At 41.7% G+C, this 72089-nt stretch overlaps 3 protein-coding genes across 5 annotated transcripts in view; 1 reads left to right on the top strand and 2 right to left on the bottom strand.

The window, feature by feature from the left end:
- ILKAP (ILK associated serine/threonine phosphatase) overlaps positions 1-13252 on the top strand; it is a 28951-nt gene extending 15699 nt beyond the window's left edge. For both annotated transcript variants that reach the window (XM_089672331.1, XM_089672332.1), the window contains exons 3-10: positions 3184-3301; positions 6069-6175; positions 6244-6337; positions 7789-7876; positions 10239-10360; positions 11047-11166; positions 12620-12701; positions 12782-13252. In XM_089672331.1, coding sequence (XP_089528457.1) covers positions 3184-3301; positions 6069-6175; positions 6244-6337; positions 7789-7876; positions 10239-10360; positions 11047-11166; positions 12620-12701; positions 12782-12922 — 872 coding nt within the window. In that variant the 3' untranslated portion in view covers positions 12923-13252. The remainder of the gene's footprint in view (positions 1-3183; positions 3302-6068; positions 6176-6243; positions 6338-7788; positions 7877-10238; positions 10361-11046; positions 11167-12619; positions 12702-12781) is intronic.
- A 1018-nt stretch (positions 13253-14270) lies between these two features.
- ERFE (erythroferrone) lies at positions 14271-31557 on the bottom strand. 2 transcript variants are annotated; one of them, XM_089672334.1, is made up of 8 exons: positions 31127-31557; positions 29272-29454; positions 28037-28148; positions 25676-25833; positions 22138-22246; positions 17523-17604; positions 15736-15814; positions 14271-14629 (listed from the first exon to the last, which is right to left on the bottom strand). In XM_089672334.1, exons 1-8 carry the CDS (start codon positions 31250-31252, stop codon positions 14531-14533), a joined length of 948 nt encoding a protein of 315 aa, XP_089528460.1. In that variant the 5' UTR covers positions 31253-31557; the 3' UTR covers positions 14271-14530. The 2 variants fall into 2 exon arrangements, with proteins under 2 accessions (XP_089528460.1, XP_089528459.1); XM_089672333.1 differs by lacking the exon at positions 31127-31557 and adding an exon at positions 30927-31084.
- A 1712-nt stretch (positions 31558-33269) lies between these two features.
- Positions 33270-71882, bottom strand: KLHL30 (kelch like family member 30). Its single transcript, XM_089672330.1, has 8 exons — positions 71771-71882; positions 57451-58273; positions 53187-53343; positions 43581-43667; positions 42281-42436; positions 41981-42169; positions 39048-39193; positions 33270-35456 (listed from the first exon to the last, which is right to left on the bottom strand). Exons 2-8 carry the CDS (start codon positions 58219-58221, stop codon positions 35199-35201), a joined length of 1764 nt encoding a protein of 587 aa, XP_089528456.1. The 5' UTR covers positions 58222-58273; positions 71771-71882; the 3' UTR covers positions 33270-35198.
- Positions 71883-72089: the final 207 nt, after the last annotated feature.

Genomic DNA, 72089 nt, shown 5'->3' with positions numbered 1-72089 from the left:
TGCAGTGCAGGTGAATACCAACTTCAAGGGTAGTTTTTAATTTCCATTTTTTAGCTTTAAGTAAATGCTTACATTATACCTAAAACCATAAGTTTGTTTTGTTATTCTTGAAAATAGTAGGGAAAGATTAGAGTCTCTTAGGGTTTGTTTTTTGTGTGTTTTTGTTTGATTTTTTTTGGTTTGCAGTCTGTTTCAGCTAGGTAGATTCATTCTCTCAATGGGGGTTGTTTACTAAAACTGGAGAGTTCAAAATCTGGTGCAACTCTGTATAAAAACCAATTAGATTCCATGTTTTATTGCCAAAGCTTTATTGAACAAGCTAAACTTAAAAGCAGGTTGGCTATCATGCACAGCTACACCAGATTCTGGGTGCACCAGTTTTAGTAAATCTGCCCCAATATGTCCTGGTGGCTATTGTCACCGGAAGTGAAAGCGAAGAAAACCCAAAGTTTTGAGTGATCATCAGAACAGGAATAAAGGGGAAATCTTCCATTGGAGACACTTGTTCTGGTGACTTTCTATTTGTGTATGCAGGGCAGGAAATTATGGGAAAATCTCCCCAGTGGAACACAGACTGCAAAAAAAGAAAACTGGACTAGATTTAACGCTTCATCCTCTACTCAAAACTAAAAAAGGTCTTGCCTTTAGATATATATTTATGAACTTTGGACCTGGCATTTTCTCTTTAAAATCACATAACTGATAAAATGACAGATCATGGGGTTGATTTACTAAAAGCAAATTGGCTGTTCGCTCTGCAAGGAAATTTGAAACTTCACAATATTCACTAAGCTCTGGGGCACTTTACAAAGAATACTCTATGTAAGAAAACAAAAACAGCAGTTTTGCACATGATTGGATATAGGAAGTCAGGAAAGCTTCAGCTCATTCACTAAGCTCTGGGACAACTTCCCTTGCTTATTGAACAGCCTATTTGCCTTTAGTAAACCAGCTCCATTATATTGCCTGTTAGTATCGGTGCTTTTCTTCAGATCTGTTACTTTTTACCTATGTAGAACCCTGAATCTTAGCTGCAGCTTTAATTCAGGTTATTGAGTTCACTCCAGTTTGATATTAGGCCTACTGAAAAATGTAATTGTCAAATTCTAGAGCTTCTACATGCCACTAAAGATTTGATGTTTGACAGATGAGGATGAAGCTTATTTTCAGCTATGATAGATTCAAGCCAGCTATAGATGTTTCAAATCTCAGCCGGTTCAGCAGGGCTTAATTCAAACCAATTGTACAGTTACCCAACAGGCATTAGTCTGCTGAGGAATGTATAAAAAGTTTAAAAATTCATCCTAATTTTTTCGACATTTAGTTTTTATGATTTAGTTACATGTCAATGTGTCAATGCAATAATCGTGTTCTCCTGGCAGGGACAACTCCCTGTGCTCCCACCTGGAGAACATAATAGTTCCACATGAGGGTTTACCCCATCAACAGTGACTCCATGTAGAGAATACTCGTTACTGGCTCAGTGAGAACAGAAAATACAATATATTTGTGTAGTAAACAGTCTCCTATTCAGCTCTTTTCTCTATATGTCTCTCATTTCTGTGCCAATGAAACCTGCTTTATTTTGACCTTCCACTCCCAGAAATGATCATTAAATGGATTGCATTTCAGAGTGATCTATTCTGACCATGCATAGGTTGAAATTCAGCCGGTTCTGCAGGGACTGGCTGAATTAAATCCATGTATGGGCAGGAAGGTTGTACAGAAGACAATCTACCGGTCGACTTCTATACAACTGCCCTGTCATATTTTCCCTGCTCGATTAGCACCGCCAGCTATAGCCAGCAATGCTGAACAACGTATTCTGACGATGGGGAAATCTCCCCGCTCTCACAATACAATATCTCAGCAGCAGGGAGGATTCCCCCATCCACGCTAAGTGTGTGGATGGGGGAATCGAGTCATTTTTTTCCTTCGACCAGCTGGTTGAACAAATAAAAACAACTAATCTATGGAGGCTGCCTTAGTCCTTTTCCTCCAAGTAAAAAGGCTGTAATATTAGGAAATCAATTATTCTGCTTTACATTTCTTCAAAAAATTTTTGCTGGAACAGAGTACTATACCTCAAGTTTGAGTTAATATATCTGATTTTATACTGTGAATCAGTACTGCATGCATGTAATTGATATTTGTTCATTACAAATTCTTCCACTAGGAGGCAACACACAACCTTTTTAAAAGCCTTCTATAGATTAGGAAAACATAATTGTAGAATGTGCAGGGCAGAGATGATCAGGTTCAAGGCTAATGCTGAGGGTTCAATAATTATGGTTCTGGTGAATTTATTTGCAGCTTCACCCAGGAGATTTTTTTTTTTTTTTTTAACTAATGCAATACATGACCTTTAAACTATGGCCAGCAGGCTTAAAAGGGCAATAAGGAGGCTTTTGGATAAGGAAACTACTATAAGAAGGAAGGGGGGAGGGTGTACAGAGCAGCCATCATATTACTGTATTAGAAGCTGCTGAAGGGAAAGGATAGGGAAAGAAAAAATATCCATAGGGAGAGATTAAGATCAATATTTAATTCTGATTGGTAGATCGTTTGACAACTGACCCCCTTTCTACATTTGTTTGCTCTTACTACTGGGTTTTTTTGTCTTTCATTTTTAGATGTTTTGAGTTCAACAGTTACTTTTAGCTTCTGTCCTGTCAAGAGCAGTGCACTGCAGTTGTTTTGCTGAAAAAAGTAGCACATGTTCTACTTTCTTTTTATCTTTTTTTTTAGTGCAGCTTGTTGCAACACACTACACCACGTCACAATCCACTGCTGTGAATTAGGATGAATGAAAAATGATTTTGTGACATTTTAAATAAAATGTGAACAGTGCGAAACGTCATTGCAACACAGCAGCACAGCTCTCTTGACAGCACACACCATTGCTTGTGGTGTAACACGGATACTAGTGTGCATGAGCCCTATGGTTCCGTTTTTATTTTAGTTACACTGTTATATATAATTACACTATATATTATTACATATCAGGGACTTATTAATGTACTAGTAAGGTTATTGCTAAATATTCATGATTGAATGCAAATTGAAGTTTGTCAAATTCAATGTAGGAATGATTAACCCTTGCTTGCTGTAATAATTTATGCCCTTTGGGGGAAAAAGTGGTTGTTTGCTTGAATAATACTGTGTGTTTATACTTCTGTTTAGGAATCTTGGTTTTAAAAGCTCATGTAGCAGAGCGGCGGGGAGAGCGGGAAGAGCTGCAGGATGCTCATACCATATGCTATGACCTTACCCAGGAATGCCACCCTGTGCCAACTGATGTGTAAGTAGCTAGTAAGCCAGCTGTGGGTGTCCTGAGACATATCTGAGACCTGTATACACCATTTTTTTTGCTTTACAAATTGTTATAGCCTGAGTTTAGGTGACATATCAGTTTCAGGTTATGCTTGCCAGAATAACTATATTTCTATTAAGTGCACTTGTAACTCACTTGAAGTGCTCCACAGTTATGTCACATCTAGCTGTTCACGTTGGTGTGTCTTGTTTTCACTGTCTGGAAATTGCCCTGTTTACAGCCACTGGGGAAGGGGACCATATGCTTCATCTATTAGTATAAAATAGTACATAGACAAAATGTGGACAAAATGTGGAGAGGTTAACAGAAAGCAAGTGTATTGCTTTCTGTCAAAGTTATTATAACATATACTGCAGAGTCCTAAGAACCATTGAGAGCAATAGAAAAGTTTTAAATTAGGAACTGTTTGAAACACATGCACAGTACCTGCATGCATAACCATTTGCGCTGTAGAGGGGACCATACACAGTCCAGATGTGGCTTTGCAGTGACTAGTCAAGGGGTAGACAACGTAGGTTTAGAAGCTTTAATGATGAGCACTTCTGACTGTGGAAAGTTCTTGTTGTTTAACACAGAGGTTTTCCAGTATCTGTTTGTCTCTTATCTAGATAGAAAAGGGAAGGAAGTGACACCCACATATATGCACATTCTCTACAATTATACAGTTACCCAACAGGCATTAGTCTGCTGAGGTATGCATAAAAAGTTTAACAACTCATCCTGCAACTTTTGTAGACAGTTATGATTTAGTTATATGTCAATGTAATTTCACCTCAAACATAGTAGAATATACATTTTAGTGTTATACACTACTGTGCAAAGGTGTGAGGCTGTAAATTAAGAATGCTTTCAGGAGCAGAAGTGTTAATAGTTCATTTTTATTAACAAACTGGAAAGTAAATAAACAGAAGAAAAGATCAAATCAAGATTTGGTGTGACCATCCTTTGCCTTCAGAACAGCAACCATTCTTTTAGGTACATTTGCAAACGTTTTTTGCTGGAACTCGGCATGTAGGTTGTTGCAAACATCTCGGAGAACTAACCACAGATCTTCTGTGGATGTAGGCTGTCTAAAATCCTTCTTTCTCGTAATCCAAGACAAACGCTATGATGTTGAGATCAAGGCTCTGTGAGGGCCAAACTTCCAGGACTTCCTTATGCTGAAGATGGTTCTAAATGACATTGGATATATGTTTTGGGATCATTGTCCTGCTGCAGAATAAATTTGGGGCCAATCACACCACACCTCCATGATTGTAAGTCATGATGGATAAGTATCTGCCTATATTAGCATTGAGGACACCATTGATCCTGATCAAAGCTCCAACTCCATTTCCAGAAATGCAGCCCCAGACTTGCAAGGAATCTCCGCCATGCTTCACTGTTGCCTTCAGACGTTTATTATTGTTCCGCTCTCTGGTCCTTCAGGAAACAAACTGCCTCCTGCTACAGCCAAATATTTGTCTCCTCAGTCCAGAGCACCTGCTACCATTTTTCTGCACTCCAGTTCCTATGTTTTTGTGCATAGTTGAGTCACTTAGCCTTTTTCCACGTTGTAGGTATGGCTTTTTGGCTACAATTCTTCCACAAAGAACACCTGGCCAGACTTCTCTGCACAGTGGATGGGTGTCCCTGGGTCCCACTGGTTTCCACCAGCGCTGTGCTGATGGCACTGCTAGACATTTTCTGATGTCGAAGGGAAGTGAGCATGATGTGTCTTTCATCAGTTGCATTACATTTCCTTTGCCAACCACTGTGTCCTCAACATTGCCTGTTCTTTGTGCTTCTTCAGAAGAGCTTGATCAGCACATCTTAAGACCTCAATCTGCTTTGAAATCTGCCTGGTAGAGACCTTGGTGATGCACTATAACAATATTGTGTCTTGTTGCTGTACTTAGTCTTGCCATGGTGTACGACCTGTGATATGAAAGTGTCTTCCACAACCTCACCTTAGTAGCAAAGTTTGGCTGTTCCTTACCCAGTTTTAAGCCTCCTGCATAGCTGTTTCTGTTTCATTTAATAACTGGGTTTCAACATTAGCACCTGCTTGGTATGATTAATTATACACCTGACTCTGAAGCCGGCCATATATAGGTGGAATTCTGAAAGAAATTTCTTTCAAAAATCTTTTCTAAGAGTTTTCGTTCGAATTTAGTGGGCCACAGCAACAGCTGATATTCGAGAGACCATCGAATTTGAGTGATTGGGCATGTTGGAAATTTTTTTAAAAACAAACTGATTTCTAAGCAATGGAATGGGAGAATCGTGAGAAAAACGTAATTGAAAAAGAAATGAGCATGAGCTGTGACCTGGAAAAAAAAGAAAATTCTTGGCCACGAAAATTCCTTTCTGTAGCAACATGAGGTGAAATTAAAGGCTTGGTGGTCAAATTTATAAATCAATGGTGGCACCATCGGATTACAAAATGCACAAAATTTCCAATTTTCTAAAGAAAATTCTTTTGGAAATTGACCCATGTATGGCTTGCATAATCCTACAAAATCCCTGACTTTCTGCAAGTATATGAAATGATTTTTGAAAGCATTTTTACCTTCCAGAATTGCTTCACACCTGCCTAAAGGTTTTCACAGTACTGTACATGGCCTGATTTAGACACAAAGTTGGTCCATTGACCCCTGAACTTGCATCTAAAATGATACATATACATTTTAATAAGTTTGCAAACACTTGCTGCTCCCTTTTAATATGCAGCATGATTGTATTTCCCTTGTAGTTCACGGCTGTCTTACTTTGCTGTCTTTGATGGTCATGGTGGGAGCCGTGCAGCACGGTTTGCATCTCAACAGCTACATCAAAATCTGGTGAAAAAACTGCCTCGAGGTGAGTTCAAGCTGACTGTGTTGGTAGATCAGACTGGAGATATTGAGTGTGACTTCTCTGTTTTTCAGGTGAGGGAAGCAGTGTAGACAAGGGAATAAAGAAATGTCTGATCGATGCATTCAAGCAGACAGATGAAGAGTTCCTGAAACAGGCAGCCAGCCAGTGAGTATCTTTTATGTATGTTTCTTTTTATTTTAAAATGAACCTGTCTGCATTAGAGAAAAGTGCTGTCATATACTGTATATGCTGGTTTGTTTCAGTTAGAAAATGTTCTTCCTCGTACATAGCCCAATAAAAGCAAGCTGTACACCAGATTTAGGCTTCAGTGGTGTAGTGTACCAGACTTTCCCAGTCCCTTTTGTCAGTGACCTAGGGACATGCATGCCGGTGGTAATGAAACACTTTTCTGACTACTTTTGCATACAGAATACTGATGTAAAAATAAAGTGCTTATATTGCAACCTACCCTATAACAGAATTAGTGCTGCAGGGCTATGCAAAATCACTTGTGTGTGTGTATAGATATGTGTGTGTGTGTGTGTGTGTGTGTGTGTGTGTGTGTGTGTGTGTGTGATTTTGCATTTCGGCGTAGTCATTGGCGGCTTCGGCTGTCGATCACCGGGTCCCAGTCGGTGATTCCCCACTGGCAACCGCCAAGTATCACTGACGGGGGAGAGACTTATATGTAAACAATACAGATCTCTCCCCTTTCAGCTCCAGCACACTGCTTTGTATTGCTCTGCATAGCAATACAAAGCAATGTGCTTACACAGTACAACACATATACAATACTAAAACAGCACATAATTAACCCTTTGATTGCCCCAGATGTTAACCCCTTCCTGCCCAGTGTAATTAGTACAGTTTTGGTGCTTTTTATTAGCACTGATCACTGTATTAGTGTCACAGGGGATTTCAGTGACATTCAGTTCCCCACCAGTGTCAGAATGCCCACTGCAGTCCCGCTATAAGTCTCTGATCACCGCCATTACTAGTAAAAAAAAAAAAAAAAAAAAAATCCAGTATATATACCGCCATTTGTAGACGCTATAACGTTCACGTAAACCAATTAATTTACACATTAATATATTTTTTTTACTGGACATGTTTAATATATTTTTTTCTCAAAATTGCCCTTTTTTTTTTTTCTTTTTTTTGTTTATAGTGCAAAAAATAAACACCACATAGGGGATATAATACACCCGAAAGAAAGCTCTATTTCTGGGGAAAAAAGGACATAAGTTTCATTTGGGTGCAGTGTTGCATGACCGCGTAATTGTCAGTTAAAATAAAGCAGCGCCCTATTACAAAAAATAGCCTGGTTAGGAAGGGGGGTAAATCCTCTGGAGGGCAAGTGGTTAAATAAGATTGGTGGAAACAGGGAGAAAAGAGGATGTTATACAGCAAAAGCAGTAATCACTTGCTAGTGTGTGTGTGATGATTTTTTTTTTTTTTTTTTTTTTTTTCAATCAAGACTGAGATACTGTACAGTACAGTGAATGATGTATGACTGAAAGAACATGTTTCTGTTTACTCAGTCTTGTGTCAAAATTCATGTACATAGAATGGTTCCTATAATGTTGTTTTTCCAATGTGTTCTATTCCGTATACAGGAAGCCAGCATGGAAGGATGGTACCACTGCTATTTGTGTATTGGTTGCAGATAACAACTTGTATATTGCAAATCTGGGGGACAGCAGGGTAAGGAACTAAAATCTGTTTTGTGGCGTTGGATATAAAATCCACTAACTAATAAAAGCATAGATCTGATGGCGGTGATTTAATGTGTAACTTTAGTTGTTTACTGCAATAAGAACTGATTAAAAAAATTATTATTCACGCTGTGGATATACATGATGTTGTGGTTGTATGCTACATATTTGGGTTTAAACAAGAGGAGGATTTTGACCTTGTGGGAATAGCAGAAACGTGGTCTCACATGACTGGCTTGTGACTGTCCAGCAGTAGTCCCTGCATTGGAAGGACAGGATGGGTAGACCGTAGAAGAGGGTAAGGGTTGTGTGTTCTTTAGGTGAGGAGTGATTTGATAATGAATGAGGGATAATGAATGAGGGATGACATTGCTAATGGAGCTGTTGTGGAGTTGGCGTCTTTGTGGCTTGAGCTTCAAAGGGAAGAAACAAATGGTAAATTGTGGGTTGATGCTATATGCCCCTACCATTGAGGAGGAGACCCAACACATTCACACTTAGAGATGGCAGGATGCAGTGTAATGTTATGATCATGGCGACTTCAACTTTCCCAATATTGATTGGCCAGATGGAACTGCTCACTCAGCTAGTGGTCATCATTTCTTGAATCTGTTGCAGGAAAATTTAATATGTTAAATGGTAGAAGCCCCAACTAGAGCTAATGCTTGCTGGACCTACTAATACTAATAAATAGAGCTGATTGCAGATGTGGAAGTAAGGGATAATTTAGGTAACAGTGATCACATAGTAATTTATATTTGCTGTAAATTTTAGGAAGAGGAGACACAGGGGTAGGACAGGAACACTACATTTTAAGGGTCAACATTAATAAGCTGTGCTCCGTACTACATTACATTAAATGGGATCAAATTATTGTAATAAAGAACACTGAACAGAAGTGGGAATGCTTTAAAGGAAACGTTCACCTTTCTAAAAAAAAATAAGAAATGCACATTTATTTTGCAGGTAAAACTGCATTTATCATTTAATTATTATTTTATTTATTTTAGGAGCCTGTAAAGCATTGCACCCATGGTCAACAGATCACTACTGCAATGCAGGGATCCTGTGGACTGTCAGTGTATCTGTCTGCTCATACCTCGTATGGGCAGGCAGTTACACGATGACAGTAAGACTCAATGAACTACCTAGAGTGCTCACTAGGGCCCTGGTAGTTCATTTAGAACTACAAGCCGTCAGCCGCAAAGGCTGTCTGTGCTTGTAGTTAATTTATACCCAGGAAACTGCATCGATTATTCTATTGAGGCACCTGGTGCCCAAGACAAGTGATGTCAGTCACTGCTAATTATTCATCTCCTTGCTAGATCAGACAGTGGTGAGGGGGATAAGCTTGCTGATGACTACATGCAGTTTGTTGCCTGGGGGACAGGAGCAACAAATAAAATATTTGGTGAGGCTTATTTAAGAAATGGCCCAACCAATGAAAGACCCACATTTTACTTAGGCTTGTTGTGCCTATAGTAGGTGTGATGGAATGCTTGTCACCCCAGTTTGGTGACTCTGTAAGAGAACTGCTCCCTCGCCACTGGGACACAGGACCAAGGTAAAATAGCCAGGCATTGCACCAAAGAGTAGCTTAGATGCCAAACTGGAACTCTTAATTGAACAGAAAACACAGGTTTTTATACACTCGATAAATAATATACATTAGGGTAAACAGGCCACAGGGATTAGGTAAGACCTAAAGAATGCAAATGGTAAATAGCACATCCAACAGCTAACAGTGATTTAATTAACATTAAGCTAATCAACAGCCAGGTATCCAGGAAATGCTTTAATTAATTAGGGAACCCTCCCCAGATTGACTGGCAATAAGCCTACACTCTGAATACACCCATTACGCACGCTGTCTTTCAGGTGTTTGCTTTCATTTGTATAATCTGTCCATCATAAAACAAAACTCATACAAAATTCCTAGTTTGAAAAAGTGGAATTATTTTATCTTCTTGGATTACTTGAGAGAGATTGTTTGATAAATATTTCTGTGCCAAATGGCGGAGCTTCTCCAGCCCATCCTGCTTGAGGGCCACCATATTTCCTCTGACCATTAACCTGTGCAAGATTAATGTTACATCTTTCCATACACTCCAGAATGGAAGACTTACTGTCTTTATGCAGAGAATTATTTCAAGCCTCGCTCTCAGCGTTAATCATGTTGTTGTCCATCATTCGAGAATGATCTGCTCTCTCCATGGGCCATAATCAGTAGGTAGAAGGCTAGCCCCTAGTCCCCTTCAAAAGCCCCTGTCCCATTTGAGTCTGTCACAGTAAGCCTGATGTCTAATGTTCTATATCCTTTTTGTGATCTTAATTTCTTTCTTTGTATTTAGGCGATAATGTGTAGAATGAATGAGGAAACTCAGAAGCCAACTGTATTAAGCTTGAGTAGAGAACACAATCCCACACAGTATGAAGAACGGATGAGAATACAAAAAGCAGGGGGAAACGTGAGGTGAGCTGCACAACCTGCCTTGTTATTACAAAATTCCCCCAATAAGTAATGATTAAACTGGCAGATTGTATCTGACACCTCTTAAGTGTTACTTAATGGTGTTTATCTTAAATCATCCCATCACATCCCTCTTCTGGGTGGAGGAGCCTCTGCCTTTGGGGTGTGTACAGTTGTTCTGCAGAATAAGCAATTTCTGTGAAATGCCAATCAGTTATCAGTCTAAGCCACACTACACTTGCTGCCTTGCCCGAGGGTCAAATTTGCAGAAAAAATTTCACCAACATATGGAGAGCGAGATGCCTCCCTGCTGCAATCACTTTCACAGAAGACTCCACACTATCTTACCCTGCCTTATGGAACTTCACAATGCACGAACACTACTTTTTTTTTTTTTTTTTTTTTTTTTTCTGCATGCCTACAAATACAAAAAAACAATTTCCATCAGAATCTCACTTGGGTTTAAAAGACAAATTGAGGACATTGGTGAGAAATCACTTCTGCACTAATTTTAATTGGAATTTCTCCTAAACTGGAAGTTCTACTTTTCCTCCTATGATTTCTTTATAAGACATGAAATTTGTAGCAGGCATGCTCCATTCAGTCATTTTGTTTATTTGTTCAAGTGCTCTCAAATCATATCTCCATTTATTTATCTTTTTAAATCTCATGATCCTTGTGTTCCACAGAGATGGTAGAGTTTTGGGTGTATTGGAGGTTTCTCGCTCACTCGGAGATGGACAGTTCAAACGTTGTGGTGTCATAAACATCCCGGATGTGAAAAGGTGTCCTCTCACTGACAATGACAGGTAAATAAAGATATTTTAATGTAAAGTATAACTCCACATCTACTGACTTTTAACAACAGTCTTCAGGATTTATTCTTTAATTTTATATCATGGAGAGTACAGCAAAGAAGTGAGGGATCTCTTTCCTTGAGCTCTCATTGTGGTTGTAGGGAAGAGCGTCATCCAGGGAGCGAGGTGAAAAGATCTTTTAATATGAGGAATCGTTTGGTAGTTCAGGAGACTTGGCCATTTGTAATTTTGCAAAACTGAAAAAGGATTTTGTTTGAGTTTCATAATAGTTGGGCCAAAGAAATAAAACGTTTGTTTTTTATTAACTAATGTAGATGATACTGTTGACTTTTGCCCTAATAAAGGTCATCAAGGGAGGCCATAAGCATTATCACACACAGATTGTTATAGCACATTTCATAGCTTAGACAATAATAATGTTTTGGATCTGCATGCAAATAGATTACTTTGTGTATGCACTGCTGTGGAGGACCTAAGGGTCCATGCACACTAGGCGGCTGAAAAAATAAATGTCAGAACCTTTGTCATAATATGCAGCATAAAAATGCTCATAGTGGATCATATTGCAAGACAGTTTGAGAGTTTATAGGCATTTGCTTTTATAAGCATTTTGCTCCCAAAACATTTTCCTCTGCTCATGTTTCACTGTAATGAATGTACACTTGAAAATGCGGAATGCTCCTAAATGCCGCGTTTATGCATATCTAGCATTTTTTCTGCCTAAAAACTCCTCTCAAAAATGCAATTCTGATGGAGTTTTTTTTTCTGCCTGAAAACACTTTTCTGCAGCTATACCTGTACACTCCCTAATGTGCATGGCCAAATAGAGTAACATAGAGCTGCTTATACAGGTTGAAGAAAAAGAATGCCACAGTCCTGTATAAGCAGCACTTTTTATGCCCAGTGTGCATGAACCGTAATGCTATGTCCACACTGATGCAGTGCAGGGAACAACAATTGACTCAGACAGCTAGGAATCACACTGCATTCCTGTTCATATCACATGCGATTCTTTGCAGTGTGATTTGAGCCCATTCATTTTGTTTGGCTCACATCGCACCGCACATGCACATGCACAAAAAAGTGCATGCACCTTTTTTTGCTGCACTGGAATTGGATTGCTTGGGTGTTCACATCCATGTGATCTGATTCAGCCAATCACACTGTGTTTCGCAAACTTTTTTTGGGGTGTCATTAACATTGCTACCCACAGCGATTCGCATGAACAGAGTACAATAGTGAAGCGGTGCGAAAAGCACACAGGAATCACTGCGAATCCTGCACCCCATCAGTGTGAAATGAGGTTCAATGTGTCTAAATTTTTTGTTTGCCTTAATACTAGTGTCTTCTGGGTTTTTTTAGTTTTAGTTTTTTGTGTTGTGTTTATTTTTTTTAAGTGCACTGAAGTTACAAAAGTGACATAATACTGATGTTTGTTTTGGAGGTTTGTTTTGCTGGCCTGTGATGGTCTTTTCAAAGCTTTCTCAGCAGAAGAAGCTGTAAACTTCATCTTAAGCCAAGTGCAGGTAAAGTATGCATAGTCTGTGAAACATAATTTGTATCTCTAGCTGTCACCTTGCTGACTTTCCTCCTGTATTCTTCACAGGATGAAAGTGCCCAGGCAGAAGAGGATCCTGGAGACATGGATACCAGCTATGAATCTGCCTGCCATCGCCTTGCTAATGAAGCAGTGCGACGAGGTGCTGCCGACAATGTAACCATACTCATTGTACAGATTCAACATTGATATCCATGGTATGGGTAGCTGAGTGTTACAGAGAAATTAATTATTAATGCAACACATCTACATCTTCCACTGTACTATAACTATACCAATCTGTTGTACAGCTAAGATTTCAGGAAGCACAGTGCTTTAACCCTTCTAGAGGATTGCCAAACGAGTACTGGAGAACTTTTTGTTGGTTTTTACATTCAGATCAGGACATGCTTGATTTGAAAGCCTGTGATTTATGTTTTATACAGATAGAGGATATGGAGGGAAATGTTTGTATTTTTGGTGTGTGAATGATGATTTTATGCTTTTATTTCAGTAAAAAAAGAAAGTTTTGTTTTGTAAGTTCTTCGCAGTATTTTTCATTGCCCCAATCGATAACTGTTCCCTGGGGGACATTTTATGAAGATTGTATATGCTGAAACTGGGCAGTTTTTGTACTTTTTGCAAGAGTTGGGTAATCGACCTTCCTTGGGATTGGCATTACCCTTCTTCTAGGCACTGCTGGCAGAAGCCAGGTAAAGGGGAAATTCGATGTAGTGTGTTGGGAAGGAAAAGGCCATGCTACATGAGGGGACCTTACTATTTAGGTACAAGGTCAACTTTAACTGTAATGAAAATATGCAATTTTGATCTCCACTTTTTATTAGATCAGCACCATATATTAAATTATAAGAAAGGGTAGCTCCACTTTCATGAGAAAAAATGTACTATGTACAATTGCTACACAAGTCATATTGTAATTAAATTTTATTAAAATTACTTTTCCTTTTTAAATCTGCAGCTCTGTAATTTTCTGTAAAATGCAAAGCATTCTGGTAACCTATAGGCGTTCTGTACACAGATGATATACAGAATGCCCCCCAAAATGTCATTTCCTGCTTGTGTCATTGGCTGACTGACTTTCCCAGAAGTCTAAGATACAAGTCAGATTTTGGGCATTCCCTGAAACGAAAATTTCATTTTTGATGAGATACTCCCAAGGGGAAATCATGTCTAAAGCGATTCTAACCCTGCCACTTTGCTCATTAGAACCCTGCAAGTGCAGCAGCTGATTAATATTTATAAGATCACTCATGATTTACATTCACTTTCCACATGGAAACAGACAAACAGCTGTTTCTTCAGAATAACAAAAGTTAGGAATCTGGAACAAAGTTTCTTTAAAGTACTTGCAATGTACATAGATCACCCAAAGATAATTTTTTTTTCTCAGCAAAAGTGGAATTACTCTTTAAGGAAAAGTAATTTTGCTCTTTTTGGTTTTTAGATATTGATTTTTGCACACCATTTGCAGTAATAACAGGGTGCCAAGCATGCATTGTGTATTTTGCTTACGTGGTTTATTTATAGCAATGCTTGGTTTTGTTTTGCAATTTTTTATTTTTTTTTATGTCTGCAGGCACACTCCTAGGTAATTAATTTATTTATTGTAGACAGAATAAGATAGTCAGTTCTGGCTGGTGATGCCATTAATAGATATATGCACAGTAATTGTAGTTTAAGAAAATATATCAGTCTTTTAGTAAGGAAAAGGCAATTTCACTGCTTCGCCTGTACTCTACAAAAGTGCTGCTACTGCAACTGCAGTTTGAGCGCCAGTTCCTGGGATTTTTCTGTAGATCATTGTCCAAGCAGAACTCCACTGAAGTCTGAGCCCTTTAGAAGTGTGATCCAAGAGTCCATCTTGTTTTCAAGGAAAAGTGACACATATTGTCCTGCCTGGAGAGAATAGAAAGAAGTTATTTTTCATGCAAAGTACCAAAGACCTGGATCTTCATTGTGCTATGATCACACCATATCTGTGGGTACATTTAGAGATCAGAGCATGGTACAGTGACATTATGCTGCCTGTAAAGAGGAGAATGATTGATTGGATTCATGCATCCCAATTTTTATGTAAACTAGTCAGTTGGCTAACAGCTTATCTACTTTTAAACCTAATCGGCTTATAATTTAGCCTTCGGTGTGGTAACATTGCTATGCACTAAAAGAACACGAAAAGATTGACAAGACAGGATGGAGACTGATCCCACAATTACTTTTCTATACATTTACACTTTTAGCATGTGACTTCCTCCATTGTGTCAACTCTGTAGGACAATTTGCCAAGTATCTTGAATATTCAGATCTGTGCATATGTGTGTTTGGATAGATCTTTTAAAGGCCAACATTCAAAGTGGGATGCAGATGGAAATGGATAATTCCAGTATTTGGAAAGCTTTAGGAACTGCCACTTTCATAAAATGTAATATATGCAGCCATACTGCTGCTTAAATTAAATTCATCCTCCAGCTCATTTATAATATACAACTTTGTTCTCTCTGCAGAGTCACACAGCAAGCGATATTCATTTTATTGCCACTTGACTTGTTACAGGACTCCTCTAACCCTGGAACGTTCTCAATCAGATACACTCCATAGGCTTTAAAGGCATTCAGCCTTTTACTTATACTGCTTGCAGCTCATACCAAGAACTAGTGATCTGCTGGTGAGCAGGAAATGTTTGAAGTTCCAGAAAGGTGGGTGCCAGTGTAGCTGCTTAGTGCCCCTTTAGTTTATAGTTCTGTTTAAATACTGGTATAGGAGGGACAATGAAAAGGTTGTCTGGTATAGGAGGGACAATGAAAAAAGATCAGTCAGCAAATATGTATAATTTGCGACAAACACATGCAGTTAATTTTGCGGTGATACTGATTAATATGAGATATGCTTCACACACTGAATTGAATACAATGCTGCTTTTTCAGATGTAGGTCAAAATATCTTTTACATTAGCAACACACTGAAAGTAGTTTAATAATAGGCCCTTTTGTTTCCAGATTTACCTGTATATGCAAGACTCCATTCAAAGTTATTGTGGCTGTTACCTCATTGGCTGTAAAGCTGAGGATATGTTCCAGGGACCTAGAAAAAAAGTGTTACCACTGAGTATTCAAGGTTTAACTTTACTATTCCAACCTATTTCAAGCAACTTTATGAATCTGTTACTTCCAGGATTTTCTTTTCTGTGCTTTGATAGCTGTCATTACAGACACAGGCTAGTATAAACCTTTTTCTGTTTGCATCCTGCAAAGTAACTGCAGACAAGGACTGGCTGCAAACTTGTACTAATTTGAGATCTCCAGTGAATGCAATCCAGCCTAGAAATCCACACTTATGAATGTGGCAGTAAAGACATTCACCCCAGCAAGCATATGACTGCAGTTACAGTGTAGATGCAAACCAGCCTAATGTAAACAGATCAGGGTTCACCTTGGCCTGTCATCACGGCTTTCAAAATACAGAGAAAGAAAAAATACCATAGTAAAATATAGCTGCAGAGTTACTTGCTTTTTCTGGATATATTAAGAGCTAGTGTGTACAGTTTTATACTTTCAGATGTCTGACTTCATTGATGGACTTGGATTTGAATATTCTACTGCTAGCTAAAAAAGATAGTAATGGCCCACTCATTCCTGCGGATGTTTTGTCTAGCTAGTCCCTGGCTCTATTAGAGTTCTGTGTACCATGCAGCTCCTTGTGTCTTTTTTTTTTTTTCTTGACTTTGTTTTCTGAACAGTACAATTTGAAATCTTTGCTGTCTGGACACCTCGCCTGAGCCTAAAATCCACAGGCAGTCAGAAGTGCTTATTTTGCCTAATAGTAGAGGCATTTGCTTACTTATTATGATGCTGGTATGCAAGGAAGGGGGAATCTAATGAAAAGATTAGAGGTACATTAAGTGGAACTTCACCCAAAGCAGTAAGTTTTGTTTGTTTGCATCCCCCCCTCCATTGCCACCTTTGGCAATTTTTGTGTGGGGGAGCGTATTTATAGCTGCTGACTTTTAATTTGTTTGGGAGAGCCCGGAGCTCTGCTTTATAGTGGAACTTTACCCATAACAACTTGTACATAAAAATGTTGTTTAGCAAGAGACATACATTCTACATTTATAATTATGCTACTAAAATTAGGGTGTGCTGTAAATTGCAGCATTGTTCTTTTTTTGTTCTCGCTGGAGGCTGCCATTTTTCTGAAACCCAGTATTCTACATTAAATAATTAGTCTGTCACCAGATCGGCCTTGACAAATTTGGCAGTGCCCAAAATTGAGAGCAACTGAGCATGTGGAGAGCAGTGTGAGACAGTGTATTACTGCATTTTAAACACCTGAAAAAGGGGCCAGCCTAAAGTGATCTAGGAGGACTTAATTTTCTGACTACAGTTCCACTTGAAGTCTTCGATTAGTATGTTTAGATACAGGCATATATAGACACCCTTTAATGTAAGTGTGTTCAAGTGATTGCGTAAGAAACAGAGTGAATTGCTTGCTACAGACATACCGTGTTTCATGTGCTGGGGGTGGGATGTGGTTGTTTTGGTAGTTAGAACAAAAAAAACAAAGAGATAACATGCTATATTAGCTAAACTCATTTGAAAACTGAGGGGGAAAGTGGCTGAAAAGAATTACAATTATTTTTTTGGAACAATGGCTGTGTGTTTTTTTTTTTTTTGTATACTGTATATTCACATAATGTATATGCTCACACATAAAGTGTGCATATATGTATTTAGATGTTTTACTGCAGTTATTTGATTTTGGTAAAAAGATGTATTTATTGCAAATGACTTACAGGTTGTCCTGACACAGGGAAAGGATGCAGAGCTGTATGCGCAAAAATCCTTGAAGATGGTCATTGGTGTATTTCTGAAAATCTAGAAAACAATAAATTAAAAAAACTGTTAAAAAAAGCTACACATCCATTTATATAAAAAATATGCTAAGAAAACGATAAATCATAACTTGATTATTGACAGGAGAGGGTTTGTGTTTATATTAATACAATTCTCTGTATTTCATAGGATTATAGGCAGCAGTGACACTACCATTGCTATGGAAGTACAGCCATTGCTGTGGAAGTACAGCCAGGTTTTCTGCAGTAGGCTCGACATCTGAAAAAGTTGTAGGAATAATCTAGCTAATCAAATATAAATAACCTGCGCTTGGGTAGATAAACTAATCATGTGACAATACAAAATTACATAGAAAAGCTGTACGCACATCAGGCAACAGACATAATAGTAAACAAATAAAAATTTCAGCTCTAATAAAAAAAAAACATAAAGTCCAGTAAACAGAAAAAGTTCCAAATGTATTCCCATGATCCACCATCACCAGGACACCCGAATGGTTAGCCTCTTACCAGAAATTCTGACCAAAACACACCGGTCAATATAAGCAACTCAAACGGGAGATGAATATGTGTAGATCATGGAACCAGCAATCCTCATCCAGATAGCTATCAATCCTCCTTTCAAAGATCTGAAAAACGGTCCTAAATGAAGACTCCCATCCAATATATAGATAAGGAATAAAAGAAAAAGGCCACTCATAGTGTAGCATTTAATTAATAAAATCACCCTGTTTAATTACAAGTTGCTCGTACAATGTTTTGGATGGTTACCAGCATTTGAATCAAGTTTCCATCCAGGAAAATGGCCACTGTCCCTCCAAAAAACGTGATGACGTCACGCCAAAGCTCCACCCGACACGTTTCGTCATCCAATTGACGTCATCAGGGGCCCTAGGTGATGGTGGATTGTGGGAATACATTTGGGACTTTTTTTACTGGAACTTTTTCTGATTTACTGGACTTTTTTTTTTTGATCAGCGCTGCAATTTTTATTTATTTACTGTTATAATCTAGCTAATAACAATCCTCCTCGGGAAAGAAATGCCTATTACCCATGGCAACCAGAATCTTTTTTTTTTTTTTATTATTATTATCCAGACTAGACAAACGATTGGATAGCTGTAGTTAGTTGTCACAAGCAAAACAGATGCTTTTTCTATTAGACAATTCTGAGGAATGAGTTTAAAATAGGGATTTACTAAATTAGACTATATACATCTATTTAAAGGAAGCCTACCATGAAAGAAAAGTGACCTTGTTTAAAAAGGGTAGTTGCTTTGTTGTTACACTGACCCTCTTGCTTCAGTCACTGACCTGGGACAAGTATATAGATAGTCATTGAAGCCAAAGGTTCAGAATGATGGTGAAATATCTAGCATGTGATAAGGAAATTTGGCAAGGAACTTTCCTCAACAGGTTTACTTAAAGCGGAGATAAACTCAACTGTAAAACTTTGCCTGTTAATAAGGTTATATATAGTATATACTTTGGGTAGAGAGCAATCAAATCCTCCAAAGGCTTCCCTTTAATAGATATCACTGTATTATCTTCCTGTGCTTTCATTCCTGCATTTCATATGAATTGAGAACATTTCTAAACTCCTAGAAATGCATGTAATGATTTTTCAGTGGTGCCATTCACACTGAGTGTTTAGGTGCAGTCACTTTAACTGCGTTTTGGAGAAAATGGCATTTTATGTGTACAAGATCTGACTAGACACACTAAACATGGCCAAACCTGCTTTAAATCTGCCCCTGCCAGAACAGACTAATCAACTCTCACAGTGTGTTGGCTGCGAGAGCTGATCCGATTGCTGGTTTTCGAGCAAATCCCTGCGACCAAAGCTAGTCCTTAGACTGGCTTCTGGCGGAAGGACAGTTGTACACATGGCCCAAATGTTGGCTGGTTCCTGCTGAACTGGCCAATTATTTGGACTGTATGTACCCAGTTTAAGAGAAAAACATCTAACTACAGGAAAAAGTGACCTATGAGGCATAAAAGCTATTAACTTCTTTATACTTCCCAGATGATTACCTTATCTAAACTTAGGAGTGCTAGTGTGAATGAAGTCTAATGCTAAATTCCGGCATTCTAGCCATGTGCTCTGTTCTCTTTTGTGCTAATTTTCACAAATTGGAAACCCTGAGGTACAGTATGGTTGCTTGTGGTACTTTGCTGGTTTTCATCCTCATCACATGTCGTTCAGCCCTGAGCTATCTGTGCTAACCTCCAGATAAGCTGGATCAGCAGTTTACACTAAGAATAACATATAGTGACCCAGAAAAACAGTTTACATTATACATATGACCTTCTCATCTGGTTGCCTGTCACTGAGTCATTTGATTTAATAAAACTGGAGAGTGCAAAATCTGGTGCAACTGTGCATGGTAGCCAATCAGCTTCAGTTTGTTCAAATAAGCTTTAACCCAAATACCTGGAAGCTAATTGGTTTCTATGCAGTGCTGCACCAGATTTTGCACTCTCCAGGTTTAGTAAGTCATCCCCATTGCCTTTGTTGACTCATCTGCTACACTTCTTACCAATGGGTGTTTTGTGTCTATAGAAACTGGAGATCAGTTAACCATGCAAGCACCATCCAAATGCCCTCTGCTCTCTCTCATAGATGATGCTATGCTCGGCCAGGGTTCGATAAATTTGCCTTGAATCTAGGAGCCAGCTAGAAAAGTTAAGAGCCAAGTTTGTTTTTGTTTGCTTGTTTTTAGCATAGCATGGGTTGCCAGCACCTAGGGCAAAGCAACTTTTGGGCAACAAGCTTTACGTGATGCGATTTGCCATGCGACAAGAACGGCAAATGCGCACCACAATTTAGGTGCCGGTGAACATAATGGCACCTGAACATACATTTTGCGATCTCAGTGACTCTCCCAAGATCCCAAAATGCCCAGGTGTGAATGGAGTCGCCCTGGTTCACACATGTAATTTTGGATGCATTTTCAAACTCACAGATTCACATGACAGGCTTTAAAATTTTAATTTTGTGTTCCTGTTGAGGTGGCTCACACAGATGCGCTCCCCATGTATTGTGTTTTGAGTGCCATTGCAAAAAGGGTCCTTTCGAGTTTGTAGCGGTGCATTCCAGACTCACAAGTGATATCATGGCATGTGGAGATAAATGTTCACACACGATTGCTATTGACAGGAGTTTTTGTATTGAAGTCAATGGAGGCTGTGTGCGAATCCAGGACCCAATTTCTAGTCTCCACGGTGACCTTGGATTTGTCAAGCCCTGTGCTAAGCTGAGCACTTGTATTTATCCCTATAGAGTAGGAGGATGGCATAGGTGGATGCTACCAATATCGTGTATCTTTGGGTAGAAACTGCCCAAAGCCTTTGATCAGCTGCCTTTCCCCATAGTCAGGATCTTCACCCAAACCAGCTGCAAATGACCAGTTCAGGCAACCATTCATCAACAATCTAGAACTAGTTTAAAAGCAAGGAGAATAAATAACACCCTTCCTTGTTAACCTTTTAGAACTTTTCAGAACATATAGTAAGGCCCTTCTGTACACTTATGTATTTTTTTTTTCCTTTTTCTCTGAATCTGTTAATACACGTTCCAATCAGATTTTACAATCTACTTAAAGCTGAGCACACAAAGCACTCTGAATGTTCACTCATTTAAATTTGCAAAAAACTATGTAGAGTGGGAGACTGATTAGATACAATATTTGATGGGTTGTTTAGGCTGGCCCTTGCAATATCGCTGGAAATTCTAAAAGATATCCTACAATCAAATTGTGAAATGTATTGCTATCGAGACTTACCAACAACCTTGAAATGTGAATGCCTACTTAAAGCGGAGCTCCACCCAAAAGGGGAAGTTCCGCTTTAAGGCTTTGTCCCCCGCTCCCCATTAAGGATTGGCAGGTACCCACTTCCACTGCAATCGTCTAGGCCTCCCCGTAGTCTACTGAGATACTTGACAGGTCCCACAAGACTACGGGGCCATTCACAAACCGCAACGCTTCTCACGCATGCGCAGTGGGCACCCGGCTGTGAAGCCACAAGCTGTCACAGCTGGGTGCCCACAGTGAAGATGCCGGCGCCAGGGAGAGAAGACGGCCGGTGAAACCAGCTATGGTGAGGACACTGCTGGACCGAGGGACAGGCTGTATTTTAAAAGTCAGCAGCTACAGTTTTTGTAGCTGCTTTTTTTTTTTTTCTAGGTGGAACTCCGCTTTAAGTAATCCATTGAATGTAAATGTAGGCAGGAAAGCCATCACAGTACATAGCTGAGGATAAACTGTACTGATCTTATAAATCATATCTTGGCAGAACACCTGATTGGTGTAAGTGCTCACTTTTTATATACCATTTACCTAACTTTGTTTATAAATAATACCCTTTCTACAGCTATTTTCAGAATCCAAATAAATGGTTCTCAGTAAATAAATCATACTCTGATTTGCTCAGCTTAGTGTTATCATACATTATTGCTCAGGATAGCAGTATTTGGCCAATAAGGCTTGAAACTGACTTTCATTACATTTTAAAATTAATAAGTTTGGTACATTGTGTCCAATCTGTGACTCACCAACTTGTAACCTTGCAAAGAAGGTATAGAGTCCAGTGTAAGGAGCTGTGTATCGACCACTGGTGAGGTTCAGGCCAGCTCCTCTGTAGAATGAGCCTTCTAGGTGAGACTACATACAAACATAGAATTAGTATTAGTGGAATACAAGAGCTTTCTAAAGTAAGAAGCTTTGAAGAGGAGATAAAGATTTTTATGGTCAAGTACATCTAAAGCCAAGTTTTTTTGGGGGGGATAGAATAGGGAAGTGTTGAAACCACTGTCGGCTTCCAGCAGGGGGATTTTCCTTCATGGGTTGTCCCGTAGACAGAAGTAAGAGGAAATCTTTCAAGAATGAGGGAAATCTCCTCTACTCTTCTAACCACAAAAAAGTATTCCCCTTGAAGGCTTTCCCTTTATTCCCAATCCACTTTTAGTTTTGAAGACAAAATGGGAGGGTAAAGCAAAAAAACTTGACAGTGTTGCTAACCCCTTCCAGTTCTATCAAAAACAGAGTTTTGGCTTTTGATACTCCCTAAGAAATGTGTAAGTGGAACAATCCCAGGTATGTATTTCCGTTCATAGAGATTACAGTACTTCCCCAGACAATGCATTCATTTCTCTTCAAAAACATGACACCATCTTTATTTGGGCATTTTTCAGGATTAGCATGAACTTTTTGGATTGAGATGTTGGAATCATGGAAATTCTAGTATGTGTGCAGTTCTTGGTTGTGTGCACTAAAGTCTGACACAGATCAGCTCCCAATAACCTTTTAACTTGCAAAGTTACACTGTTGCAAACTGATCACTGGGTTAGAGGAGACTGAGGAAATATTTTTTTCAATTAGACTTGTGTATATTGTGACATCCAAGGAATTTATTTATGCAAACATGTAAGGTTACTGAAAGTTCCACCGTAAGACATCTGTTAATATTTTAGTGCAATATTTGTTAGAACTCCGGTTAAAGTTTTGTTTCTCCATTCATAGATCATGTTTCATTCATTACATTGTTACAGTTTCTATGAATGGAGATGCCGTAAAGGGTAATTATAGTCAGCAGCTCTATAAACCCCCCCCCCACATCAGATAATTATGGTGGCAGGGGTGGGGTGCGTGCAGACATTGGAAGAAGATTTCAACTAAACCATGAGACTGCAGCTCAAGGGACACGTCACACGGGTAGCAAGCAATGTCCCCTGAGCTGATTTATTTTTTTGTTTTTTGTTTAACAAAACGTAAAGTGTTACTACACCCAGAATCCTGCAGCCACTATATCTGGTCTCCCACAGTACACAGAACATGGAAGTGCAATTATTTTACTAAATATAAACTGCTAAATACCTTTTCTCATCAGCAGTTAGAGCAGTCTTGTGACTTCTATCAGTGTTCAGCCCAGCACTAGCTAAAGCTTGTAGGAGGAGTTTACTTTCTGTTCTAGGAGGATGGAAATCCCCTGACCTCTTGCTGGACAGTGCTGATTGGCCCTGTGCTGATCACATGCACTCTCCTGAGTAAAAAAAACCTCCAGCAATATACACCAAACTGAGCATTTGCAGAATGGCTACGAGTTCAGTCTGGAAATAAGTGGTGGTTGCTTGAAAAAGGGGAGGAACAGAGAAGAAAGGATCAAACAGCCTTTTGTACACAATGCAGAGGATTAACCCCTTAGGTTCCACAGTGAGTATAACAAGCATGCTTTACTGCATATACAGACTGGCTTTACTGCATATACAGACTGATTGTACTGTTGTGGATTTAGTAACACTTTAAAAACTAATATAAAGTGGAACTAAAATAAACTGCCCATGCATTGCATGAGTCATTGAGGTCAATTCACTATAGGTTAACAGACAGAGTAGGAGTCCACAAAAAACTATACAAGTGATCGATGTTTGTGTGGTATTGCAGCCAGCTGGGTTAGGAAAAGACCTGTAAACAAAAGTAGAGAGCTGCAAACATCTGGCATTTGTAATTTCAGTAAGTACTGAGGGCAAGGGGGCTGTTTGCTGGAAAAAAAGATCATATAACTTGAGTTAAATTGTGCAGCATGCTTTAAAGCAGTAGTCGCCAAACTTTCTAAACAAAAGTCCAATTTACTGTCTTCCAAACTTTAGAGGGACTGTACTGTGTCCATTGGGAGTAGAAAAGGGTCCGGAGGACAGTGGGGAAAAAAACAATGCCCTATCTTTGGTGTCAGTGGGAGGAATTGTGTCCCATCATTGGTGCCAACGGGCCCCATTGTTGGTGTCATTGGGAGAAATGTTGCCCAATCATTGGTGTTATTAGGAGGAATTGTGCCCCTTCATCGGTTTCAGTGGGGGAAATTATGCCTCATTGTTGGTATCAGTGGATGAAATAGTGACCCAAGGCCCAGATATAAGCAAGCAAAGTGCCGCATTTGGCAACCACTGCTTTAAAGTATAACTAAGGCTAAACTTTTGTTTAAAGCAGACCTTGATGTGTCTGCAAAACTCTAAAAATTGACTGAAGGGAGAGAGACCTAATTACTGTGTAAAGTCTTATAAGAAAAATTGACGGATGCTGTTGCTGACCAACTGCCTGCTTGTCATACTGATTTAGTATATTTAATACTTTCTATGTAGAATGACTAGGAAGAAGTATATGGACCAGTGACCCTTATAGATATTCATGTCAGAGACCACAAGGAACCAGCACTATCAGAAAGAAGTCAGCAATGGAAAACTATATATTATGGGTTTCTTTACACATACCCAGGACATGACTTGCCTCAGGTGGTATACAGTGATGAAACAAACCCTCCTACACTGTTGTACCTGTATATTCACAGCCATCTGTCTGCTCTGAAATGCAGGGAGTGGGGAGCTGAAGTTACACTCAGTGAATAGTGCTCTGAGAGCTGATTGGAGGGAAGGGACACACCCCCTTCACAGGAACAGAACAGAGGGTGTCCTCCCATCACCACTTTTCTCATGGTGTCAAGAAACGTTGTCAGAAGTGACTCATGTAGCTAGCAGAGGAATGAGGCAGCAGACAGAAATGACACTTAGTGCTCTGGACTGAGACAAGTACACAGGATAGAGCACAGGTGTCAAACTGGCAGCCCTCCAGCTGTTGCAAACTACAAGTCCCATGAGGCATTGCAAGATTGACAGTTGCAAGCAAGACTACTAAAGGTAGAGGCATGATGGGACTTATAGTTTTGCAACAGCTGGAGGGCCGCCAGTTTGACACCCCTGCTCTAGAGGTATATGCTTTGTTCATATTTAATGTCTGAGGTTTACAAGCACTTAAAAAAGAACCTTGAGGTGAACCACCAGACCAAACATTTTTTTTTCATGAGCTTGGGTTAAATATATTAGATTTGAAGAGTTAGAACCTCTGTCAAATTAAAATTTTTGTTGCTACCTGTTTGAGAGATTTTCCCGCACTTCCTTTTCTGGTGAACATATAGGAAGTTTGGAGAAATCTATTCGGCAGAGATAAAGCAGTAAACGGCTATGAATATTTTGACTCCTTGTATATATTTAGAAAGTTTCATATTTAAGAAACAAAGTAGAGAATCTTGTAAAGACTGACCATTTTATAGACCTGCAGCTCCCTCCGTTCTCCAGGTTCCACATGAATGTCACTGCAGGTTTTGCATGTAAAGGCAATGTGTACCTTTGCAGGGGAAATAGTTGGGGTACGCTTGTAACTTGAGGTGTTTTCACCAACTTTCTTTCTCAGCAGGGCATCTGTCATAGAACAGAACATTATCAATCATTCTATAATTTAATAGTATTGTGATAAGAAACCTCTGAATGACGTGTACACAATGTTGCCTTGCTGCAGTTGTCAATGGCTGCCAACAATGCTATTGTTTAGTGGGCATGGTTTGGTTTAGTGGGCATGAACCAAACCAAAGCATAATGATCTCATTGGGCTACACTAGAAATATTTAGAACACTAGTACTATTGTGCTGCCTTAGAGTGCATTACCCAACACAGTCCAAATGCAAGGAAAAGCCAAATAGCTTGATGTCCTATTGTTTTAGTTACACCAATGCGCTGAGTTGCTGTGCACTAAAAAAAAATAGCAATTTTTAACAGCATGTTACAATGTACACTCACAACAAGATGCAATGCATAGTAAGAGCATTCCAGTAAAAATAAAAAGAGAAAAAAAATGACTGCAATGATGCTATGCAGAGCCATACAAAGCAGTGTGCTTACAGTGTAAAGCACACTCACACAGCGCAGCACGGCACACAGTAAAACAGCACACAGTTAACCCTTTGATTGTCCCAGATGTTAACCCCTTCCTACCCAGTGCCATTAGTACAGTGTCAATGCTTTTTATTAGCACTGATCACTGTATTGGTGTCACTGGGGATGTCAGTGACAGTCATTCCCCCCCAGTGTCAGAATGTCCACCGCAGTCCCGCTATAAGTCACTGATGACCGCCATTACTAGTATACTGTATATAAAAAACAATAATTCCAGTATCTATACCGCCATTTGTAAATGCTATAACCTTCGAGTGGTTAAAAAAAATAACCCATTACAACACAGCACAATTTAAAAATGCAAGTGCTATGGAGTTAACAAGCCTTTAACTGTCAGTCCAATTATTTTAGACTTTGGTAGATGATGAAGAGCTACACTACCCTATACTGTTTCTTTTCCCCTGAAATCGTCTCAGTCACCTGTGAATAAAATAAAAAAATTCCCTGCAAAATAAAATATACTTGCCTCTGCAAGGGGTAGTGAGTCTAAACTTTTCTGTCTGCAAGAGCTATGCACTCCAGCAGACTTTTCAGCATCCAACTTTTCCAGGTTTATCAGATGCCTGTAACCCAAGTGTTGTAGTTCCATCCACCAGGCCCTGTGTCATAACATGACAAAGTGTTGATGTAGGGGATCGCACGAGGAACTCCAGCTTACCAAAGGTGAACACTGGCAATGCTGGCAGCAGAACAGGTGAGTATTCACTATCTTCTTTACAGGATGTACTTTAAATTAGGTCTGTTACAGAAGCTGTGTCACTAGATAAAACATCTTAAAGTGGTTCCAAAGACTTAGAGCCAGTTCACACATTTCTTTCCATTTTAGTCACGTGCTGACTTCTGTTGACCTACATTATGACATCAGTTGACATGCATTTTAGTGAGAGTTAAAGCGTACTGAATTTTCATGAGAGCATCCTGTTCATTGTGTTGACATCCACTTACATCCATTGCATTGCGCTAAAATACATACATGTTGAATTATAGTGCAACGCAGGTCAACGCAGCATTATGGTGTAAATAGGACACATTGGAAATTACTGTTTTTCAGCTGCACTAAAACACAGATCATCGCTCTGGTGTGAATTGGTCCTTAATGCAGATAATGCATTCAGGGAAAAAAACCTTATGGTAAAAAAAACCTTCTGTGACCAAGATTCCCCCCCTCCATACTTATCATAGCCCAATCTCGATCCAGCTCTGTACCCCAGAGCACCAGCTCTCTCTCCTCACTGGATGTGGAGGCCGCAACCATTGGCTCCTGCTCCTGCCAATCGAATCCTGTGAGGAGGGAGTGGGGGGGGCTGAGCTATGTGCATATATGGATGCAGGCAGAAAGACTCCGGATCAAGCCCACACAAGTGCCCCCCATAGGAAGCTGCTTCCATTGGGGGCACTCGCCGAAGAGGAGGAGCCAGATGCGCCCAGAAGAGGAGTTTCAGGGTAAAACCATTGCACAGAGCAGGTAAGTATTATAAGAAAAAAAATCAGTAGATGCCCTGGACAACAGCAACACCTTTATTTTGTCTCTACAAATCTGTCCCAATGTTGCAAGTGCCTAATGTTTAAAAATGGTTGAATTCATTATTCTATAGCAGGTATAGAACATATGAAAAAATGCAGCTGGAAAATAGAAGCATCTCATAAAGTAATACTGTGACTCATACTCACCAGTTAACAGCTGAAGAAACTGCGACAGTTTCTTCTCCCTCAATACATGGTTGACAGTGTGACTCTGATGTCTTGGAGGTGCTGGAGCACCATATGGGCCTGAGTGATGATGCTGAAAGCACACAATGATGCAGGATGTATAATTTTCATACCTTCTGCATTTGTTTTTTTTGTTTATCCAATTTTTGCCATTAAGTGGAAAAGTAACACATTACTTTGTTAAAGGGATTTTCTAAAATTGCTCCCTAATGTAAAAAGGCTTTTTTAAGGCTATGGGTACCTGGCCAACTGTTATCTATATAGAACAGGTTTGTACTCACAATAAAATACATTATACTGACATTTCTGTTTATCAATGTGGTTTGTGATCTTTTACTGAAAAACAGATTAGTTCAGTGTTTTTACATATTTGCAAACATTTTACAGGTCCAATGGATGGAGTGTGGGATGATTTTTTTGATGAACCACATGGAGTATGCTATATGCATTTAGTCATGGATTATGGGTAAAGATGAGGTACAAGTAGGGCTGCCACCTAAAAGTGATAGCTGGCAACTTGTAGACTTCTTATGAATAATTTTATTGGTTACCAAAACATGCAGGTGCAATATAAAATGTAACACATTTTAAGATCATGGCAGACTTCGTATATTTTGCTATCCTCCTCAACTTGTCTTCATCTCCATGTGGTATCAATTAATGTGACTGTTTTTAATTAACGTGACACACCTGCGTGTGATGGACTAGGCTACGATATATATTTTCTTGGTGTTATTTTACATTTTGTATGTTGTGAAGAAGGCTTCCTTAGCCGAAACGCATTGTATTTTATATTGTATCTGCATGTTTTGGTAACCAATAAAAGTATTGATAAGAAGTCTACGTGTTTCCAGCTATCACTTTTGAAGTTACCAATTTTGAGTGGAAGTTTGAGCCTGAGCACCGAACTCCTGTCCTTGTATGCTGGAATTAGGCAGTAGAGCTTGGGTAAGCTTTTGTCCCAATAGGGTTGCTACCTAGGCAATATTTTACCAACCTGACTGGTAGAAATAGATATGCTGTAAATTTTATGAATCGTTAAAAGAAGGAAAGCGATCACAAGGCCCTTTTTTTCCCAGAAAAGGTGTCAACTTTGGGTATAAGTTAAATTAAGCCATGACATTGAATAAAAATTACAGTCTTGTATACAGATGACAGAGCATAACCCATGTCCACAGAAAACATGTATATCTCACTCTTATTGATTCCTCTTGTCCTTTCCTCTTGGTTTTTGCAGCGTGGTCAGAAAACATCAGCCAGGTATATCTAGGCTGCCATGGGGGCTTCTTCTTGTCTGTCAGCACTGATGTAAAGTCTCTCTCCTGTGGAGGTGTAAGCACAGGCAGCCCTACTGATGGCAGAACTGTGACTGAAGTTTCCTATAAGAAAATAAATATTAACATTCAGAACAGAGAGCTAGAAAGGTTCAGCAACCCTGAATGAGAGAGTGTTGCAACAAACCAATGGTGTGCAGAAATCCATAGTAGCTAAAGCTCAGATTTCATTCTGCACTAAACAGCAGCAAACCAATTTCTGTTGGTTGCAAGGTTGCAGCACACTACTCCTTTTACAATATGGAAAGTGTGCTTTGTTTTGTCAACCAAAGCAGACAAATTTGAAATATTTGTTTCATTGCACAATTAAAAGAAAAAAAACTTGATACTGTTTTGATGTTCTAGGTGGCCGTATAGTTTAGAGTACAGTCAGACATGCAGGAATAACCTGGTCATTAGTAAAGCTCTTTGGTGGAAGCTGTGGGTATAGCTTTTTAGGGTTGTTAGGTATGGTAAACCCAACAATTCTAGCTGCTATGTATTGTCAGATAAACAATAATGATCAGAAAAAGGTACTCTAAACTGTGCTGTTAGTGTTTGTGAAAGTTTTTGTTTATCCAGGTTATGGTATACCTGATGGTCAAATTCCTTTGGCCTTGTTCTGTAATGTGGAAGACCTTTAGCAACTTATCCAATAAATATCTTCAATATCTTCAGGAACATACCCCAACATTTTTAAAGACTAGGGATTACTTTTTAATTTGCTGCCTTGAAATTCGCTAGTAGCACAATAATCTGGGAATTGTTGTCTTCATCAGAGTTTTATGGTGGATTCTATTTATATGAGCTTATGTGCTGGAGACATTTCTGTAGTTACCTGGTTCAGAGACTGCTGTGTGTAGCCTTCAGACAGACAAGACTGACAAGCACAACTCTAAATATGTTCCATAAAGTTGAATGTTGCAGAGCATCTATAGGTAGATAGTGGATATTGCAGTATGAGCTATTCCACAATGCTCCAAGATAATAATTGCAATGATATATAAAACTCTATTCATGTATGATAACTGATCTAAGTTTTCTGATATGGCTGCTCTTTTGGCAGGACATTTAATTGTTGACAACATTTCAGTTGCCACTGAACATTTTCTATCTTCTGATCTTAAATTATTTGTGAAAGGCAGTGATCAGTAGACTCCTTCCATCTGTACAGGCATAAAAAAGAAATGTGTCCTTAGGGAAATTGCTGCCATTGCCGAAACCCATCTAAAATATTACTAGCTTGTAATATGGATTAGTATATGCGTGTGGGTTTCTGAAACTGGAACTGTACTACCCCCCCCCCCCCCCCGACCCAAAAGAAAAAAAAAACTAAATTCCCAAACCACCTTGGAGTTGTTTGCACTTGATTTTAAAAGAGTCCACTAGCCAGCTTTACGGCAAATGGAATGTTCATTTTTATGAGATTGCAAACCCTTTCATTTAGGTCCTTGGTTCTAATAATTACATGGCAAACTGGTCATTACTACAGATGCAAACCTAATTAGTTGTCATGTGAATTCATAAAAGGCACGTACCTGAAACTTTGATCCCCGGTTTTTATGGGTGCAGGCAGGTCCAGCACAGAGAAGAACCAGTAACACACCCATACTGATAGTCATTAGAACACAGCGCAGAGGGATTGGCTTTCCATTTGTATCCATTACAATGGGGCACTGATCATTACCACAGATGCAAACATAATTAGTTGTCATGTGAATTCATAAAAGGCACGTACCTGAAACTTTGATCCCCGGTTTTTATGGGTGCAGGCAGGTCCAGCGCAGAGAAGAACCAGTAACACACCCATACTGATAGTCATTAGAACACAGCGCAGAGGGATTGGCTTTCCATTGGTATCCATTACAATGAGGCACTGATACTGTTTTATGTCCAATAGATCAGAATGTGATATATTAATCTATACAAGTGAGTGTATGTGCAAAAAATTCTAAGCAAGTTTTTGCTTTACTAAGCCTTTTTTGTGCTATCTAGTCAGATATATTTAATTTGCTGTTGCTGTTTAGCAATGCAATGACCCTAGTCAAAGGATAACTCCCTGGCATCAAATTAAAAAAAAAAAAAAACCCAGATATATCTCCAGTCTCTGTGTTGTGTCTCTCCTCTGGTCTGCTGTCTCTTTTCTGCCAGTATCTCCTTGTAGCTGTGTTGTCCTCTCAGTTTAGATAACAGTCCAGGGAACCCTACGCCCCACACACGCACATTGAGAAGCTCAGAGTGTAATTGTGAGTTTATTCCAAGAAACAGACTTAGAGGAAAATTTAAGGTGTGTAAAGTATGAGAATGCAGTCTGGACTAATAGACGTCTCTTATACCCTCTTCAGTACTTATGATGCTCTCTAATATGATACAGGGCTCATTAGGTTACCAATGTCTTGTTTAATCTGTGCACTCTTGAAAGGAAAAAGGATGAAACTCCATCTGCATTCGTTTCACTGGGAAACCTGCCTGTGCTATTTCATTTTGAGGTGATTTTTTTTTTTTTTTTCTTCATTCCAAAATACAAAATGAAGGTCACTCCAACTTTGCTGGGTACATATCCACATCTGGTTTAGTTCTGAATTTTAGAAATGTGGACAACAAATAGCATAGTGTCTTTCCTGAGAGGAATTATGTTTACTGTATAAAGGCCAAAATAGCCTTGTGAGTACATGACATCTGATTAGTTTCAAAATAAACAACCTTCAGGGTAAAAAATCCAGAGTCAGAATTTACTTGTGTCAACAGGCCAGAGTGTAGGAGCCATGAAATTAATGAAGTGATCTGCAAGTAGGCCGTGTCTCTGTGAACTTCTGGTATATGTCTCATAAGAAAACATGGGAAAGGTGACAAACATTTTCTGTGACACGTGAAAGGCATTAAACAGGAGAATTCATGAACACTAATACATTATGTATTATTCAGTATACTGTGCTTTCTTGTTGAGGCCACAGTCTACCCCATGCTGAAGAAACAGCTTTTTAGTCCCTGTCATTATTCAGTACAACTGACATTAGTGCATGAATTAGGAACATCCATGATCATTGTAATGAGCCAATGTTTTGCTAGAAAGCTTAAAGTGTTACTCTCAGATTGTGTTCTTGCTGATCAGAATGGGTCTATTACATCAGCAATCTGAAGAAAATGACAGCTGCAGCCTGGCGTAAAAGGTAGTATAAAGTGGTTCTAAAGATTTTTTTTTCACCTTAATGCATTCCCTGCATTAAGGTAAAAAAAAAACCCACTAAGTGCCCCCTCCCCACACACTTATCTGAGTCCCCTCTCTCTTCTTCTCACAGGCTACACTGATAGCAGTGGGAGCCATTGGCTACTGCTGCTGTCAGTCAAATTTTGTGAGAAGGGCTCACACAGCCCAGCTCAGAAACATACCTGCATGAGTACTCCCTCAGCACAGCTTGCTATGGGGACACTTGGAGAAGAGGAGGAGTGGATAGCACCAGTGGTGGACTGAAAAAGAAGGTAAGCCACCTATCTGTGCAGTATCCTTGCACAGAGGAGGCAAGTATAATATTGTTTTTGTTTGAATAAACAAAGGAAGATTTAGTATTACTTTAACTTTTTTTGTTTCCTTGTATTTGAGAGGTGGGGGATCCCAGATAACCAGCCCTTAGATTTTCATTCAACTTTCAGTGCACAGCATCTATAATGATCAAAATAGATGCCATGTCCTGGATTGCTGCCTCCAGATGCCATTCGATTAAAACTCCATTAATAGAAACACAGACACGACAACTGAAATAGCAGCTACATGTTCTTCTGCCCAGTCAGGCACTTTTCTTCAACTCCAAGCCCTGAAGAAGTGGGAATCTCCCCCCTCGAAACACGTTGAATTTAAATTGAAAATAAATAACCATTCACACTTAACCATCTCATCGATTTATTTATTTTTTTTATGTATTTTTTATTTTTAGTTCAAATTTTTACTCCAGCTACAGTGTCAGGCTCAGACAAAGTTTAAAGTATAAGTTCACCTTTGGGAACATGTTACAGTAAAGGTCCCTGCACTAGCGGTCACTTTTTGAAAACATTGTGGCTGTGCAGGGCTCTGCCCACATGTCCGCTTCATTCATTCACAGAGTTCTGTGAAATAATTAACTACAAGTCCGGACAGTCTTTGTGGCCTGTCAGCTTGTAGTTCTCCATGAACTACCATGGTGCTTTTGAACACTGTGGTAGTTTATTGTGACTTCCTGTCAGACTGTATCTGCTTACCTGTACGGGATGTACAGGCACACGGATACACTGACAGTATGCAGGAGTCCTGCATAGCACCAGTGATCTGCTGATCGCTGGTGCAATGCTTTCAAGGGTCCAAAAAAAAAATATAGTAAATGCACATTTTATTTTTACCTGCACAAAAATGGACATGTATTTATTTATGTTATTTTTTTTCTTTAAAGTGAACTTATCCTTTAAGACAGTACATGTTAAACATTATCAGTTGATGTTTAGTTTGCTAAAACAGTCGGTGTGTTTGAAAATAGGTTTTTGCATCCTTTGTTGCATGTCAGCACTGCAGATCTTCTGCAGCACTTACAGTCTACATGCAGTCCAGCAACTGTTCCACATAATTTTTCAGGATGGGTGTTTTGATGATGACAACAGAGGTCCATGTCTGTGTGTCAGTGTGTTAGTGTAACAAGGTGACAATGCAGAACAGAAAGTGCCTGCACAAGGACCTTAAAAACAAAATTGTGAATTATTATTGAATTTAAAGCTACAGATATAAAAATGCTGATAATGACTTTAAAACTTGCTTCAGTATGGTAAAGCTTTTCAAATGCAGTAAATAAGAGTATATTTTGTGTTCTGCTGCACAATGCCATAAGGAGGCTGATCTGGCAGATAGCCATCTTCTAGGCCAGGACAATAAATCAGTAATTCGGTATTGAAAAAACAATATGCAACATTTTAGTATATATAACATAGTTTATAAGGTTTAAAAAAAGCTCCCTCCAAGTGTATGTGTATGTGAGTGTGATTTTTATTCTCTAACAATTCCTGTTGCTCTTTATATTCTGCTTCCCAAGGAAGACATCTAAATGTTTTTGGAAGTTTCCAACACTCTCCGTTAGTACCACTTTCTTAGGCAGAAGTTCCACATTTGTACTGCTCTAACAGTAAAGAACCTTTTCCACAATCTAAGGTTAAGCTTCCTTTCTTCTAACCTCAAATTGTGGCTGTGTGTTCTCTTCAGGGACCTTAGAGTAAACAGCTTAGTACAGGCACTAAAGTCACTTTTGAGATCCTCAATTCCCCTTATTAATTGTGTTGCCCTTTGCTGAACTCTTTCTAATTCAACAATATCTTTCCTGAACTGCATACTCAAGATGAGGCCAAACCAGTGTTTTGTAAAGTGGTAGAATTATTAATTTATATGTTGAATTATGCCATTTTTAATGTGTGACAGTGTTTTACCAGTTTTGCAGCTTGGCATTTCAATTTGCATTTTGTAACTGTGAACTACTCTTGGTGTATTAGCAGCACAAATCACATAGCCATACATTATTTGGTGGGTTCTACATAGCATTACATACTTAAAAATCTAAAATATAAAAGCATATATTGTAAATATACCATCAGTGAATAGCTTAACACTGATAACAATGGAATAAATTTGCGTAATTCATTAGAAGACATCACGTTTGTGAAATGAATTACAAAACAGCAGGATTATCAGTGAGTTGATGTTCTCTAGATGAGCACCACAGTAAGCCATATTGTATAACAGTAAGTTCTGCAATAAGATGTAAGGTCTGTCTTATACTCTTCACAAAGCATATTATCGGTCAAACTTCCATTTCTGATTGTCCTTGGAATATGCTGGGCCAACGAGAGGTGTCCATGAAGATGGCAGATGTGCAGTGGTACATCCAGCGGCTTGGTAGGGCCCCTTCCCGAGTCCAAGTATCAATACTGCTGTCATATGACTCCATCACCACGCTGTATTCACGTGCCATGCCATGCCAGTGGCCACCTGTCACAAAGATTTGTGGCCCTACAGAGGTCATGCCTCCATTCTCATGAAGGGTATGTAGGAGCTGCACCTGAGCAAGAATCCAAGATAAGAAATCATTGAAAGCTATATGTATGTAATTTCACCATATATAATTTACTCTGTACAAAAAATCCATGACCCCACAGAGGTCATGCCCCATTCTCAATCTAACAGATAGAACATGTGTCCCATATATATATATATATATATATATATATATATAGAGTTTGCAAACCAGAAAGATGCACATGTACATATTCATTTTCTGACGGATGGATAACAACTATCCTTCAGTGAATTTGATATACAAACTCTTCTACACACAACTACCCATACTGCATGTCCCATCAGTCATTTACCCTTTCCTACCATCACCATAATCTGCCATATCACTCTCTGTGATTAAATCAATGTCATGCACTGTGTCAGGTCACTTTCATTTTGTTTGAGTACTCAACATTATAACACTTCTCTACAGATTGGAGATGATACCATGGCATATGGCTATATTATGGGGGCATATGGCTATATTACTGGGGTGAAGCTATTAACCATGTTACTATAAAGAGTAGATTAATTTTCTTTTTCAATATTTTATTCATTTTCCACAAGAGAATATACAACACCCCATGCCCAGAATTTAATAAAGCATACATTACCCTAATTCTAAAGCTGTCCATTCTTACTAACCCATATCATTACTTAACAAAGACTACAAACTATTGGCTAAAACCATGGCAGATCATATACAAACCCATGTATCAACATTATTCACCCCCCACTATTTACCTTGGAGCTCGGAGTATCCATACCCAAAAACCCTGATAACCATGGGCATAACATCAGAGGTCTCAATTGCAACCCCACCCCTAGCTTCAAGGAGCCCATGTGGCCTACCTGTCATATTAGTGTAGTCGAGGGATGTGCCCACCCACTGTCCTCACTTGTTCCCTACTTGAACTACACTACTACACTGGGACTCAGGCTGTGCTATGACAGGGGGGAGGGGCAGCTGCAGGATGTCTGTGTGCTTGCTGACCAATTGCCCCCCCCCCCCCCTCCTATCAGCAGCAGACTCTGTGTAATCCCAGCTCTCTCTTCCCCCTCCCTCCACCTAAGCAGAACAAGGAGTCAATCAGGAGGGACTCTAGGGGCATGATGGGACATGCAGTCCCAAGGAGTGGACTGTTCATTGAAGTCCATGGGGTCTGAACTACACCCTGTTTTTAAAGGAGGAGGGAGCAAGATTTGCCTGGACAAAAATTCACCAAGACAGTGCAATGTTCCCAGGGGGGAGTTAGTGAGAGGAATGTGTCATAGTTCCCCCCAGAGAGAAAGTGAGCCACTGAAAAACCACCAATGAGTACCGTGTGGGGGAGACTGCAAGAGAGAGAGGACCATGTTGCCGAGCCACTGCCAGGATATGGACCTGGCTGCACTGCTTACTGGAGTTAGTCAACCCAGAGTGAGCAGACATCTGATCAAAGGGACCAATGCTGCTGCGTCACTGGGTCTTGTGAGAGGGCCTTGCAGCTACTACTTGCTGCGACCACTACAGAATTAGCCATTAGGAACTACTTAACCAGCTACATTATAGCTACAGTTCCAGTGACGGAACTATCAGGGTTACAAAGGTCACACTTGCAACCGAGCCCTGGCGTTCCGCCACCGTGGGGGGCCCAAGACGGCAGGAAAGGGTCCTGCTGAAGTACATGCCACAGACAGATCCCTCCCCCTACCCTCTCCCCCAGCAGTGTTCAAGTAGCTCCCACTAGAGTGCTGATCTTCCCCAAGGTGCAGCTTTATGCAAGGCTACCAGTGATTGGGCAGAATTTGAGGAAGGGGTGTAGCCAGCCTCAGAGGTGGTTGCACCTTCTAGGGCAAGCATGTGTGCTGCTGTAAGAGCACAACTCTACTCGTACATCGCGGTGCACATTCGCACTATTGCCCCCCCTCCCTGGGGTACAGAGCAGCATGATCCTGTGACCTGCCGGGGTATCATGGAATAAATCATATGGAAAAGAATATAAAAAGATATCCAAAACCTTGAATATGCCAGAAGCCTTTAGAGTGTTAATGCCATAAAAAAGCCTGGTGAGGCGTGTCAAGGTGTTGTCAGGCATATTGTAACCAGATTTTTTTGTGACATTGGCACTGTAAAGGTTTCTTTCTGGCAACTCAACCATGCAGCTCATTTTTGTTCACGTATTGTCACATTGTGATCATTGAAACAACCACGCCATCCTTTTCCAGAGTGCTTGTATTTCTTCTGAGGTTTCCTGTGGGATTTACTATGTATCCCGAACAATTCTTCTGTCAGTTGTGGCTGCAATCTTTCTTAGTCTACCTGACCTTGTCTTGGTATCCAGAGATCCCCGAACTTTCCACTTAAGTGGTTACACAGTACTGACTGGCATATTCAAAGCTTTGGATATCTTTTTTCATCTTTATAAAGTTCCATTATCTTGTTACACAAGTCTTTTAACAGTTCTTTTCTGCTCCCCATAGCTCAATATCTAACCTTCTCAGTGCATCCATGTGAGAGCTAACAAATGCATTGACTATTTATACACAGACACTGATTGCAACCTATGTGTGTAACCTTGTGAGTCTGTACCAAGGCCAAACATTGCAGGGTATGTAAAACTTTTGATCAGGGTCATTTGGGTGATTTCTGCAATCATTAAGATTTAAATAGGAGCCAAACAACTGTGATAATAAATTGCTTCATATGATCACCATCCTTATATAAAAGACAGGGGTTTTTTTGCACGATCAGTCATATTTTCAATATAGTTGTCAAAATTTTATGATATCTGCCAGGGTATGCAAACTTTTGAGCACAACTGTACATAAGCAATAAAAGATGCATTTGTACATATACTGTATTTCCCTCTGTAATACTGCTATGCATCCTCTATGAGAACCACAAGTTGCATTGCACATAGTACAAAGGTCACAAGGGCCACAAGATTGCAGGTCTACTGATCAACGTGTGCTACTGTAGATCACACTTTGTGTGCATTACAGTATGTGTTTGCCATGGTGGTAAATGCAGCCAGTAGGAAGACACATATACTGTCCTGGGCTGCTGTTAGAATCCACGAGGCCCCTTATAGCCAACCTGACAGGCCCCCCCCAAACCACAGGGCCCCATACATTCAACCTAGCAGGCCCCCCCATCCCCACAAAAAAAAAGTTTACTATGCTTCAGTTATAAATGAACATAGCGAGTGATCGGTACCGATCACTCATTGTGTTTATTCAGGAATGGAAGGGGCTGGTAAATTACTGGAACCGATCCCCTGGATGTTTCTCTCTGCAGCAGCTGAACGGGGGGGGAGAAGAACCCAGCTTTCAGCTGCTGCAGAGAGAGCCATACAGGGGATTGGTTCCAGTAATTGCCCCATTCACCCTTCCTGCCCACATCCGATTCACCCTGCTGCGTGGGCCTCGCACAGGAGGACTGGTGGTATCCCCTTATCCACGGCCCTAATACTGTATGTATTATACTGCATTGTCAGCTCTGAGGAGGAAGATGATTCTGTAAGGGTGTATTTATCTGGCTATGTCTAGTAGGCCTGATCTCCAGCCTAAAACAAATTAACAACACATTCTGCCTTCACCCAGTGATGCTTACCTTCTTCCACAGATTCACTTCTGTGAGATACATGTAAACTTTCTTGGTGTTGTCAGCAATAAGATAGACAGCGCCCCCCAGTGCACAACAGCGAGGAGAGGAGAGGTACTTTGGAATAAATGGTGATGCAATAATACACCAGCTATCTGTAAAAACAGTAGGAAATGAAGTCATCCCTAACCCCAAAAATATCTTTGTCTGTCATAATATTTTAATATAATTTTATGCAGAGCATTTCACAGACTTTCATGGCTAATTCGGGCACCAGATATGTACAAAATACATTTTACTGCAGAGATTTGTAAACATGAAGAATTCGTTGAACTAAAAGACCTTAGTGTTTTCTAAAGGCAAATAGACGGTGCACTCTGCAAGTGCAACTGCTCCAATGCTTAGTAAATGATGGGAAGATATGCTGGCTTCTATCATCCAATCATTTGCAAGCAAAAATGCTGTTTTTTTTTGTTTTACTGGCATGTGATTGAGTATTCTTTGCAGAGTTGCAGTGGGGCTATGGGTAAATTTCTCATTTTGTCCAGAGGCGCACTGAAAGGCTACACTTACCTGATCCTCCAGAAAACAGTGCTCCCCCACGTCCAGCGGTGGACTGTTTCTGCTGTTCTCACATCCAGAACCGGGCTATGGGCATGATGGCACCAGGAACAGTTCTATCACAAGACCGGTAGCGTGCAGGGACCAGGCTTGCATTTGGAGGATTGGTGGATTAGGTAAGTATATCTCTGCTCCCCTCACCCCTAGGCAAAACGAGCAGTCAATCTATGCAGTGCGGGCATAGCCCCACTGTATGGGGAAAAAAACCCTGGAATTCTTCTTTAAACAACATAATAAATATAATCAAAGTGCAATCTTTCCTCACTACATAAATTTGTAAGTACAGTATCTCTCCCATCCAGTCCTGTTCCAAATATCACTGTTACCACTAAGTCCCATCTTTTTAATGGGATTGTGTTAGACAGTGGCTAAATGGTTAGCACTTCCACCTGGCAGTAATAGGGTTGGTGGTTCAAATCCCAGCCATGGCACCTACTGCCTAGAGTGTGCATGTGTGGGTTTCCTCCTACACTCCAAAGACATGCTGGTAGGTTAATTGGATCCTGTCTAAATTGGCCCTACTTTGTGTATGTATGAATGTAAGTTAGGGACATTAGATTGAGGGTTAGGGACTGATGTGAATGTACAATATATATGTAAAGCGCTACGTAAATTGACAGCGCTATATAAGTATCTGTAATAATATTTTAATTTATTTTCACAAATTGGACAATGGGTGGATATGTTATTATTATTATTTTTATATATGTCTGTAATGGAATTTATTGCACTTTTTCAGCTCATATTTGTTGTACTGTATCACAGTGCTACATTTGAATTGATACTGTCAGGAGCGTGTAGCGCTCCTGCTCCATCAAAGCTGCTGGTCTCATTCCAGCATCCTGGTTTGGCTGTGTTACATTCTGTCTGTCCACTTGCAAGGTGATTGATATGGCCAGTTTCTTGGTGGAGACCAAACCAGCCAAGCCTACCTTCTCATGCTTGTGATATTGCTTCTATAACACGTGCTCTAAGCTCTCTATGTAGCACTCTTCCACTTTAGCTAGGGGAGCTAGATCCTAATGGTTAGACAGGGGCTGAGTAGCAGCCCAGGTGTAATAGCCACAGGGGTCAAATTGTTGTCAGGGCTGAAAGGCTCTGCAGGCCAGCCCTTCTGGAATTTCCCCTTGCTTTGAGGCTTTTAGAGGAAGGTCCTGGAGGCAGTGGGTGGATCTGCAGAGTGTCTGGCTGCCCTCGTGAGGGGTCCTAGCCAATCCAACAAGAGGATGGCAACGGGCTGGACACCCTTAAAAGTGCTCAGTAGCAGGAAGATAGAGTGGGGAGAATTGAGAGGAAGATAAGTCTGTGAGGAAGGAGGCTGCCAGGAAGCCTAGTTGGTTTGGGACTGCCTGCGAGCCTGGAGCTGGAAAGGAGAAAAACTCGGAACTCACTGGCCCCCTGAGAGAGTAGCCCCTGTATGGCAGGGAAGGAGTGGCCCAACTGACAGGCCTGGTAGCAGCAGCCAACCTGCAAACGGTACAGGAGGGGATCTGAGTGAGTACACCTGCACCCCTGGGCAGATAGAGAAGGAGCACTCTGGTGGGAAACCAGATTAGCCTCTTACTAGTGACTGTTCATCTATTTATAAGGAACAGGAGCCAGATCCCCTGCTCAGGAGAACCTCCAGATGCTGGGCGAAGTGGAGAATTTAATCTAGGAAGAGAAGAAAGCTTGTGAATAGTGCCAGGAAGTTTGTCCTCAGTTGTTGGTTCCCTTGGCCATTCTTTATCCCCCTTAATCTATCCCAGTTCTAAATCCCCTTAACAAATAACAAAACAAAAGCTCAAGCACTGATTTCTGACCCCGAATGCAAGCTTGTGTGGAGAATACAGATTGCCTGGCTGTGCAGGACTATTGGGGGACCGAATTCAACAGCAACTCCCAAGGGGGTAGTGCTACACTTGTTTGTCTGCCCTGATTTGACCCTGACTATTCTGAACCTTGCCTGCCTTTTACCTGGACTGTCATTGAACCATTCTACCTGTCTTCCAACTGCAAGTACCTGTTTGCTGTGCTCAGTTTATGCCTGCCCCAGTTTGGTAGCCAGGCACTATAGTATTGTGTATAAGTACCGGTAGGTCTGCTTGTCGTATGGGAAAGGGGGCTGCTATAGGTAAAGAACACAGAAGCCAGCTATAGTTTCTGACCACCTGCATTACGGGTAAGCATGACACTTACATAAAATTAAGTATAGATTCACGTATGAGTATTTTAGAGATGTACTAAATAGATTTTTTTTATTACACTTTAAACAAAAGTCAGTGTTTCAAAAAGGAAAAAAAAAATCACTATAAAAATTATTTTTAAAATAAGAGTCATACCTGTAGATGGATTGTAACATTGAAGGGTTAATGCATTGTACTTTACAGCACAGGAGCCAACCACATACAACTTTCCACTGCAGCCAACAGCAGTAAAGTTGCTGACATACTTCTGGGCAGGGCTTACTGCTGACCATGTGCCACTGTAGGGATCATGACACTCCACTTCCACTGCTTCCTGCAGAGTTCCTGTGAACAGAATATGCAATTGAACACCAGTGGTTTTACTTAAATACTATGGGGAACGCTGATCATTGCCAGAGGTTTTTTACAATTACTGTATGAACTGAGATATCTGACCTCCAATGACATATACCTCCCCATTCAAAGAGGCACTAGCGTGGTTGGTGCGTGGATTTATCATTGGAGATAATGGCTTCCATAATCCTTCATTTAACACAAAGCACCAGCCATGACGTGTGGACCATGAATCATCTCGAGAACCTCGAGAGCCTCCTGGGAAATAGAAGAGTATGACAGTAAGAAAATCTATATCGTGGATTACTGTTGTGTTAACTTACTGTTCATGTTTGTGAAAACGGAGTACAAGCAGTTAAAGGGAACCTTGTAAATATCAATGTTCTTACTAAGACAAACTGCAAGGAATGTTATTTTTATGTATATTAGCAGGCCTCTTCGAAACTAATTTAATTTTTGTTACTGAGGCCTGACTTCCCTGGATTGAACAGTGAGAGTAGCAGCCAAAACAGATCTAAAAGCTACAAGAAAGTGTACTTTTAAAAATTAGCTAAAGGGGATGTGCTATGTCATACAATCAGTATAGCTGCTTAATCCAGGAGCTCCTTAGCCCTCGAAGGAACCTTTGCTGTTGATTTACTTGCAACATGACAAGGGCAAATCCTACTGGGCCACACAAAACCACCCCTGTGTCCAGTGAGTCTCAATTACCAATATGGACACTACTGTTGAAGAGGGAAATGACAGCTGGAGTATGTTCTCAACTAGTATTCCAAATCAAGCTGTGCTGTGCCTTTAGTGAAGGTCAAGGATCTGTCTGTGCTGTCTGGAAGAAAAGTATGGCTCACAAGAGCAACTGAACAGAACTGAAAATCATTTGGCAGGTAAAACAGTACCCATATGTTTATATCAACTGTGTAGCAGCATGCCTGGAATTATGCTGTTAGTGACAGATGTCTGCTACATTCAGGTTGCTGCCAGTCAAAAGGACAGTCATTCTTGTCAATGAAAATATTCTGCATATGAAAAGCCCTAATTTAGCTGTGTATGGATATTTATGATTGTTTATAACTCAGTAAATCAATTAAGCAGATATTATAATGTTACAAAGGTTTCCAACACTAAAACTGAGTTCCATCCTATTCAAATTGCTTTGACAGCTTCATACAACAAAACAGGCTTTGTGCCAGATATGATTTTAAGAAAATACCCTTAGGGCACCTGCGTCAGACTAAATGTTAATTGATAGGATGGACATTTTGTTTTGATCCCCTATATGTCTCTATAGCCATTACAGGGATAAACCATTCAGACAGTATACTTGAAACAGGAAGCATTATTCACACACAAAACGTACAGCTTAATCCAGGTTTTACTCTTCCCAAAGTTCTGTCATACTGACCTGTAACATAGACATCATTGTTCAAGGAGGTGACGGAGAATCCCCATTTATTATAATCTGGGAAATCTGGGAGAGCCATCCACATTTCTGTCATAGACATAAGACATGTCAGAATGGAAAAGCAACACATTGACACAACCCCTTCATCAGAGCTATAAAACCAGATAATGCAGGAGCCTGGATTTGAAAAGTGCTTTTCCAATCCAGGTGCCTACATTATCTGTTTTTTTAGCCCTGATGAAGAGGGACTGCTGAGCCCCCAAAACGTGTTGGCTGTTGCAAAATAAATTTCTTTATAATGTACTATACAAGCTAGCGTGGCACTCCCAATCTTTCAAAACTTGTATAAAATGTTTAATGAATGGGTTACAACACAAAATGAGACAAGTGTTTCCTGATCCAGGGTTAATTTAAGAGCCAATATTTAGGTGTTAGGTAATATCCCCATAAAGTGACTGTCAGGGATCGCGGCGTCCTGTCGGCCGGCGCATGCGCGCTGGCAATGGCTCACGCCGGGATACAAGCACTAGGTCCCGGCGAGCCGCGGATGACAGGACGCCGCGCATGCGCAGTGGGAGCCGGGGGCGCGCCTCGGGCGGCCAATGACAGCCCGGGGGCGCGTCCTGGGCGGCCAATGACAGTGCAGGGCGCGATATTTAAAGATGCCCTGCACTGTCACTGATTGCCGCAAGGTCTTCTGAGTTCCTGCATCCTGTACCTGTGTTTTTGATCCCGATTGACCCTGACTACTCTACTCTCTCCTGCATTTTGACCCGGATTGTCCTGACTACTCTACTCTCTCCCATCCTGACCCCTGGCTTGTTAAACCTATCTACGGACTGACTTCTCCTGCTGACCCTGCGAGTGACCTGACGATTCTCCGCCTGCCGATTCTGTACCACGCCTCTCCCACGGGACCACTGCTCGCAATCTATCCTGCTGGGCCCTGCCGTCCTCCTCACATCTGGCTCTACCGGTACCAATACATCCCCAGAGGTTCCCCCTGCCACTGGTGGGCCTGCTCAGAGGTCGTGACCTGGTCCTGGTCTGTTTCAAGTCCATCCCCACCATCAGGGGCCCTGGTGAAAGCACAGACCGGGACTTAGACTCCACGCTTTGGGTAGGTCTGTCAAGTGGGCAGCCAGCAGCACCATCTGGCGGATCTTAACAGTACCTTGCGGCCATGACAGAGCCAGGAAGAGGACCGGCGTCCCTAGAGGATATATGCCAGCATCTGGCGACTCTAACCCAGGCCGTCCAGAACTTTCACAGCCGCTGCACCCGTCTTGAAGACCGCTTAGAGATATTAGCCACCCAGACTCCCCCTGCTCCTAGTTCCGCCACTGCGGAGTCACCCGCTACCTCAGCATCCGGAGCAGTTGCTACACCCCTAGCTCCTGAACCCCGCGTTCCCCTGCCGGACCGATTCCGTGGAGACCGAAGCCGCTTCCGGACCTTCCGGAACGCGTGCACTTTATTTTTTGACCTGCAGCCCCGCACATTCATCACCGAGACTGTCAAGGTGGGGTTTGTAATCTCCCTCCTTCAGGATGAGCCCCAGGATTGGGCTCATCGCCTGATGGAGAAACGCGACCCCCATCTTGATTCCGTGACTGGGTTCTTTCAGGCCATGGCTGTCTTATATGACGACCCCCATAGGACTGCCTCTGCAGAGGCTACGCTATACTCTCTGCGGCAAGGCCGCCGGGCAGCCGAAGAGTATGCGGCTGACTTTAGGCGTTGCATGGGAGATACCAGATGGAACGATGCGGCACTATGTCACCAGTTCCGCATCGGGCTGTCTGAGTCGCTAAAGGACGAATTAGCACGAGTAGGTCTACCGGACTCTCTTGAGAAACTGATAGAGTTGGCCATCCTAATTGACCGCAGACTGAGAGAGCGTCGCCTGGAAAGGAGCAGCCAGGGTCAAAGGTTGGCATGGATTCCACCGAGGGAAGCAGTTCCAAACCCAGGGAACCATACCCGGAGCACGGAAGCAGGGGATACCTCGGAACCCATGCAACTGGGACTGGCCCGTTCCACTCTATCGGCCGAGGAACGTCAGAGGAGACGATCGCAGAACCTATGTCTGTATTGTGGGGAAGCTGGTCACCAGGTGCGCTCCTGTCCTGCAAAAATGAGTAAGTCCGCTTCCTGTTTTCCTTTACCTACTGAAAGGGGTGATCAACCTAGTTACCTGGCAATACCTGTGTCTTTACAGCTCCCCGGAAGAACCCTGTCGGTGACCGCAATCATTGATTCGGGAGCATGTAGTTGTTTCATCGACCTTACTTTTGCTCACCGGCAAAAGATTCCCCTCCAGACCAAAGAAAGGGGGTTTAACATCTTCCTGGCAGACGGGTCTAGCATAAGGTCGGGAGTGGTGGATCAGGAGACTCCCCCTATTTTTACCACGATGGCTGACCATCATCAGGAGTTCCTCCGTCTGGATGCCATCGCGTCCCCCCTTTTCCCAATCATTCTGGGGCTCCCTTGGCTGCGGGCCCATAACCCCCAGGTTGATTGGGAGATGGGAACGGTTCAATTTCGGTCACCGTACTGCCGGGATCACTGCCACGTCCCAGGGCCCGTGTCTTCCCGGTTTCTCCTGTGCATGGATGGTGATACGGATCTTTCGCAGGTTGTCCCTCCGGCCTACCATGATTTCCTAGATGTGTTTAGTAAGCGAGGTGCAGACATTCTTCCCCCGCATCGTTCATACGATTGCCCCATAGACCTCCTACCGGGATCTGAGATTTTGTTTGGTCGCATTTTTCCCTTATCCGAACTAGAATCAGGAGTTTTGAGGGAGTACATTGATTACAATCTACGGAAGGGATTTATTCGCCCGTCCACGTCCCCGGCCGGGGCTGGGTTGTTTTTTGTGGAAAAGAAGGATAAATCATTACGGCCCTGTATTGACTACCGTGGCCTGAATAAGATCACAGTAAAAAATCGCTACCCGTTACCCCTAGTCCCCGAGCTCCTCCAGAGGTTAGGATCAGCAGCAATTTTTACTAAATTAGATCTGCGGGGGGCTTATAACCTTGTTCGCATCAGGGAAGGGGATGAGTGGAAAACAGCTTTTCGTACGAGATTCGGTCATTTCGAATATTTGGTGATGCCGTTCGGGCTCTGTAATGCACCGGCCACCTTCCAGCACTTTATCAATGATGTCTTTCGTGATTTCCTCGATGTCTTCGTGGTTGTTTACCTAGATGACATTCTGATATTTTCATCCTCACTGGAGGCTCATAGGGAGCATGTGGCAAGGGTCTTAGCACGTTTACGTCAACACGGGCTTTACGCCAAAGCAGAGAAATGCTGCTTTGAACAGTGTAAAATCACGTTCTTGGGACTGGTTCTCTCTCCCGCGGGGGTTGCGATGGATCCCCAGAAAGTCACGGCGATCTTAGATTGGCCAACACCCACTGATAAGAGGGGGGTACAGCGTTTCATTGGATTCGCAAACTTTTATAGAAATTTTGTCAGGAACTTCTCAGGGCTGGTCTCCCCAATCACGCAACTGACAAAACAAGGACTCCGTTTTAGTTGGACTCCCGAAGCTCAGACCGCGTTCGACACGCTCAAGAAGTTGTTTACTTCCGCTCCCATCCTCTGCCATCCAGATTCTTCTCTTCCATATGTTTTGGAGGTAGATGCCTCCAAAAACGCGGTAGGAGCGATTCTTTCCCAAAGGAGTGGGACCAAGGAATTACTGCATCCTGTGGCGTTTTTCTCCAGGAAGTTGACTCCGGCGGAGCGCAATTATGATATTGGAGATCGGGAACTCCTGGCCATCAAATCCGCTCTAGAAGAATGGAGGTATCTCCTGGAAGGAGCCACGCACCCAATCCTAATATTCACGGATCACAAGAACCTCGAGTATTTAAGGACGGCGAAACGACTGAGACCACGCCAGGCGAGATGGGCTCTCTTCTTCTCTCGGTTCAACTTTCATATAACGTACCGACCTGGGTCTAAGAATACGAAACCAGACGCTCTGTCCCGTATGTTTGAGGACCCCGATGATACGGTGTTACCTGACACAATTTTGCCATCCGGAAGCTTCCTCGCCCTGCAAACGGAACTTCGCTCCAGACTGATTGACGCTTCCATTGGACTGCCAGTCCCGCCTGGGTCGTCTCTCCGGAACCGTGAGGGTCTGCTTTGGAAGGAAAATCGGATCGTGGTACCAGAGGAGGTTCAAACTTTGGTCCTGGGGCACTGCCACGACCATCCAATGGCGGGGCATTTTGGGGTGACGAAGACTCGGGAGCTACTGCAGCGCTCATTCTGGTGGCCAAACATGGTCAAAGACTGCGAGCGCTACGTCCAGTCCTGTCCCACCTGCCAAAGGAACAAACCCTCCCGAAGCAAGGCCTGGGGATTACTGCGTCCATTACCGGTTCCCAAACGGGCCTGGCAAATGATTGCCATGGATTTTGTAGTTGAACTCCCACCGTCTCAAGGCTTCACAGCTATAATGGTGATCGTGGATCGCTTTTCAAAAATGTCCCATTTCGTGCCCCTGGAAAGGACCCCGTCGGCGCCGGAGACTGCCCGGATATTCATTAAGGAAGTAGTGAGGCTACATGGGATTCCCGAGGACATAGTGTCGGATCGGGGAGTCCAGTTCACATCGAGATTCTGGAAAGCCTTATGTGAAGCATTAGGAATCAAACTGTCACTGTCATCCGCCTACCATCCACAGACCAACGGGCAAACGGAAAGGACCAATCAAACGTTGGAACAGTACCTAAGATGCTACACCTCCTACCTTCAGGACGACTGGCTAACACTATTACCTTCTGCAGAGTTCGCCTATAATAACTCGATCCACTCAGCTACGGGTCAATCACCATTTTATACCAATTTCGGATATCATCCTACATTTCTCCCCGACCTAATGCCTGAAAATCCGGTACCCGCATCTCAAGATGTTTTGCATTTCTTTTCTGTCAATAACAAGATTATTCAGGAGGCCATCACTAAAGCCCAAGAAGACAGTAAGAAGGCGTTCGACAGAAAGAGAAGAGGAGAGCTGTTGCTCCAGCCAGGGGATCAGGTTTGGTTGGCTACGACCAACCTGAAAATGCTGTGTCCTTCGAGGAAGTTAGGACCGAAGTACCTTGGCCCGTTTCCAATTAAACGGGTAATCAACAAAGTGGCCTACGAACTCGGGCTCCCGGAATCCTTCAAAATACACCCTGTGTTCCATGTCTCTCTCCTGAAACCGTCCAGACCTGATTCCTTCCCAGATCGCCAATCCAGACCTCCCGAGGCAGTCACCATAGGTGAACAAGAGGAATATGAGGTGGAATCTATTCTCAGTTGCCGAAAGAGGGGGGGCCAGACGCAGTTCCTAATAAAATGGAAGGGTTATGGCCCTGAGGAGAACTCTTGGGAACCCCTCCAGAATGTGCACGCCCCAGGCTTATCCGGGAGTTTTTTCGTGGCCATCCGCGGTGGAGAGATCAGTGGGGCTCCCGGAGGGTGCCCATAGGGGGGGGGCAATGTCAGGGATCACGGCGTCCTGTCGGCCGGCGCATGCGCGCTGGCAATGGCTCACGCTGGGATACAAGCACTAGGTCCCGGCGAGCCGCGGATGACAGGACGCCGCGCATGCGCAGTGGGAGCCGGGGGCGCGCCTCGGGCGGCCAATGACAGCCCGGGGGCGCGTCCTGGGCGGCCAATGACAGTGCAGGGCGCGATATTTAAAGATGCCCTGCACTGTCACTGATTGCCGCAAGGTCTTCTGAGTTCCTGCATCCTGTACCTGTGTTTTTGATCCCGATTGACCCTGACTACTCTACTCTCTCCTGCATTTTGACCCGGATTGTCCTGACTACTCTACTCTCTCCCATCCTGACCCCTGGCTTGTTAAACCTATCTACGGACTGACTTCTCCTGCTGACCCTGCGAGTGACCTGACGATTCTCCGCCTGCCGATTCTGTACCACGCCTCTCCCACGGGACCACTGCTCGCAATCTATCCTGCTGGGCCCTGCCGTCCTCCTCACATCTGGCTCTACCGGTACCAATACATCCCCAGAGGTTCCCCCTGCCACTGGTGGGCCTGCTCAGAGGTCGTGACCTGGTCCTGGTCTGTTTCAAGTCCATCCCCACCATCAGGGGCCCTGGTGAAAGCACAGACCGGGACTTAGACTCCACGCTTTGGGTAGGTCTGTCAAGTGGGCAGCCAGCAGCACCATCTGGCGGATCTTAACAGTGACAGTCAATTGTCACATAATAGTATATCAACACAGATATATAAAATTGCACAACTATCAACACGTAGCTGGTGAGCCCCCAGATAGATAAGTTCCACAATGGAGGACTACACAGATGTGCGAAATTCAGGACAAAAATGTGAATAAACATTCCCACTGATGAGCGTCATACTGTAAAGGGTTATGTTTCCGAAGATCTACATATGTTGCAATTAAGTCTTAGGGGTTAATTTACCAAAACTGCAGAGGGCAAAATCTGGTGCAACTCATAGAAACCAATCAGCTTCCAGCTTTTCTTTGTCAAAGCTTAATTAAACAAGCAGAAATTAGAAGCGGATTAGCTACAATGCACTGCTGCACCAGATTCTGCACTCACCAGTTTTAGTAAATCAACCCCTCAGTGTCTAATCATTTTTTGTATTGTTTTAGGAGCCCTGTTGGGGGGCTTTGATGAAATATCAGGGGTCTAAACAGACCTTTGGGACAGAGAATGGGAACACATCCCTTAATCTCCTTCTCTGCATCCTCAGCAGCACAGAATGAATAGACAGGAATAGTGCTCCCTGTGCATTCATAGACTTAAGCATAGAAAACACAGTTTACTATGTTTCACTTATGAATGGACACTGTCAGTGATCGGTACCGGCTTAGGCTTGGCTAACCCAACAGGAGATTTGTATGAACAAAAGGGACCAAGTGCCAAACGATTCATTCAAATGTCCATATATCCTTTATTTTTACATTAAAGTCACAACCAGTGAAAAGAAAGTGACCAACGTATTTCAGGGGCCAATAAATCCCCCTTCATCAGAGCTCAAACTAGGTTGTTAGAGTTTCAGTATGGGCTGAGAAATAACTTCCTGGATGGATATTGCTTCTGAGCAGTAACGTTGCTTTTCTAAAAGTCTCAGGATCCAACACAGAGCTTGAAAATTAATGAAAGGGGTTTTTTTGCCCCTTAAATGGGTTGGCTACCTTCTTTTTACTGGTTGTGACTTTTCTATCAAGAATAAAGGATATATGGACTTTTAAATTGATTGCGTGTCACCTGGTCCCTTCAGTTCACACAAGTTTTTATTGCTGTCAGTGTTCCATTGGGGAGATTTTGGTTAACTTCCTGTTCCAAAGACACAGCAAGAAGTTCAATCTCTCATATCTCATATCTCTCCAAAGTGAGAAAAATGCCCTCTTAGGCAGCTGTCATCTGAAAATGTATCCTGAATGGAAGATCTTTCCTTTATTGCTGTTCCAGTGCAGGTATGGGTGGTAATGACGCAAGTTGAATTCCACCAAAGTTTTTCCAGTGATAGAATATCCTGTGTGACACTGGTATAGAGTTACTGGTACTGCTGACATCCATGAGGAAAAACAGCTGCTGATAATCTCTGATTTTGTCTGTTTATTGAATGATATATTTCTAGATAGCACCAACGTCATGGACAAACTAAGGGTGATAAAGAGAACTATAAAGCTGTAATAAACTTTCAGCATGGTATCTCATTTCCTATATGTTGTTTATTGAGACAATAGTGCTATATGTTACTTTATATATACTATATATATACTACTTTTACTGTGCTTTTAGTCAATGCAAGAGTAAAACTATGGAGACCAGGGCCTTAGCTATATCTGACCTGAATGCTGCAAGCAATCCTAACCATTATAATGTGTAAAATAACAAAGGTTAGTCTCATATTATAAAGTGGGTATCACGGTATAGGGGCCCCTGCCAATTATTGATTTTACTTAATCCCCTTATTAATTCCCTGTACCAAACATCCCTCAGAATCGATCACTGTATGTCCTCCGTGTTCACCCTGCAAAATGGCCAAATTCAATTACTGTAGCTTCCCCCCTCCCTGCCAGCTTGCTACATGTCCCCAAATTACATTAAATAATTTCCTGCACCAGGTCCTTCTGATGTCCCCAGGGGGCCCAGTGTCATCTGGGGCCCCCTCACTGTGTCCCCTGTCTTCAAACATGATTTCTCCCGGTTGTCCACTGACCCCCCCTCCACCTCTCATCCTGCCGCAGATGGATTAGAGGTGCGGTTTTCACCACCCCAGCCACTATCCTCTCCCCCTCCGGCATGGCCCGAGAGGAGAGGGTGGCGAGGTTCACACCTCTCCGCGGAGAAGTGCGAACCTCCCGCAGGGATGTTCCGGGCTGGGGCGTCTCACTGACACCACCCCAGCCCTGTCATCCGCAGCGTGGGCACGGGAAGTTCCCGCACTTGCGGACGTCCCTGGACAAAGGTCACGCTCACGAGAAGCGCGGCCTGTGTCCAGGGGGCGTGCCTCATGGCCGGGCAATGCGGCACACCAGCTCCAGCCCGCCCCAGTTACACAGACGACTAGGGAGCATCCTGCATCAGCTTAAGAAGCTGATGCCGGGTGCTCCAGTCATTTTCTCCTCCACTGCGCAGCCAAAAGAGGGAGCCCAGCTGCGGCGGGCCCCTTGTGGCTAAGACTCTGCCAAGACCCCCAGTCAAGGGGGGGGGACTGCACCTAAGCCTGCCTGAGACCCCAATCCAGGGGATTGTCTGCCAGTGCCTGAGACCCCCAGTCCAGGGGATTGCCTGCCAGTGCTTGAGACCCCCAGTCCAGGGGATTGCCTGCCAGTGCCTGAGCCCCCCAGTCCAGGGGGATTGCCTGCCAGCGCCTGAGACCCCCAGTACAGGGGATTGCCTGCCGGTGCCTGAGACCCCCAGTCAAGGGGATGGCCTGCCAGTGCCTGAGACCCCAGTCCAGGGGGATTGCCTACCAGTGCCTGAGACCCCTGTCCAAGGGGATTGCCTGCCGGTACCTGAGACCCTCAGTCCAGGGGGATTGCCTACCAGTGCCTGAGACCCCCAGTCCAGGGGGATTGCCTGCCAATTACTGAGACCCCCAGTCCAGGGATTGCCTATCAGTGCCGGAGACCCCAGTCCAAGGGGATTGCCTGCTGGTGCCTGAGACCCCAATCCAGGGGATTGCCTGCCAGTGCCGGAGACCCCAGTCCAACAGGAGAGACCACCCGCCTACTCCAGACCTCAACAGGTACCTGTGTCTTACTTCCTACCCCTGGGAGACCAGGCACCCTTCAGACCCGTGGGCATATGCTTTTCCCTGTTCTACTTGAACTGCTCCCGTGCTGACCCCCTACTCCCCCTGTTGGATTACAATCTGCTACAGAGACTCTTCCTTGTCCCCTGTACTGGTCTATAAGTGTTTCAGCCCCTCCTTGCTGTTCTCTTGCCGCCGAGGTCACCCTTCCGGCAAACCCCCCATATTGAGTGACTGTCACCTTTTGTCTCAATAAAGCTTTGTGCATTTGCCATCTACTCTGTGTGTTCTGTCCTGCCTACCCTCCGTCACAGTGGGCTCTTACTCACTAGTTTTAGGATTATAGTAGGCAAAGTTTGATGATGTTCTGAGAGGTTCTTCATCATCTTCATCCTCATCCTCCTCCTCCTCCAGCACCTTTCCACCAACCACCACTAGCACTTGCTGGAGAGATGCTGTGGCCAGCTCTGTTTGTCCCTTTGTCACCTGCAAGTGCAGAGAAAAGACTACATTAAACCATGTGTGACCTTCTCCTCCATTTGTCTAACATCTTATTATAACCTTTTCATTGCCCTTGTCTATAATCCTGTTGCAGCATTTAATAATACATCTATAATTACCAGCGTTAGCACATGTAACAAAAGACTCATAGCTGTGAGAAGTGACACACATTTGAAAGGTGACAGGTGTGTGGAATATGACACGAGACGTAACTGATAACAGGTGCTGTTTGAGAAGCGATACAGTTAGGGAGATCAGTTAGGTGTCTGATGATAACATGAACAGGTGATCTGGGTAGCACAGCCCTGTGAAGTTATCCAGGTGTAATGTCTGTTGAGGTGCGAGAGATTAAACTCGTGTGATGACACAAATAACACAAGTTCAGCAGGTTAACACACCAGTGAAAGGTGACAGGTTACAAAGGATTTAAGTCCAGGGAGAGAAAGGAAACCAAACAGTGACCCAGGTCGGGAGGCATAGACAGGTGATATGTGCACTCAACCTGTACAGATATCAATACTAATGAGTTGTGAAAGGTCACTGCAGGTCATAGCTTGTTTAATTCACCTCTACATTTCATCATTGTTAATGTAAAAAGTTTCTCCATAGCAGTATTTTTTCAATATCCAAAAAATTATGCTTATTGATATAAAACTATAATTCAACAGGAAAATATGGTTATCTATAGTTGAATAATACATATTTGGAGCTACAAATTGTCTTGTACGGTAATTGATTGATAGTGTCTAACAAAATTGTTAATGTGCCTGCTGAGTGCTATTGTCAGGAAACTAATACAGATAACACCAGGGGCGGACTGACAACTCATGGGGCCCCCGGGCAATAGGGGATCATAGGGGCCCCCTGTGTCCTTACCCAAACTCAAAAAAGCCCATGAAAAAGGTACCAGGGGCATCTCATGGGGCCCCCTACTGACCCCGGGCCCTCGGGCAGTACCCAAGTTTCCAAATGGTCAGTCCGCCCCTGGCTAACACTCATTTTGGTGCAGCTCTTGGTCATTTCCGTGCAGCTAATGGTTTCCCATTCAGCTAATGCTCATAGTAAAAATCATTTAGCCACTGCTCCTGGTTTGAGGATCCCCTAGAAACGTCTGGAGACATTGAAGAGGCCTGACTCCAGTACCAGAGCAATATGGATTATACGGCCAGTAACCTTTATTCTCAGGAGCAGGTCAGCCTTAATTTTTTTACTTTGATTTCTGTTACTCGCTGTTATAAGTTTTTGTTTGTAATTAAAGATTCCTTAATAGTTGCTTGGATATCACTCATCTAGACTATGACCCACCTGTACTTGGGTCTTCCAATCAAGACCTTGTTATTGTAGAATAGACCTTTTTGTGTTTCCATCCACCTCTTTAGTTTGTACTATTTACAATAGAGGTTTTAGTGGCAAGTATCAACCTGCCATCTGTTTATGTTGATATTTTATTTTCATAGACAGAGTTTAGGTTTACCACCATTTCTCATGCTTTTCCAGCAATGTGAGAGTGCAGCCTTTTGAGCCTATTCATGTTGCAAATCCTAAAAGTAGAAATACATGTTTATTTTACATTCATTTGTTATGTCATGAAGCCTTGAACTGCTTCACAGCTGCTATGAACATTAGATGCTACTTTCGAACTAAAGTCTAGGAGAGGTCGCAGAACAACTTTGTTCAGAAAGCTACAAAAAGGTTTCTTGTAGGATAGCACCTCTATCTCCAAGGTGTAATGGGGGTTGAAACAATAGCTTTTAACACCAGGAACCAGATGGAACAATCTTCTAACGGCACAAAAGAAATTGCAAAAGAGAAATTAACACCAAATTTAGATGTTAGAAGAAATAAGTACTTTCTCCGAGGATAAATTCTGATTAATGCCCGCAGGTCAAGCAAAGGAGTCCCCTGTTTTGTGAATATAAGTCTAAGAAATGTCCTGTTAATTGTCCACTCATTGTTATCAAGCAAAACCTGACTCAGGGGGTCTTGCCAGAAGGTTTCCTGTCCCCGGCTGGTAGGAAACTGACAGCACCTTTGCTCACTGGGAAATTTCAGCTGCCACCTGTTGAAGAGGAACATTTTTGGTAACCTCTTGTTTGGAGATATGAGATATAGCTTTCACAATGCAAGAGGTCTCTTTAGATATTGTGTCAATATTGGATCCCAAGCCTTGTCTGCTTGATAGACCGATGTCAGGGTTTTTGTAGAGTGCCAGGCTAAACCCAACACAGGGTAAACATTTTTATCAAGACTGAATCTGTTCTTTGATCTTTTGGATCCTTGAATGTAACAGATCAATTCAGAGATATGTGACCCAACCAATGATAGTAAAGCTGCATCCACTGCCGGAAAGGAATCCCATAAAGTAAAATCCAATGCAGTCCAAGGATATAACTTTGAAACATGATTCTGTAAGTTAATCTTATGTGGCTTTTTCCTTTTCAGTAAACCCTTTCATTTTCGACATAAGGGCAAACCTTTCTTTTTTTAGAGGCTTTCCCTTTCTATTCAGTGGTCTCTTAAACACCATCGTAAAGGGAGTTACCAGGTTAAGATCAAACAAATGTGAGCCAGGTCCACTGTGGACCTGGCTTTGGTTCAGGAAAGGGTGGTGGCTTACTTGCCTATGATGATGCTGCCATTGGCAAAGCAACTTGCCTCATGCTGTCTCCTGTAGCTTTTTGAATGTGTGCTTACCTTCAAAGAATCTGCCTCTTTGTCTCTAGTCACTTCTTTAGGACAATCGATACACACCAATTTACCCGGATGGGCAGCAGCAGAATAGAGCATTGACCCTGAGTAGAATATACACATATAGGACTACTGCAAGAATAACAAGAGCGACTACTTCCATGGCCACAAGAATGATAAGAACTTGAAGATCCATGTATTTCATAATCAGGTGATGAGGACCAGTTCCATGCTTTCATTTAGGGCTTTCCCTGCTACAAAAGAAGTACTAGATCCATGAAATAAAAGCACTATTTTACTGCCCATAACACTATCACAGAGCTTCCCCTACCTTTAATGGATTCAGAAGTGCCTCAGAAGCAGTATGTGGTGAACTCATATCTGAAAAGCAAGGCAAAGGCTATTAAGACCAATGGCAAAAAGTCAGAAGGTCATGTTCCCAGAAACCATCACCTGAATATAAGGGTACAGGTGGAAAACCAAACAAAGGAGAATAGGTGAACAAAAGGCTACCAGAGATGTGAAAGAAATATTAAACCTCCTCATATGCCTAGAGGAATTGGGTAAAAGTATAGGTGAAAAAAGAGGAACCAGACAAGCCACCCAATTACCACAGAAGAGATAGATGGCAACCAGCTCTGGAATTTAAGCTGGCGCTACAGTCATTCCTAGGCTGCCACAAGCCACCATGTACATGTACCCTTGTTGCCATATAGGGACACACGCACACCAATGCATTGCCTGCTCACAAGCCACAACACTCAGGGAGTAGGAAATCAGAGGGTGAAAGTCAGAAAGTAGAAACAGAGGGCACAGTCTGCACTCTAGAAATAGGAAAAAAAGGGAAATAAGAAATTAAGTAGAAACACAGAACTAACATAAAAAGTAACAGGCATTACCAAAAAGAGCCCACCACCCTGCCATGAAATAAAGCAGCTAATTAGGCTACACTATACCAAACACCCCTGAGTTAGAAGTTGTCACCAACATCAGAGTCCCCTAAGATCCAGGAAAGGCTAAATCTGGATGGATGAGAAAGCAGTAGGAAGGCAGTTTACTTTGATGCAAGAAAGTGATGAAACGTAGAAAAAAAATAAAAAAGAAGGTGGCCTGGAGCAAAAACCAAAAAATAATTTTGGCCTGCAGAACTCACTTTCTTTTATTAGTTAGAAGGTGATTCTGTGGGGTCAAAGGGCAGAGTTTAGTATTGTGATATGAGTATAGGCCAGGAAAAGACTTTACATTTTCCTCCAATCCCTACACTAGGACTGACTACATGTTTATACTAGAAAATTATTTCCTTAAACAGTGATTATATATCAATAAGTCTCATTAATATTTTTATTGTGGTAAGTAAATGTGACCCAAAACATTTGCACTGAAAGCATATATGTCATTACACACCTTTCCAAGATTTCCTCTTATCAGCGCTCTGCATGGCTCTGATCCACTGATCAATGGCTCAGCCTCCAGCTCTTGGAGACAGAGGTCTGTCAGGTTTGACAGTCTGGCTATACTAAGAAGCTCTGGCAGGTACGGAGCTCTAGTCTTTTCATCTTGTCTCACCCACAGAAGTACTGCCTTCGCCCGACTCTGATCTTCTCTCACTTGTAGCAAAGGATCGCCCAAGTACCGAAGCAAATGCTCTGAAGGCAAAAGTAGGAATTCTTCTTCTTGGCAAACTGCCTCAAAGTTCTCCTGTAGAAAAGACCAAGCCTTTGCAGTCACCTCAGGACAGCCATGTGTTTCTCCAAATTCCCAGATGCCTAGGCAGTTGGTTGCATCCATCTGTTGCTGCAAATAACGAATGCACACCTTTCGCACAGCAGGAAAATGAAGCTGGTTGGAAATACGGATAAGCCCCTCTACATTGTTCTGGTTAATGGTGAGATGGCCAGTATAACAAAAATTAATCAATGTCTCCATTAGGTCTGCGTCTACTTCTTTAATCTCCACATGAGCAGAGATGCTTTCCTGGAAGTCTCCAGTGAACATGGCATGGAAATATTGACTGCACAGCGCCAGCACTGCCCGGTGGCAAGGAAATTCCCGTCCCTGAACCATAAGAGTGACATCTGAGAGTCGAGGGTTGAAACGAAGAGACTGCAGGCCAGACAGTATAGAATCTGAGTGAGATGGGAGGCAGAATTCCAGATCATCAATGTTCCTCACCATGCTTTGTTCTTAAAAGTCTTCACCACAGAAGGACAAACATTGACCAGCAGTTCTGAAAAAAAGAAAACATGACAATTAGTGATTATGTGTAAAGGAACCACTGACTGGTTCTTCAACCTTCAGCATCTGAAAAAAATGACAGCATGATACATAAAGCTGAACTCTAGGTATGACTTTCATTGCATAGTTACATTGGTCCAGCTTTTGGAAAATGTAAATATGCATATCACAGAACGGAATGATTTCAGTAAAAGCTGCAAATCAATGTTGTAGTCAGCGCCACTACAGTAATAACATTAAGCTTCTGGGTCCTGTGCCGAGCAGCTTCCCTTCTGCATAGTAACCACAGGGGGTCCCTTGCTGGGCCCCTCCACCATTCACAGAAAGCCCTGTATTTTTTCAATGAATACAAGGCATTCTCTTGTTGAATGAGGTGGAGATCATGGCTTCACTACCCCAAATATCATGCAGACCGAGCCAATGCATGTGACATTTGTCCAATATATGTTTTATAAATAGAGCCCCTAGTGTGAGTACACCCTAAGTTTAGGCTTGCACAAGCCATTTTCTTGGTGCAACATTCTTCCCAAGGGCACCCATCATGTTAAATGGATAGCTGTGCATTCACACAAAACACAGTGGAAAATGCATAGGTGTGAACCTAGATTTAGAGAGTGTACATTCAGAGCATACAATGTGCAAATAGGGTGGCTACATTCCTACAAATAGTGGGATCATGGAGGATGAACGAAGTCATGCTCTAACAGGAAGTTGGATTTCAGGAGCAGAAAAAAGAATTTGGCAATTCGGAGGAGGCTGAGAGTATTAGAATGTTCTTTTTCAGTTAGGACTACATACTTGAATAGAATTTGCTTAACCAGAATTTGGTTTGTATAGTAGGTTGTACACTCACTGGCCACTTTATTAGGTGCACCCGTTCAATTGCTTAGTAACACAAGTTACTAATCAACCAATCACAAGGCAGCAACTCAATGCATTTAGGCATTTAGACATGGTGAATATGACTTTCTGAAGTTCAAACCAAGCATCAGAATGGGGAAGAAAGGGTATTTAAGTGACTTTGAATGTGGCATGGATGTTGGCGCCAGATGGACTGGTCTATTTCAAAAACTGCTAATCTACTGGGATTTTCACTCACAACCATCTCTAGGGTTTACAGAGAATGGTCTAAAAAAGAGAAAATATCCAGTGAGTGACAGTTGTTTGGACGGAAATGCTTTGTTGATGTTAGAGGAGAATGGGAAGACTGGTTCGAGATGATAGAAAGGAAACAGAAACTCATGTCAATGTGGACCAAAATCTTCAAGGAATGTTTCCAACACCTTGTTGAATCTATACCATGAAGAATTAAGGCAGTTCTGAAGGTTTAAAGGGGGTCCAAGGTGTACATAGTAAAGTGGCCAGAGAGTGTAAATAGCTGCTGTGCCTCCTTATTCAGAGGATAAAGCTCTGATGAGATGGTATAAGCCATTGTGCTGTAAATCTCTCAGAGTGGATCCTCTTCTCAAAGTTACCTGTGCCTTGTTTTACCTGCTCTTAATACCGCTTCAATCAATGGGTAGAACATTCTCATTTAAATTTCATGACTGCTGTTCAGCTCAGCTCCACATTTTTAAGCTGTGTGTAATTAGTATATGGCATTATGTGAGCCTGTCTTTTTATAGCTAGTGTACGAACTTCGTAGCTGATGTCTTTTTCAGAAAAGCAAGCCACCTCTATACTTTTTCTAAAAGAGTTTAAAATGATCTAAAAATTAAAATGTTATATATTTAGGTGCTTTATGTTTTTCACAATTATTTAAACCAATATATAATATAAATTGTTTTTATTAATTAAGGAAAGAGGTGCAATGCTTCAGTAAATACATATACCCTCTGATAATTTAATGCAATATAATAAGTGTTTGCATTTGGGTTTAACACCGCTTTAATACAATCTCAAAAGAACCACAACTGCTAAAAACTGATATGGCCCAGAAACAGTTAATAAAGCGTCTGCACAAGAGAGCTTAAAACCACCCTCAAAGAAATTAGATCAGAGATATTTATAAGCTACAATTTGTTTTATATTTAGACACGATTTAATAACTGACGTAGTAGTAGATTGGCACAAGGTAAATGTGTTGCCTATATTTAAAAAGTGATCAAGGTCTTCACCCAGGCTTGTGAGTTTCAGAAGCGTCAGATGATAAAAATACTAGCTGCGGGGGTAGCTCCAAAAGAGATTGGATTCACCTGTGGCTGGACTGATAAGTATTGTTCGTCTGCTTTTATAGACTGCTTCACCATTTTCTGCCAAGTTATTTTCTGAACATACACAACTATACTAAATGACCAAAATGTTATAGATACCCAAGTACCACACCTATATGATTTGTTTGGGCATGCTATTCCAAAATTGCCTTCCTTGCTTCCTTCCTGGGTATCAATTCAACCAAAAGACCATTTGTGAAGTCAGGTACTGATGCTGAAGAAGAAGACCTAACTCGCAATCAGTGTTCCAATTCATCTCACTCAGGTGTTCAGTGGAGTGAAGGTCGGGTCTCTGTGTAGACTACTTGAGTTCTGCTATACCAACTCATCAAACCATGTCTTTACAGACCTGCAATTGTGTTCGTGTCACAATTTTGGAAGCCCACAACTGTTTAAAATGTCTCAACATTCTGTAGCATTAGCAGTGCCCTTCACTGGAAATATGTGAACCTGTAGCTGGCATGCTAGTCAGGTGTGCACAGACTTTTGGCCATATATATTACAAACATCTGCATGTTACGATTGCAAACAAACATGACCGATGTAGAACCGATATACACAGTCCACCTTCCATTACTCTGCTAGGCCATTCCAAACCCCACCATAAATTCTTTGTAAATAACCAGACCAGCATTAATGGTATTAAAGTGATTGTAAAGGCAATTTTTTTTAAATAACAAGCAGGTTACCTCTACTATGGTTTGAATGCATACTGACATCCAGATCCTGTCATGAGAACATGCTCTTTTACTACCACTCAGTAGCTATTTTCCCCTCCCCCTTCCTTTCTCCTTCCTTTTAACTTACCCCTCCCCCCTCTTTTTTTTTTTCTCTCTCTCTTCTTTTGATATTCCCTCCTCCTTTGGTTGTCCCATTTTTTGGCCCACCGTTTAGTGATAGCATCCCAGGCGTAGAAGTGGTTTTATTGCTGGACACCCACATACAAAGGCTCTACCCCCTCTATAATATAAATTGTTTATGTCTGCTTAGCTATTATTACTGTACTCAGTTTGTATTTTGTTAGTTTCTGAAATGAGGATTGCTGTCCTTTTCTTTTCTTGGTATGCTATGACCAAATGGTATGCTTTCTACTGGCCTTAATGTTATTGCAAAGGCATATTTTTATTAAATAATAAACATGTTATATTTACCTGCTCTGTGCAGTAGTTTTGCACAGAGCATCCCCAATCCTCCTGTTCTTGGTCCTCCTGCCGGTGCTTGAAGCCCCTGCCTCCTGTCAAATGCCCCGACAGCTTGCTATGAGGTCCATTTACACACAGTCAATGAGCAGGGAGAGACCGGGGACAGCCAAGGCTGTTGTGCACATTGCTGGATCAAGATGGGGCTCAGGTAAATATAAGTGGGGGGCTGGGGTGGGGCTATTGCTTCTTGAATGTATATATAAATCCTTAAACAGATATATCTCTGTCATATTGCTATTATCTTACATGCAAGTTGCCAGATAGCTAGGTCTGTGTTACTGTGAGTATTTAGTAGTCACCTTCTAGAATATTAGTAGGTGAACCTGTTTATTGCAATAGAGTTCACATGAAGCTCCTGTTATTTTAAATAACCCTGTTCCTTTTTGGTCTGAAATTCTATAGCTAGGTTTAGCTTAGGATTTGATAAGCAGCATAGGCTAGAGCCAGGTTAGGCATCTGATGGTCACTTCTGGTAGTTAGAGATCCAGTTTCATGTCAGATTAGAAACTACTAGATAGGCGATTCTGATTTCCAGTGCCACACCACAGTGTCTGGGAAGCTACGTTCCAGGCTGGTTGGTAAACAGTTGGAGGATCCAAAACATCAACACTGATTTTATCTTCAGGTCTCTGACACAAATGGATGCTTCATCGCAATCATCCTTAAGGGCTCCTGCAACTGAAATTTGCTGCAACATTCATCTGGAGGTATCTCTATTAATAACTATATATCCGGGTATATGTGCTCAATTCTTTCGGGACTCTTTTAGCCCTTTATGCTGATAATACCTGTTTGTACATTGGATGTGCAGTATATACTATTGTCAATCTTTTCTGTTATAAAACTTGTATTATTTCTACACTGGTGTACATCTATATTATTATACAGTACAGTATTTTATACAGTATTTATATAGCGCCAAAGGGTATGCTCAGCGCTGTACAGTAGCAAGGGGGACAGAACATGAGACAAGACAGTAACAATACACTACACGAGGGGTTCGAGGGCCCTGCTCTTTCGAGTTTACAATCTAGGATACATAGGTTTAATGTTATATGCTGGTTGCTGTAATTCCTCTGCTCCCAATTACTTAGATTACATTACCGGTAATTATCCAACTCACCCTTCCACTTAGAGAAGGTCCTGGTTCTCTTACCTATAGCACACTATCATGTTTGCATCCCAAAACTAAACACAGACAATTTTGTTAGTTCAAATTTCAATGAGTTATCCTAAAGAATACTCAAAAAAATATGAAAAGTCCACGTGAACCCAGCTACAATTAGAAAATCTAACAGAAAAAGAATCTTCCCCTGTGCATTGGTAGGTACATAGTCTCCAGTTATGTATAATGTATACTCCAAACATAAACTTGTGAAAAACCTTTTCTTTCTGATTTAAAAGCATAGTTGACATTTAAAATAAACTGCCTATGCAGATAAGGGGTGTCTGTAGCAGTGGTGTATTTATCGTGAGGCAAACAAGGTGTTGGCCTGGGGCAGCACCGCGGTGGTGTTGGGGGGGGGGGGACATAATCCTTGTGTTGCTTGGGCAGCACAAGAAGTGAATACACCACAGGTCTGTAGGTAAAGACAAACGGTGCAGCTTTTGACCAGTTGAATAATGCCCTTGTTGTAGGTGTAGGCCATTTACATACCTCATGATGCCTGACTGGAAAACTCTGAGCATGTTGCAAAGGACATTGCTAAGAGACACCTAGCTATTACTGCTCACCTCCACCTCTCAAATGCTGAGCTTAAAGCTACTGTATCAGAGGAGAGAGTGCACAGGAGAGGGTTTGAATCAGAGAAAAAGCTCACTCCTGTGATGGTGAAGGTGGACAGTAACAGCTAGGCGTCTCTTTGCACCGTCCTAGGAGTTTTCCAGTCAGGCTTCATGAGGTACTGTATGTAAATGGCCTACACCTATATTCTATAGGTAAAAGCTGCATAGTTTGTTTTTATCTACAGACATCCATTTACTTAGGTAGTTTTTTGGTGAACTATGCCTTTAACCACTTGCCCTCCCTCTAGTAATGGTGGTAATCAGCGACTTATAGAGGGACTGCGGTGTGCATTCTGACACTGGGTGGGAGCTAATTGTCACTTACATCCCCAGTGACACTAATACAGTGATCAGTGTTAATAAAAAGCACTGGCACTATACTAATGACACTAGGCAGGAAGGGGTTAACATCTGGGGCTATCAAAGGGTTAACTGTGTGTGTTTTACTGTGTGCTGTGTGTGTGTTTTACAGTGGAAGCATGCTGCTTTGTATTGCTCTGCTATGCAGAGCAATACAAAGCAGCATGCTGGAGATGACAGAGGAGAGATCTGTATTGTTTACATACAGACCTCTCCCCTGTCAGTGATACTCCGTGATCCCCGGGTGCCAGTGGGGACTCAGTGATCGACAGCTGAAGCCGCCAATGGCCTACCCAGAAATCCAAAATCATGTGTGTATACAGGTGAAACTCGAAAAATTTGAATATCGTGCAAAAGTTCATTTATTTCAGTAATGCAACTTAAAAGGTGAAACTAATATATGAGATAGACTCATTACATGCAAAGCAAGATAGTTCAAGCCGTGATTTGTCATAATTGTGATGATTATGGCTTACAGCTCATGAAAACCCCAAATCCACAATCTCAGAAAATTAGAATATTACATGCAATCAATAAAACAAGGATTGTACATAGAAAAATATCGGACCTCTGAAAAGTATAAGCATGCATATGTACTCAGTACTTGGTTTGGGACACTTTTGCAGCAATTACTGCCTCAATGCGGTGTGGCATGGAAGCTATCAGCCTGTGGCACTGCTGAGGTGGTATGGAAGACCAGGATGCTTCAATGGTGGCCTTCAGCTCTTCTGCATTGTTCGGTCTCATGCCTCTCATCTTTCTCTTGGCAATGTGCCATAGATTTTCTATGGGGTTCAGGTCAGGCGAATTTGCTGGCCAATCAAGCACAGAAATCCCACGGTCATTGAACTAGGTTTTGGTACTTTTGGCAGTGTGGGCAGGTGCCAAGTCCTGCTGGAAAATGAAGTCAGCATCCCCATAAAGCTTGTCTGTGGAAGGAAGCATGAATTGCTCCAAAATCTCCTGGTAGACGGCTGTGTTGACCCTGGACTTAATAAAGTACAGTGGACCAACACCAACAGATGACATGGCTCCCCAAATCAACACAGACTGTGGAAACTTCACACTGGACTTCAAGCATCTTACAGTGTGTGCCTCTCCATTCTTCCTCCATACTCTGGGTCCGTGGTTTCCAAATGAGATGCAAAGGTTGCTCTCATCAGAAAAGAGGACTTTGGACCTCTGAGCAACAGACCAGTCTGTTTTTCTTTAGCCCAGGTAAGATGCTTCTGACATTGTTTGTTGTTCAGGAGCAGCTTGACAAGAGGAATACGACATTTGAAGCCTATGTCCAGGATCCGTCTGTGTGTGGTGGCTCTTGATGCACTGACTCCAGCCTCAGTCCACTCCTTGTGAAAGTTCCCAACACTTTTGAATGGCCTTTTCCTGACAACCCTCTCCAGGCTGCGGTCATCCCTGCTGCTTGTGCACATTTTTCTTCCACACTTTTCCCTTCAACATAACTTTCTAGCGGTTAATGTCATATAAAGTAGATTGCAATGAAATAGCATCCAAACTCGAAAGGTTGAAATGTTGGTGTTTCAATCAGCAAGAAAGAAATAGTAGTCTCAGATATAACTGTATGTTCCACTTGTAATTCATAAAACTCCTAACATTCTCAAACAACAGCCACTTATGTTGAGTATGTAGCATACAGGTAGATATTCCATCTTAAAATGCAGTCTCTGTCAGCATATTAATGAATGTAATACAAAAGTAGATGTGCTATCCCTTTAAATGATAATAGCAATCAGAACAAATGGAATGTAGAGACTTTAGTGATAAACACACTCAATAACTTAATGACACTCCATGTATAAACAAAAACTAATATTGTAAACAGTCCATGTGATGTGTGAACTACATGTGTTAGCAATCCAAGTGCAGACTTTAAACCTTCAGTGCTCTAACACCACAGATACACACCACCTACTTACCTAAAGATCTGACCCCAAGAATAATATTAAGAGGTCATTAACTTCTATTTTAAGACAGTGCCTTAAAACCACAGGGTAGCCTTTGAGATGACAGCCGTCAGCTTTATAAAACTCCATACACTGTGATATTCTTTCCTGCAATCATGGGTCGCAGGAAAGAAAATCACTCGATTTCCCCATCAACACAGTCAGTGTCAATGGGGGGAATCCCTCCCGTAGAGCTATTGTATTCTCCCAGCCATCCCTGCTGAGAGAACACAGTGATTACTGCTAGTGTCTATAATAGCAACAAGCAATAATCACATGTAAAGTCTAACAGGCTAGTTGTACCCAAGTTGATTGATCGATCAACTTGGGCACATTCAGCCTGCCCATACATAGTTTGAATCTCGGCCAGCCCCTGCTGAACCGGCTGAGATTCAAACCGTCTATGGCTGGCTTTAGATGTTTGGTACTTTAGAACATAACCAACTCACACCAGTAGTAACATCAGGAAGGTTCCTGGTAGCATGAAGGAGAGCAAAGAGATTATAGTGCAATATCTTTAAAACAACCCTTTAATTAAATTAAAAATGTACTCACAAGAAACTTGACTAAGGCAACTTATAATAAAAACCTACTGCTCAAGCGTGCATGCACAATGACCGCACCACTAAGACTTGGATGTATTACATATGCAGTGTTCTCAACTGTTCCCCATTTGGAAGGATTACACATATTTTAGAACCCAACTCCTCCTTCCAACATTTCTATATGTCCCACTTTTAACTCCTAAATCTGTTTTTGTGGTTTTTTTTTGTTTTTTGTTATTTTTCAATGCAAGTTTTTGGGGTTTTACAAAATTATACAGTATTTCAAGGTCAGTTTGCACATACTGTACATGACTGTCGAGAAATGTTGTGGGATGTGAACCCAGCATGTCACGTGTACCAACCAAAGTGACACTCATCTTAGCATGTGAACTAATTATATATGGAATGCCAAGGGAAGGTAGTGAAAACATGCTGTGCCACAACATAGACCATGGTTTGTTTTTTTTAACACAGGCATGTAAGGGGACAGAAAGGTGAAGAAAACTAGGTAAAAGAGTGGGATCGTTAAGTGTGTATAAAGAAGCGCAACAAGCAGATAACAAGTGAGCAAGAAAGAGAGGGAGACATAGGGCGAAAGGGGACAAATTTGTTTTTTTTTTATTGCACTAAGATTTTAATCAATTCTTCAAATTATTGCATTGCTTATTTTCAACACTGTTCTAAAAAGTAGTGGTTGGAAAATATCAATTGGGTGTAAAGCAGAGAATATATACAGTTGTGTTCAAAATAATAGCAGTGTGTTGAAAAAAGTAAATAAAGCTCAAAATCCTTCTCATAGCTTTTATTTCCATACACACAAATGCATTGGGAACACTACACATTCTATTCCAAATCAAAACATGAAGAAAAATATATCAAATTTGTGTTGTTCCTCTAAAAAAATTGAACAAAAGTGAATATTAGACTGTTTAAAAAAATAGCAGTGTTTGTATTCTTCTTTACAAACTCAAACATTCACTCTATAAACTGAAAAATGTTTGAAGCTTTTGCTTTCCTTTGAATCACTTAATGAATATTTAGTTGTATAATCACTGTTTCTGAGAACTGCTGTACATCTGTGTTGCATGGAGTCAACCAACATCTGGCACCTGTGAACAGGTATTCCAGCCCAGGATGATTGGACTACATTCCACAGTTCTCTATTTCTTGGTTTTACCTCAGAAACTGCATTTTTGATGTCACCCCACAAGTTTTCTATTGGATTAAGATTGGGCTGGCCACTCCATAACGTCAATCTTGTTGGTCTGGAACCAAGATGTTGCACGTTTACTGGTGTGTTTGGGGTCGTTGTCTTGTTGGAACACCCATTTCAAGGGCATTTCCTCTTCAGCATAAGGCAGCATGACCTCTTCAAGTATTCTGATGTATTCAAACTGATCCATGATCCCTGGTATGAGATAAATAGTCCCACACCGTAGTATGAGAAACATCCCCATATCATGATGCTTGCGCAACCATGCTTCACTGTCTTCACAGTGTACTGTGGCTTGAATTCAGTGTTTGGGGGTCATCTGACAAACTGTCTCTGGCCACTAGACCCAAAAAGAACAATCTTACTTTCATCAGTCCACAACATGTTGCGCCATTTCTCTTTAGGCCAGTCAATGTGCTCTTTGGCAAATTGGAACCTCTTCAGCACATGTCTTTTTTTCAACAGTGGGACTCTGCGGGGGCTTCTTGCAGATAGCTTGGCTTCACATAGGCGTCTTCTAATTGTAATCACAGGTAACTTTAGACCTTTTTTGATCTTCCTGGAGCTGATTGTTGGCTGAGTCCTTGCCATTTTGGCTATTCTTCTATCCATTCGAATGGTAGTTTTTCGCTTTCTTCCACGTCTTTCAGGTTTTGGTTGCAATTTTAAAGCATTTGTGATCATTTTAGCTGAGCAGCCTATCATTTTCTGCACTTCTTTATATGTTTTCCCCTCTCCAATCAACTTTTTAATCAAGGTACGCTGTTCTTATGAACAATGTCTGGAACGACCCATTTTCCTCAGAATTTCAGGGAGAAATGCACTGTAACCAGCATGTACAACATTTGCTGCCTTCCTTCCTTAAATAAGAGCAATAATTGCCACCTGTTTTACAAAGAATGAATGACCTCACTAATCGAACTCCACACTGCTATTATTTTGAACATGCCCCTTTCAATTAGTGATTCAATTACACAGAATCAGCAACATGCATGTCATGACTGTTGGGTATGTTGGATTTCTATTACTCTACTACACCTGCTAGTAAATTATTTGCCATGTAGAAATATCATTTCTACCAAAAACAGTGATTGATCAGGTTAGTGATGTCTGACTGCTATTATTTTGAACACAACTGTATATATAGACTTACAATGCCATCAAATCCAGCACTGTCCTCTTCACAACTAGGGTTCCCGTAGTGCATTACCCTTTCCACAGCACCATTTTTTGGCATCAGGAGCCAGCTGTCTCTTTCATAGTCTTGCAGCTGACACCCTGATAACATGGTAGGAAATCTTGCACATGCATGGTCTATTTTAATTCTTTCTCTTAGCCAGGAGAGCAAGATATTATACAAATTCTCTGTGGGTGAATTGCCTTTTGGGAACTGTGTCGTGATTATCCCAGGAGGCTGCAGGGGAGGGTTTACCCATCACGCTTGCCAAGGCGAGAATCGAGGAAGGGACAGGTACAAACAAAAGAAGAGAAAAGAAAGGTAAGCAGAAGCAAAAAAAGAAAACAAAGTTGGCCATTTAATATTGTGAAGGAAGAAGGATTTGAATGAGGCATGATGTTTTGTGGTTTTTTTTAAGTTTTTTTTTAATGCTTACTAATTTATTATGGATCATGTTATTTGGGGGGGTTGTAGCAAAAGTGTATTTTTTACTTAACAATGTTGTGCTTTTCCTATCTTAGAAGACCAGAAGATATGCACTCTATATGTATATCCTAGGAACTTATCTTGTTTTAGATAGGGCTGGAGCAAGTGATGGTGCCAATCATAATATAACCCTCAACCTTGTTCTTTTACCTGGAAATCACAAGCCTGCAACCTGTGCAGCGTAACCTTTTAAATATATTTTCTGTTATAGAAGCATTATAGCACATTAAAGCCAAACTCCACCATTTTTTATGTTTTGGATGTTTGGGAAGATTTCAAATTCCTGTTGGGTTTTTACTCCTGGCTATGATTTCATTGCAGAGATGTCACTTCCTGTCCCTTTGATGTTCATATAAAAAATGGGGATGCAACCATCTCTAGGCCAGAAAAGCACAGGCATCATTAACAAAACTCTAAAAAGGCTATAAATATGTTTTTTTTCTGTATACCTGTTGGGAGATACTGTATTTTCCATAACTTCCTGTGTCAAATGGGAAGTGTATAAAAATCTCCACAATAAGGATACAGGTGGCAATAAAAACCTGACAGAGACCACCTTTTTCTATCACATATACCATCCTTCAGTAAACCTATATTTAGCCTCTTCTTTTCCCTGGCCCCATCCTACCCTCTCTCTCTTACTTTCTTATTCAATATCTATACATTCACTAACTTCACGCTACATTCTACATAATAGGAAACTTACCATTTCACTCTACATAATAGGAAAGCAAACCACAATCAATGGTTGTTGGCCAACAGTTTTTGTTGATCGTCTTGGGACCATGACACCCCCATCCCCACAACATGGGCTTCTTGTGCAATTAGATGCCTAGCAGAAGTTTAGACCTTTTAACAAATGGTAAAACATTTGTAGTGGTTTACATACTACTTTCTGTCTGTTCTGCCTCCTGTGTTGATGTGATGAGCACATTGTCTCTGGTACCCACCCTGTAGCACAAGGCCACATGTGGCCCCCTTGCACTTTTTGTGCAGCCCTCGGCATCCCTGGGGACACTAATCTGTCTTTCTCTATTGCCCAGTTATACCACTGATAAAGATATACTGTATAATTATAGTACTATAGCAGTCTCAGGTAACATGTCTCTAGTCTGATGACTGTCTCCTGAAGCATTTCCTCCAACAACTCTTATAGCATGTTCACTGTCTCCGAAAGTCTCCTGCAGCATGTCCACATACTTTGACCATCTCTTGTATAATGTCTGCAGTCACTGACCATTCTTGCACCAGATCTGCAGTCTGTAACCAAGTCTTGTATCATGTCTGCAGTCTCTGACCATCTCATATACCATGTCTGCAGTCTCTGACCATCTCCTGCACCAGATCTGCTATCTCTAACCACCTCTTGTGTCCTGCCCACAGTCTGCAGTCAGCCTGCCCATGTCTGCAGTCTCTAACCATATCCCGTATTCTGTCCACAGTATCTGACCATCTCTCCTATTATATCCACAGTCTCTGACCATCCTTGTATCATGCCATTAGTCTTTGATTATATCCTGTGGTCTGTCCTCTGTCTCTGACACTGATTATTCACTGCCCTTTGGTGATGTGAAGGGCTGTACTTGAGGCCCCCCATATCAAGAAAGTTGACCACCACTGGTCTTTGTCAGAATATTTATTGTGTTTACTCGTACACATGGTTATGTGTTGCATTAGCAATGTTTTATTAAAACAATTTATTATGAAAAACCTAAAACAGGATGGAAGCATTCCCTGCCTTCTCCAAAATCAAATAGGAAGTTTTAGCTGCAGTTTAACTTTATTTTAAGCCCAAATGCATTTAAAAGTCTACCTTATAAAATAAATGTCAAGCACAGTAAATCCTCCTAAAACAGAAGGTAGTACAGTGTATATTTTATGTCCTTCATAAATCCCCAAAACAAGGAGTTTATTCTTCATTTTAGGACAGTGGTTGGAGCAGGGGCGGACTGACAACTCATGGGGCCCCTGTGTCCTTGCCCAAACTCAAAAAAGCCTAGTAAAAAGGTACCAGGGGCATCTCATGGGGCCCCCTAATGACCCCGGGCCCTCGGGCAGTGCCCGAGTTTCCAAATGGTCAGTCCGCCCCTGGGTTGGAGCCATACAGATCTTTCCTTTATGCCCCTGTCTATATAACCTGTCTGGTTTTACCTCCCAAATAAAATACAAAGTAGCAATAGTAGCAAAGCACAACTAATGCATCGCAAACACTGAGCACCAACTGGTGTCTGATACCAAACAAAGCTGCTGTTCATAGATACAAAGAATCATCAAAAATAAAATATTTTCCAAAATGTGTTGAGCTTAATAAATGAGGTGCTTTGCCTGTTCACTACAAACCTGGTGGTTTTCTCCAGCATCAGATGTCTGCAAGACTTGTTTACCATTGGCAATTACGTAATGCTGCCTTTCAAAATAACTTGGCAGACGCTGAACAAATATTAAGACAGTAGTGAAGAATCTGCAATGCTGGAGCGGTGCTATGGGCTGTCTGTATTTTCTGCAAATCAGTATAATTACACACTATTGTCACAGATAACTCACCAGCCCTGAAGGTTGTGTGCACGCCTGGCTGCTCAGTTCTGCTCTTCTGGCACTTCCATGGAGTATTTCCAGTGTGTGTCTGCAGCCAGATCTCTCAGGGATTATTAATAGATCACCCACTCGGTGACAGTCAGGCCCTCACATTCCTCAGCCCTGTCAGCTGCCCCCTCCCTGGATGGTTCAAGTTGTACACAAATACTTTGGGCTAGGCTCTGTCATGAAGCAGTATTTTACTTACAACACATGTACATGAAAGCCAAACTCCAGACACAAAGATACATATATTTGGAGAGTTAGTACTCTGCCATTACATTGTAGG

This window comes from Staurois parvus, unplaced genomic scaffold (assembly GCF_062004578.1).
Source record: "Staurois parvus isolate SC_StPar_1 unplaced genomic scaffold, SC_StPar_1.0 ptg000126l, whole genome shotgun sequence".
Lineage (NCBI taxonomy): Eukaryota > Metazoa > Chordata > Amphibia > Anura > Ranidae > Staurois > Staurois parvus.
The sequence above is the reverse complement of the archived record's forward strand: the minus strand, read 5'-3'. Positions and strand labels throughout refer to the sequence as shown.

Coding starts and splice junctions, on each gene's coding strand:
- ERFE (XM_089672334.1), bottom strand. CDS start 31,252: ATGGATACCAATGGAAAGCCAATCCCTCTGCGCTGTGTTCTAATGACT. Junction 28,149..29,271: donor GACAAGAGGAATCAATAAGA/GTGAGATATACA, acceptor GTGTGCTTTCAG/CATCATCACTCAGGCCCATA. Junction 22,247..25,675: donor AGCTGCAGGTCTATAAAATG/GTCAGTCTTTAC, acceptor GTTTGTATGTAG/TCTCACCTAGAAGGCTCATT.
- KLHL30 (XM_089672330.1), bottom strand. CDS start 58,221: ATGGTGAGGAACATTGATGATCTGGAATTCTGCCTCCCATCTCACTCA. Junction 42,437..43,580: donor CAATGATGTCTATGTTACAG/GTCAGTATGACA, acceptor TCTATTTCCCAG/GAGGCTCTCGAGGTTCTCGA. Junction 35,457..39,047: donor AAGTGAATCTGTGGAAGAAG/GTAAGCATCACT, acceptor ATTCTTGCTCAG/GTGCAGCTCCTACATACCCT.